The sequence below is a fragment of the Triturus cristatus genome, chromosome 11 (genome assembly GCF_964204655.1).
Source record: "Triturus cristatus chromosome 11, aTriCri1.1, whole genome shotgun sequence".
Classification (NCBI taxonomy): domain Eukaryota; kingdom Metazoa; phylum Chordata; class Amphibia; order Caudata; family Salamandridae; genus Triturus; species Triturus cristatus.
In genome coordinates, this window is record NC_140594.1 from 247,928,391 (window position 1) to 248,000,479 (window position 72,089).

The window sequence follows — 72,089 nt, forward strand, 5'->3', positions numbered from 1 at the left end:
GAGAAAAAGGTTTAAAACCACACTTGACATTTCCAATGGCTTTTATAGCCATAATCTGTTCTCTCTTAGTAGTGAGTGGACGGCGTTCACCTCGGGTGGCAAACAAAAACAATTCAAAAGATTACCAATGGGCTATAAGAACAGCCCTGGAGTCTTTGCCACTCGCATGGTCTCTCTGTTAGAGGGCATAGACCCTGATGCGTACACGTATGTGGATGATATTTATCTCACAGATGTCGAGTTGGAAGCGCATCTCCGTCGCGTTGATCGCATTATCGATTTGTTTGCAGACTTCAGTTACAAATTCAACTTTGCGAAGTCTCACATTGCGGAATATACAGTGTTGTTCTTGGGGTATGAACTCAACAATGAAGGTCGAGGATTGGCTCCACACTTTCTAGAGAAGTGCGCATGCCTACGTGCTCCTACGTCACTGAAGACATTTCAATCTCTGCTGGGCTTTCTGAATTTCGGTCGAACTTACATTCCGGATTATGCCCAGCGTATCAATGCCTTGGTACAACCTACTTTTTCCAATATTGCAGTCATTGCAAGCTGATCTTCTCGCTTCTAGATACTTACTGACGCGTGATAACCACACTAACCTGGTCATAAGAATTGTGCCAGGCACAGTGGGTTTCACATACTTAACGTTCAATGAGGGCGACACCGTCCCCATTGCTTACAAATCTCACTTGTACACTTCGGCTGAACTGCGATTTTCCGCTGTCGAGAAAGTTCTGACGGTAGTGCAGATGGCGATTCTGAAAGAACGAGCGCTATCGCAAGGTAAACGCATGTTGGTGGTAACACCATATCCTGCCCTTGAGGCGGTAACAAGAGCAAGTGTTCCAAATTCTAAGGCTTTGCATCCAAGGTGGATACAATGGGCCACTTCCTTGACATCGCCGGACGTCACATATATCTTTGACGCGGCACTTCAGACTCAGGAGTTTTTGCAGTATGAATTCGTTCATCCGGCTCCTCTGTCCTTGCGCCCGCTCGAGGATTACCATTGTGTCATTTACACTGACGGTTCTGCGCAACCGGCAACTGGATCAAAGCACGCCTATTCAGCGGCTTGCGCAATTGTGGTCGGTGCTTTCGTAAATGGTGAATTCCAGTCCGATGTCGTTCATACGCAGTCATTGGGTGATTGTACCGCGCAGTTGGCGGAGCTTCGTGCTCTGGTGCTAGCGCTAGAGTTTGCTGATCCCCTTATAGTGAGTGACTCCTTTTATTGTGTCCAATCTTACAACGACAATCTATATTTTTGGTCTCAGAATGACTACCATGATTCCAAAGGTAGCACGATTAAGCATAAACTGCTTTGGGTTTGAGTGGCAGATCTTAAAGAACGTCTGCCTCTCGTGAATGTTATTCACACTCTTGGTCACCAACGAGTTGGTGTCCATGCTGTCGGCAACAGCCAAGCTGACGAGGCAGCAAAAACAGCAGTGGCAACATACTTAGTAGCAGCAGTTACAAGATCCAAAAGTAAGATCGATGATGACATCTTGGCAGCTATTGCTGCTACAGAGCAGGGAACGAAATTTCCGAGAAGTTTCCCTGCTCGTTACCATTATCGCTTAAGTCCTGATAACGTCCCATTAGTGAGGATTAATGATGTTGGTGACAGATTGATTCCCAACGCGGACTGCAGACCATCTTTGATATTAGCGGCTCACGAGGGCATGGCGTCCGTGCATGCCGGCGTTGCAGCTACTGTATCTCTGCTACAACAACGTTACTGGTGGTGCGGTTTGTATAAACAAGCCAGAGCTTATGTTCTTAATTGTGACATTTGCCAGCAGATTAAACCTTCAACTGCGGTGCGCCCACCACAAACTCAGTTGTACATATCTAATAAACCAATGGGTTGTGTTTATTTAGATAATTGCGGTCCTTTTACCTCTGATACTGCATACAAATACATCTTGGTTGCAGTTGATTCGTGCACACGTTTTCTGTGGGTGTGGCCACAAAGGAGTGCTGATTCCCGCACTGTTATAAAGGATTTGCGTGTCTTTCTTGGAAGTTTTGCGTGTGGTACCTTTCATTCTGATCAGGGCCCTGCGTTCGCCTCTAAGGCGTACAAAGAAGCCATGAGAAATTTGGGGGTCCAAGTCAAATTTTCGTCTCCATACTGGCCTGAGGGTAATAGTGTGGTGGAGCGAATGAACCGTGACCTAAAGCAATCTTTGACAGCCAGGGTTTTAGGTACTGGCTTGCTAGCCCACTTGTATGACATGCAACGTGCACTTAATAATCTCCCTCGAAGGTCTCTGGGTGGGCGGACCCCATACATGATGCTCTTTGGTGTACGAATGTTTGTCCCAGACCTTGATGGTCTAGACATGGCGACGTCAGCCGCACCCTTTGACGTAGATGAACACTGTGCTGTATTGCAGACTCTTCAAGAAGCCAGAGACAGTCTAGCGAAGGAACACGTACCCTCCTCATCTAATGCTGCGCTTCAGGTTCCGGTAGTTGGCTGGCTACCTCGAGTTGGTGATCTGGTCCGTGAGAAGGTGGAGAACAAGAAGGAGTTTGGCCCCTCTTATCGTGCACCAGTTCCAGTGCTTGGAGTACAGGGTACTAGAACAGTCATTTTACCTCCGCTTCCTGGTCAAAAGGATAACAGGTACATCTCAATTGACAATGTCAAGCTACAGCGAGTGGCCGATTTTTCTTAGTATGACTCCGGCAGTTTCTAACACCGTGCCAGATGTTGCCATCGAGATGCATACAGTTACTGGTCCCTTATTGCCACCGACACCTGGTGGTCTGCCTGAAGATGTTGAGTATGCTTATCCTGCGGATGTTACATTGCCTGTTTTACAATCCACCACAGTTTCCCACTCACAAGACTCTTTTGACTCTAATTCAATGACTCCCAAAGTTTCGATTTTTGTGGCCTGGTTCAAAAGACATTTTTTAATTCCCCCTTGGACTTACATTTGGCTGGTGCTCATATGTATTTTTTTGTTTATGTCCATTGGCTTTGTGGTAGTGTTTTTTAGACTTATCAATGGACACTACCTGAAAGAAAGATCTACGATTCGACTAATTGATGGAACTTTGGCCCCCCACTCCTCATCACATAGTATGAAAAGGGACCAGACTTTTGTGAACATTACTGCCTGGCCTGTACGTGATGGGATCGCTTGGGATGCCGTAAAATTTCTAATTCATGGCCCCACTGAAGTAATTAATGTGCCAAATGTATTTCGTGTTTCTATGGGTGATGTCGTTAAACAGAACATCCGCTCAGATGACTGGGATGTTCAAGCCATAGAAGCCCTGTTTTCTGATTTGAAATATTATGCTGCATTTGATGCTGAGGATTTATATTTAGATACTGCTAATTATGATGAGCAATTCTGTTATCAACATTATGGCACGGATTTCCTGCACAAAGCAAATACGTTTAGAAATTTTGTAAATTATACTCAATGGGAACACTGTCCCGCCCCTAGGCTGGGCAGCTCCGCCACGTTAGTGGACAAATTCACTTATTTTTCTGATTTCAGTGTGTCAAATCCGGCCTCCTTTTATGTTAAGGTTGCGCCTGAGTCTGCTTCTAAAGTTAGACTGACACACACCAAATTGTTGTATTCCAAGTCATTTATGGACGTGTTGGCAATTGGAGGGTATGATCTATGGAAAGCTACTATCGATCTTAAATCGGTTTAGGGCTCCAAATCGTGGCAGGTACAGGGAACAGAAGCTTTGCATCGTGCCTGTCTTATCCCGAATCACATGTTATTTTTAAATTCGTCCATTTTTCAGACCACCTGTTTTGGATTGGCTACTTCTAAAAAAATTACATTCTCCCTCCATTCTGGGTCTGGGTGCTTATCCTAATTGGGGTAATCATACGAATCTGTCCCTTCCAATGTTGCAGACATATGTTTCCAACACATCCTTCAATATTTCTGAATTGAATCCGGAAGGGTGGTTGGTGTGGCAGACGAGTTCGGACTCCTGTCAACATCGGTTTCTTGATTTGAAGCAGGGGTATACACAGGTTTGTGTAGACCCCCGTTTTGAATCTTCTCGCACTTTAACTACCTTCTCAGTAGGGAAGTTATGCCAATCGTGGCTGCAACATTCGACCTTAGCATCAGTTAAACTTCATTTATCACGATTGAACGACAAAATAGATTTAAATGATTTTGTTAAGGGTCCTGCAGTTGGCAGGTCCAAGAGATGGGTGTATGCTGTTTACAACGAAGTTTGGAAGTTGTCGCAAATTGAAGCTGCTTCCCGATTACGAGCAATTGACCAAGCCAATATGGAGAAAGTATTGGCTGTAATAGATAATAGCATTAACACCCTGTCTTCCAGAATATATACCTTAGACAATATTGTTTCTTCTGTGGTAGACATTGTGTAGGATGATTTGTCTGTATTGTATCATGGTCAAAATCAATTGCGTTCTATTATGCAGTTTGCATGGACCTTGCAAACGTTAAACGCAGGGAAAGTCCCTTGGGATTACATGAACACTTCATCTTTGTTCCTTCCTTTTAATTTAACTGCGAAACAACAGTTCATGTCCATGAAAGATGCTACATATTCATTACTACACATTGAGAAATTAGAACCTTTGCTTTTCTCCGTTGCTGAATTGAATTCTGCTGTGTGGCTTATACATGGGTTGATCACGTTACCGTTCCCCCTGTTTAAGTTCAGTTCGTGCATGAAACATTATGCTTTAGGCAGATATGAACAACTTGGTACTGCCTTCCTGCATGAAGTTTGGTCACTCCCATTCACGTATAGATGTGTGAGAGATGGCAAGGAGGTTTACTTGAAAGGTGAAGAGTGCACTTCCACTCCGGATCACTCTGTTGTGTGTAGGCACATTCAATTGCATGGTGCATGTAATGTGCACGCTCCTAATTTAGCTTGCGTCCTGAAAGGGATTCCTGTGCCAGTTATAACACCGTCTTTTACGCTGCTTGCTAACGGTAGTTATTTGCTATTAAATAATGAAGCTTGCTGTGGGATGTTAGTGGGAATTCCCTACATAGTGACTGTATCACAGAGAGGAGTTTGCTGTAATAACGTCCTCTTCCCGCCCCCGCATGGTCGGCTCGAGGTCTCCATCTGGCCTTCCATTCCAACCTTGAAAGCAGAGTTCAATAAAATGAGCAGAATAAGGGCTCTATTGTCCCAAAAAGAAGTCGCGTTGACTTCTTCCCGGGAAACATTTGTCCTTCACGTAGCAAACACACGCACTGAGGTGCAATCGCTTTTGAATACTGATCTCCCACTTCATTTTGGGAACCTGATTCAAACTATCTTCAACAAGTGGCATGGCTCCTATTTTTAAAATTGTGGGCTCCGGCCTTGGGACCTCCTTTCAAACTATTTTTGGTGTGATCCTGGCATTTTTTCATTCTATTTTTTCCAGCATCTTCGGAGGTCTCCCTTTGCTTCTCGCCCTCATAGCTGGAATCCTTTTGTTGATTTGTGCACTGCGCTATGGATGCACAACTTGTGTCACACGACAACATGTCCCGGCTGCTCCATCTTCGCAACCGGATGCTTGAGTACTATGGCACTTTACCACTGGCAACTCTAAGCATAGCCTATGGATTGTCCTTCCGGTTTCCCTACTTTACTTGTGTGCAGCCTGTCTTTCATTGCCTAGATTGTCCGTTCCAATGGGCTCTTGATTTGTGTCTGTCGAACTCGGTGTCTCCTGCCCCGGATTATGATCGTCTGATGAGCCCCTTAGTGGCTCATGAGTTGGACTGTTCTGGCGTCGGGATTATGGCCTGTGGAGCAGCACATGGAGTCCTTGGGAATTGGGACATCGGAACGGCTGTGATTGACTACTTAGCAAGAAGTTATCTTGAAGAACACGCCAGTTGTCCTCGCCTGGTGCTGGAGGCTCCGGTGGTTGAGGAGCATGTTTGTTCCTTCCCCGTCCTGAACTGGATGGCAGATAATTTTGCGGAACGTTCCAATGATTTCCTCTTGGAAGCTGTTGCAACTTATTGTGCTTATACATTGATGGATTGAATTTTGCACTTTCATTTCGTCCTACGTCATTAAATGCGTTTTTTTTTTTTATCCGTAACATGGGTTTTTTCACACCTTTTAAATTTTTTTCTTTATTTTTTTTTCTCTTCGAACTTTTTCACTTACCTTATATGGACTTACAGTTCATGCCCTTGGTTCCGTTCTATCAAACTTGAACTCTGCGTTCTTGCAAGTGCACCCCTACTGGTTAGTGGTTCGATCAAGGGGGTGTGTAGTGAAGATCGTTATCTGTATATTTACAATGCTAAGTTAGCACAGCCGCGTTAGATGTTAGAAAGCCATCTTGCCGCTTTTGCTGCTTTTGCACACGACACTGTAGTCACATGTTATTAAATTGAGAAATGCTTACTCGGCTTTGCTTCACATGAGAACTGTCTGTTGTTCACATCCCAAACAGTGAGCTGTGACCTTGGTCTGTACACAGTGTAACGAAACAGTCTGTGTCGTTAGACGGTGCATGTTGTTGAGTTCAGGTTGATCGGCCCACTAGTTTAGCCATAACACGAACGCAGATGCAAATGCCTGAAAGTCGGGTGCTTTTAATATTGCAGTGTTACATGTTTTCATTACATTCGGAAGAAGAGCTTTCCCAGGAGCAGAGCCGAGCAGATCCTGTGATGTGATCTCACTGAGCTGATCTTTACGGTATGGGGTTCCCCATTCAAGCCTAGAGACCTTTTACTAGTCTAATAATAATACTATTAGTTTGCTAGCAAAAGGAAGGTGGCTTAGATCCACTGTCATTTTAGTATGATTACTCCTTTCATTTTCTATGGTTTTGTAACTTTGCTGATGGTTTTCATTTTAATCGTTAGTCTGCTTATGTTAGCCAAACTGCTGCATCGTAGGACACGAGGTTTATAAAATAAACTCTTTAAACTTTTACCGTGTCTCTGTCTATTCTGTTGTGGATTGATATTAGAATAATTACGAACAGGTATTTCTGATTCCCACCATTCCTGAGAAATACACTAAGTCGCTTGTTCTGGGTTGTCTATACATTGGGACCGCCGAGCTAAACCTCTGATAATGAATGGGACACTGATGCTGGTCGGATAAGGGGTTCTGGGTTCTGAGGTGAGTTTTTGGTACACCACAATTCACTGAGGGCCTGGGTTCCTGCACATAGTTCTGTGCATAAGCAGAACGGGAGGCAGAAGCTGCATCCATCGCAGGTCCTCTTGTACACTAAAAAAGGACCAAACAATGCTTTCCTTTCTTTTCTTCTTCTGCTGCACCATCTGTTTTTCCTCCTCTACTGCAAGTGGATCAACTTCGGCAAACTAAAAGCCATAGTTTTATTAAAAATAAACAAACACACAAAAAAGGTATAACAATATAAAGAGAAGCAAGAAACAAGTCTTCTCTCTATCAAGGACAAAAAGTAAGGGAAATATCAGAAATATGGATCCTCCCTCTTTCACAATGAAATTGATTTCAACCAAGAAGATTTCTTTTTTCTTTTGCTGACATGAAGTCGCGTAGGGTGCACGCACTCTTCACGCACCCGCGAAAATCATATCTATCGTTATACACTATAAATAAAAATTTATATAAACTTTTAATAAGTATATTAGTAAAACTGTTCAGTCTAATATCATATTCAAACTTTCTATAGTAATTTTTTCAACTTTAAAAGTACACCAAAGTCTCGACTTCAGCTCACCCAGCGTGATCACGGCACGACCCCGGAAATACGCGTGGGGAGATGTTGCGCGCATTAAGCAGCCACACCACGCATTTCGTATCTTTACTTTTGGCAAAATTATATTGAAAATAATACTTTAAATACACTTTCATTAATAAATTTAGAAAAACACTTAAAGGAAAACTTTTATTTATAATTAATTTAAAGATATTTCATACTTTACAAATTACGCCAAAGTCGCCACCCAGCGCGTCTTTTCAAAATGGCTACAGGAATGCGCGCAGCCATCGTGTAGGATGCGAGAAGTGTGCGCGACTTCTGAATAATATTACAAAAAAAAGAATGAATATAGTTTTCCTAACTAAAAATTATTCACAATTTTTTTAAATATATATATATGAATAGAAAATAAAAAAAAACATAGGGTTGAGGTACATTAGACTTACACATTTTCATTTAAAAAAAACCTTTGAAATTCACTGATAAAACCAGAGGTTTCAGGCACTTTATAGTTAGAAATTAGCATTTAAAAAAACCATAGAAATTCACTGAAAAAACCATAGGTTTCAGGAACGCTATAGTTAGTTGGACATTTCACTGATACAAAACCATAGAAATTCCGATGTTATAGTTAGATCTGCTAACTATAACTCGTTCCCCCACAATGCACTGCTGATGACGTCACATATTACATCATTCATGACATGGTCAGTGACATCACTGATGACACCTCAAATGACATCACTGATGACATCCCTGATGATGTCATCCACGTGAAAATCTGATGCACCTCCTCACACCTGAATATAACCTTTGATACACCCACTCTATAATACAGACTACCATTTACGAAAAAATAGACACATCAATACCAGTTACTAAATATGCACTGACTGATTCCTAGGTCTACACACGCATCCACTCATTCACCCATACAGTCACTCATACATGCAGTCACTCATCAATACAACACTATCAGATGCACTCATACACCTATACAAATGCTCACACACTGCCACGTATCCAGAGTTACTCACACACCTAGTCAGTCATGCAAAGAATCAATCATACTTCCATTTACTCACCTATACAGTTATACAGACAACACCTCACTTATTCATACAGATACTAACACATAATTACTATCGTATAGAATCACTGATACAAATACACACTCATCCATGCAGCCACTCTCACAAGTACTGATTCTCACATATAGTTATTTATATACATCATCACAAACATATACTGCCTTTTACATATGTACTTACTTGCACATTTACCACTGAGACATCCATTCACTTACCAACACACTAATACACATACTCACCCACCCATACAGCTGTTTTCACATGCACTCTTGAACCCATACACCTAGTGAATCAACCACTCACACATCTATGCACAGAGTCACACACGTCCCACCCACCCATACACACACTCAGGCAGCCATACAAATACTCAGGCAAGCAATCAATAACCCATATAGACACTCCTGCAGCTACTCACCAACCCATGCAGCAGCTTACACAACAACAGACTGATTGATACAGACTTTCACACAGTTTAGTCACTAACCCATGCATTCAGAAAGACACATTTAATCACTCACTTATACAGTCAGTCATGTACCTACTAAATCCTCCATACAAACACGTATACACCCACTCATTCTTCAATACAGCTTGGCATATATATAAAACAAATTTAAACTTTATGGAAACACACAGTCACTGGATGATGTCATCAGTGATGTCATCAGTGATGTCATCAGTGATGTCACTGACCATGTCATGAATGATGTAATATGTGACATCATCAGCAGTGCATTGTGGGGGCGCTAGTTATAGTTAGCTTAACTAACTATAACACTGGAATTTCTATGGTTTTGTATGAGTGATTTGTCCAACTAACTATAACATGCCTGAAACCTATGTTTTTTTTTGTATGAAAAAAATAAATATATATATATATATATATTTCGTTCCAAAGCCTGCTTTCAAAGATTAAGACAGGCTCCAGCATGCACAGGGTTGCTCGTTGTGAGTGTTTATTCCAGCCTACTGTTAGGTAACGCGTTTCAACCGCCCAAGTGGTCTTTTTCATATATATATATATACATATCTATGCGAAATTTAAAGTGATGTCATCAGTGATGTCATTTGAGATTTCATCAGTGATGTCACTGACCATGTCATAAGTGATGTAATATGTGAGGACATAAGCAGTGAATTGCAGGGGCGCGAGTTATAGTTAGCTCAGCTAACTATAACTGCTCAATTTCTCTGGTTGAAATGCCAGACTAACTATAACATCCCTATAAACTTTTTTTATTTGTGAATTTCTAAGATTTTTTTTTCAATTCTCTTTCCTAACTATATCGACCCTGTAACCTTTGTTTGTTTCATTGATTTTTGAAGGTTTTTTAACTAGAAACTGCGTTTGCACAGTGATGGAGAAAGGGGCTGGGCCTCCGACTAGTTTTCATGAATCCCACCTTGAAGGAGTTACAGGAGGTACAAGCAGGGCTTCTTGTCCCCCAAGGTCACCTATGAGTAAAGTGGACTTCATGCCGGAACCAGTAGTATACCACGAGCCACGTTTTCAGAAAGTGGGCTTGCTCTCCGAAGACCTCTTAGCAATCTTGCTATGTGGGACTTATTGGGCATAACAGGAGGGGCAAATGGGGGCCAGCCACTTCTCCTGTTAGCTTCAGTATGTCTCATTCAGCGGGATAACTCAGACCTGATGGGAGGCCATACCCCTTTTCTCCACCAATCTGCAAAGGGCCCTCCTGTTGCACTAGTAGTTGGGGGATGAAGTTCACTTGGCTATTAAGGGTCCTTGGTGGCCAACTAGCCCACCTGCCATCTCCAAAAAAAAAAACAGCTGCAGAGACTTATATGGACTAGAAGTAAGGTAATTACATCTTGAACATGTTTTAAACCTCACTTTTCTCCACAAGTTTCCTTAGAGAGGTAGAGTTCGCAATGTCTCAATGAGTGTGTCAGTGCCTTTTAGGGGGTAAGATGAAACATGTAAAGAAGCATATAGGTAGTAGACTACATCTGTTTAACACTGCATGCTCTCCAAATGTGCGTAGTAAAAGCTACATGCATCACTTGCAGTTCATATGCAGGGCAACCACATATAAAGCTGTATGTTCAAGTGCTTCTGTGACTCCTGCCTAGCTGAGAGATCTGTTGCTGTGGGACTGAAGGCTGAAGTAACTCTGACAAAATATGTGCAGGGGCATAATAGACTGCACAGTTTTTAAGTTAGGGTCATCAGCTGCACCACATCTGTCAGGCTACATGTACAAGTGCAGACATATCTGGTAGTAGTCAGATGTTCAATCTTGACACGGCACACTTTCAGTTTAAATCACACATCTCACTAAGTATGGCCTACATGCAGAGTACCCTTGCAAAGACTTCTATGGACTGGGATAAAGGGTAATACATCTTGAACTTGTTTTAAAGCTTGCTTTTCTCTACCAGTTTCATTAGCGAGGCAGAGCTCACAATGCCAGGCCTAAGCGAAAATGAAAGGCCAACTCCCTACATGCCACTCTTCTGAGTGTTAGCATTTTTCTAGAGACCTCAGTGAGTGTGTCAGTGCCTTTTTAGGGACAAGATGACACATGTAAAGAATCCTATAGGTACTAGACTACCTCTGTTTCACACCACATTATCTCTAAATGTGTGTAGAAGAAACCGCGTGGGTCGCTTTCTGTTCATTAGACAGGGCAGTCGGGTAAGATGCTGTGTGTTCAAGTGCTTTCATGAGGTCTGCTTAGCTATGAGATCTGTGCTTCTGGGACTGAATGCTGAAGTAGCACTTTTGTATTTGATTTCTTTATTAATGAGGAGTTTGGAACGTTTATTTAAGAAATGCAGAAATTAATAGCGAATGTGTGTTGTGACATATGCCTCTGGATAGCACTTAAATGATACCTCATCAAAGCTGGAACACACATATTAGCTGTTCTGTCGGTTGTCAAAGCATGAGACTTGGTTTCTCATCCAATCACATCTCACAGTATTTTAATGTATTACAAAACATGTGCAATATTTACACCGGTGTATGCTTTTACAAGCTGTTTATCCACTCGGCACAGTAAACAAACAGCAAGAGGACTTCTGCTCAGGAACAGCACATTTGAACACTGTGGATTTAAAGGGTATATATTATGTTCATACCACTCATAAAATGTCACAAAAGACACCAATGTTAAAAAATAGACCTTTTCATCGGCTTCAAAAATGCAATGAAAGTTTTTAGGTCTAGTGTTAGCCGAGATTCTTTTTTAAACTAAAATAATATGCATATTCTACTCTCTTGTAAGGGTTTCCAGCCGGCCCTCATAAGTCACTGGTTTGTTGTTGTATCATTTAAAGTTTTCTTCTGCATATTAAAGCTTCCAGCATAGGGCAATCTGATTGTTTACAAAAGAGCATGTCCACTCACAAAGTACTTCCCTCCAATCCAGGGGACTGCTGTGGCAATGCATGCATTTTCAGGCCAAAGAAATATTTGAAAGTTTTAGTAATTGCCCCATCAATTAATATTACAAAAACCATAATAAAACATAACGAGCATTGACAAATCCAAAAGGCTAAGCACCAATTTGAGAGCTATTGGCCTTGTCAATGTGTGGTTTATCACCACTTTAAGTATAAGTCATTGATGTGTTTGTACCCTGGCTTCTGTTGCCGGTTGCAATTGATACCCTTGTCCAGCTGACAGCACACTATACACAGCAGAAGGAACAGGCTATGGTATGGAGCACATTAGCACTTCATACGAGTGCCCCTTCCATAACGCGTACAAAATCCACAATTTAGACAGGGTTTAGTCATTCTGTGCATGTGTGGATACATTCTGTTATTGGGTCAAGCAGGACAGGCTTCGGTGTGGGGCACATTAGCAGATCTTTCACAATCCATCACCAGTGTGGTTTACTGTGCACAACAGCTCACTTTTGCACTCTTTGCAGCTAGCAGTTGTAGGTGTGTACCTACATAACTCCTACAGGGTTCCCAATCAACAGGTTTGATTACTAATTCAAAGGCAGTTTTCGAGACATGAGTGATAATATCCCCAAATAATTGTTGGGTTTTTTGTGCAGACATAATTCACAACAAACATAATTGTACGCAATAACACAATTAAATAATACACCACATGCATTCTATCCAAACCACATAATTCAACATTATACCACTACACTTAACAGCACACCATATAATTAAGCTCCACTACATAACACTGCACCGTGCAAAATACCATTCCACATATTTGCACTCCATAATACACAATCCCACTCCACATAATTACAATACAATCAACACCACATAATTGCTATCCAAAGAATTCCACAGTCAGTCAGTCAGAATTACTTTATTCGGTTCATAGCAAAAACCATAAAAGTACGACGAACATAAAACAATACAACCATTTAAAAACATTTGACATAAAATTACAAACGTATTAAAACACATAGTTTTTTGCTCAGAAAACAAGAGTGATATACACTATAACCATGTGATCTTTTTCCTCAATCTCATTGATATTACTAAAAAAGTGGCTATGTTAAATATCTCCCAAGGAGAACCCAACATCTGAAGATACATGAGTGCTGGTTTTACCTGTCTGAAACCTTTATTTTTTAAAAGAGGAATGATGTATTTTTTACGGATTAAAGACAGGTGGTCACAGAAGAAGATAAAGTGCGTAGTGTCTTTTATGGAGAATCTGTCGCACGAACAGATCCCCAAATCCTTCTCCTTAGTCCAACCAGGAGAGTCAGTAAGTAAAAGGTGGAATTTGTTCATTCTGAACCTGGTTAATAAAAAACGATGGTTCATCTTATTGACAATACCCAAGTAAGGCTCTAGACTATTAGATGTAGTAATCAACTGGTGTGCCTTTACAGTGGGTTTGAGTAATTCCCTTTCTTCCCTTATTAACATAGCCCTCTGTTTATAGGTGACTTTAGCCCATTTTAAATCCCCCTTTACTATGATGCTTGGATTTTCAAATAACTCTGGTCGGCCCAAGTACCTGGCTAGATATTTAATATGGTTCAACCACGGTATAGTTTTACCATACTCTAAAGCTAAGCAATCTTTTAATATTGCATGGTTCAATTCTAGCTCAGGATTTAGCCAGATTGAAATCCATTTCAAAAGTGGGGCAATAGCTATGCGATCAGTTAAGTAATCAATCCCACACTCTTGGTGGACAATATAGCCTGATGTTGAACAGGGAAGGGATAATAATGATTTTAAAAATCTATTTTCTACAACCTGTAGATCAGAAATATTTTTAAATCCCCACAAGTCAGCCCAATATAGTGCGATGGAGATGCATTTTGCTACGTAGATGTTCAACATGGCTTGCATGGGCTTCACCCCCAATTTGCGTCCAAACTCTAAAACAGCAAGTGTGGCCCTAGCAAAAGCATTGTGTTTGGCAGCCAATTGTGGGGCCCAGGTGGACTTGTCGTCAAAAATGACACCTAAATAAGGGAATCTTGTGACCCGTGATAAAACATGACCTTCACAAAACATTGTTTTAACTCTCTTTGGATTGGAACCCACAAACATCACATGGGATTTGGAGAAGTTCACTCCAAGGTCAAGTGCAATCATGAATTTAGCAAAAGAATCTAAAAGATTTTGGAGCCCTACAGCCGTACGAGCTAAAAGTGCGGCATCGTCAGCATACAATAATGCTGGGATGGCAAATTTGCCTGCCCTAGGAATATCCTTACAAGACTTCGTTATTGTAGAACCCAAATCATTAATATATAGTGTAAAAAGCAGGGGGGCTAAAATGCATCCTTGCCTAACGCCGTTAGTGATTCCAATCTTATCCGTGGAATTCCCATGACGGTCATATCTGAACGTGGCGGTAAGATCTCTATGCAGATCCGCTAGGAAGTGAACAATATTGGCATCTATTCCACAGTTAAGTAGTAACCCCCACAATTTTGAGCGATTCACTCGGTCAAACGCCGAGGACAAGTCCATAAAGGCCAAATACAAGGCCCCTTTTTTTGCAATGGTATACTTGCCTATTAGGAGTTGGAGGTTCAGGCTCTGGTCTATGGTCCCGCGGCCCTTACAAAACCCATATTGTAGACACGAGAGAGTAGCTGTGTCTTCTAACCAATCAGTTAGTCTGCCCAGGACCACACGCCCCAGAACCTTCACAGCTGAATCAATAAGGGAGATAGGCCGATAGCAGCTGGGGTCCCCCCTGTTACCTTTTTTAAAAATGGGTATGATCACTGATTTGGACCAGGTGTCAGGAATCCCAGCGACACATACCCGGTTAAAAACATTGGTTAGAACTATGGACCAAGTCTCAGGATCAGATTTAAAGAGGTCCGCTGGTACGCCATCGGGGCCAGGGGCCTTATTTCTTGTCATTTTACCGATGGCCTCAACCACCTCTTGCTTAGAGACTAATAAAGTATATGGGTTCACGATGGTGGAAGAAATACTCGATTCACCACTAGTTCCCATTTCGTAGACTGATTTAAAATGAGAGTGCCACGATTGTTTCCCGATGCCGCAGTCTAGTTGATCATTTCCTGTATCGGAAAAAAAGGGTTTATTGACCACAGACCAAAACATTGCACTATTTCTTATTACATCCACACTGGAAAGTTCTTCCCATGCTTCCTCCCTAATCACCTTTTTCCTGGCATCCAAAGTTTTCTTATATTCTTTTCTCAACCCCGAGACCAAAATCCTGTTTACTGGCTTAGATTTCAAGGCGGCCATTAGCTTTCTATTGGCGGTTGAGCAGCTTTTATCAAACCAGCCTAGCTCTGCCTTATCCTTGTGTTTTCCAGGACGGCTCAAGTCTGCTAAGATCTGACTGCAAATAACTGAATATGCCGCTAGAACCTCATCATCCCCTGCTTCGAGGTCCAAGCAAGTTTTTAACTCAGATCCTACCTTACTTTTCAAGTTGTTGTAAAAGTCGCCTGGAATTACTTTGCTCCATCTAATTCTACGAGCCTGATCAGATGGGCGAATATCGGATTTATCCACTATTGTTGAAAGTTTTGCCGGTTTTTCGAAAATGTGGCAGAGACTTAGAGTCACAGGGTTATGGTCACTAAAATGGGACCAGGACGTCATGTAATTTTTAATATTAGCCCCCAAAACCGAACTAACAAAGATGTAATCAATAACTGAGTCTTTCCCAGTTCCTTTAAAAGTGGGGATGATTTCGCCCTCCATAGACGGGAGAAACAAACCGTGGTCTGCCAAAATGGATTCGAGAAGATGTCCCGCCACTGTGTGTTCGAAATGTGCAGCCCTCGATTCGATCGGTCCCAAGGGATCCGAGGAGAGACAATGAAGTGGACAGCCATGGATGTTAAAATCACCCATCACTATAGTAAGGCAATTCTTACTGTTAAGTTTATTAGTCTCCTTGTGATCGACTAAAAAACTATTTAGTGCGGCCAGGTGATCGGTCGTGGCAACTCTGTCATATGAGTTATAAAAATTGATTACCAGAAAATCAGGTCCCTCATTCATCCGGATAAAAATAGCCAAGCAGTTTGGCGAGCCTGTTTCTAGTTGAGAGAATGAGCCAGATATAGATGCTGAAATTAACGTAACCAGCCCACCCTTCGCCCTCCCAGAACTAGATGGGGTAGCGGAGACAAAAAAACTCTCATACCCATCAATGTACAATGTGTCCTCAGTGTCCCATGTCTCTTGTAAACCAATAATATTACCTGATCTAATTAGATCTCTCCAAACAGGGTCATCTAATTTACTTCTAAGACCAGCTATATTCCAAGAAATCAATTCAGAAAAAAGACCCAGTGATTCCTGATTTGGATCTAGAGAGATGGGACCAAGATTTGGGGGTTTCATAGATGGAGGGACAGGAACTTGTGTATCAGGAATGATGGTTTGGTCGCAGGGGTTTAGTCACTCGATATCATCCAGATTGGAGAAGACATCAAATCTATTAGAGACAGGGACGGTAAAGTTATTAATAGGGCCGAATCTAGGACCAAGTCTAGTTGGTTGGATAGAGGATATTGGACCTGTGTGGGATGGAGGATAAAAGAAACCCAAGGGGAGAATGTTCACGTAGTCTTTATGAATTCTCACAGACCCTGCCTGTCTTAGAATGTCATTTACCAGCCCTGGGGATCTGAAGCTTATAACAATACAGTCACCCTCTAGATGTTTAACAGTCTTTCCAACCCATGGGACCCTTCTGATCATCATAAAATGCTTATTAAGATGATGGCCCAGAACCGTTTTATTAGACAAGTGATGAAGGGCCTTGTTTTTCAAAGAGGACCAATGTTCCTTTTTATCTTGCTCCAGTTTAGGCACATTGGCTAAAATAATAGTGTAGGGGCATGCCTCAGCCGGTAAATGTAAAGAAAAATCCCCTCCATGCTGAGGTACAGGAAAATATAAGCCCCCCTCCTTAATCTGCATTTGCCCTTCCTTTCCTAGGGTCTTGCCTAAGTTGTCTATAACTGGTTGGAAAGTATTAGATCCTGAGCAGTTGGGCACTACAGGAGGGACTGGTTGTTGTGAGGGAGTAATCATGGAACTCAACAAGTTATCTACAGAAGCCGTGATTGTATTTAATGTATCCCCTACTACAGTATTTGAGCCTGTTTGGGGCACTTTGCCTCTAAGGTGAGATTCCATAATACTTATACGATCCTCAATACGTTTCAGGGTGACTATTAGGGGCTGAATAAGTGAGGTGAGATGTGCTTCCATGGTTGTGATAATACTAGACATAAGTGTCTCCCTGCTCTGGTCCACATCTACGTTGGGACTAGCATGCCTACTCTCGCCAGAATCTGCCCTATCTAAGTGAAGAGAACTACAATTAACTTCCTCCGACCCAGAAACAAAGGTATTAATCCTTGGTTGCTTTGCCTGTTTTCGATTTCCCGCAGAGTTATTATTAGCTTTTCTTTTACCTGTGACAGATTTCCCCCCATTACACTTCATAACATTTTTCAACCTGGACTGTCTAGTGTGAGTGGCCACAGGTGAAGGGGCTATGCTGTCTGTACTTAGAAGTGTGATGGCAGTAGGAATAGGAATACAGTCTTCCACAATTGACTCAGTAGGAATCACACGGGGGTACAGTACAGCCGGTGTAGCATTAGGGGAGGAAATGTCAACTAAGGGTAGCGGGATACTTAGATGTCCATTGGGCTCAAGAGATAATCGGTGTTCAACCAGTGCGATTTCGTTCACTACAGCAGTTTCAGCCTGTTTCAGATAATTGTCCAATGTCCCCATGCCTGCAGCCCTCGTACTTGATTTAGAGTGCCCTCTTGGCATGGCTCACACCGGTGTTTAGAAAAATACGTAAATAGTGCGTAGTGAGACTCACCCCTGAACAGATTCCACAGTTCACTATGCTACATTATTCCACTACACAAACCTACTCAAAACCACACATAGCCACGCCGCATCTAACCATTCCAAACCAACAAACATTATTCCAATACACACCACATAATCCACTCCACTCCATAACATATAGTCAAAACACATTTACAACATCAATACCTCTAACTCTCGTTTTACTTTATTTTCTAAAGAACATGCTTTTGCCTTAGGGGGTCTGCATCAATTACAAATTATGTGTTAAATCCTGTTGGGGGTAACTTTATAGGCCTTATCTGTTAGTTTGTCTAAACGTAATAATTTTTGTTAGTTGTAAAAAAGGTTTAACCCCTTCGATGCTCATGACGGAACGGTTCCGTCATGAGCATCGGTTGAGCTGTGCTCATGACGGAACCGTTCCGTCATGGCCCCGCCCGCGCTCGAACCCTTCAGCACCGTGGGGGAATCCGCGCAGCGCTGAAGGGGTTAAATAAACAGGACAATGAAAACATTTAACATGTATAGCTACAATTGATGTATGGGAGGGGGGGTTAGTGCATTTTTAAACTTTACAAACATTATCTAGATTTACACACACACAATTGCGCAGTTCCACATCACACAAATAAGCTCAACATGTTTCCATTAAACAACACATAATTCAACAGGAAACCACATAATTCGAATCAACAACACATTTACATAAAACACCAAAAACATACAATCCACACCACATAATTCAACATTGCACCACAAAATTACAACAGCACACCACTTAATAAAACTCCAATACATAAGAATCAACAACCCAAAGTATCATACCCCATAATTACGCTCCATAACACACAATCCCACTCCACATAATTCATGTACACTAAATGCCACAAAATGTCTTTCCACATAATTCAACTGCACAACATACAACATAATTCCATTACACACCACATGCTTCCACTCCATTCCACAACACATCAAGAAAGAAAATTACATTTACAACACCAATAGCTCTTACTCTAGCAAATGCGAGACCTATTGCATTGCAAATGCCTGTTTGACTAGTAGTTGCATTTGCAGAGTGGTGGAAAAAGGGAGCTGGGACTCCGAGCAGCTCTCAGGAATCCCGCTATGTAGGAAGTACAAGAGGAACCAGGAGGGCTTCTTGGCCCCGAAGGTCCCTCAAAAGTAAAGTGGACTTCATCCCCAACCAGTAGTGCACCACAAGCTGCATTTGCAGAGTGTGGAGAAAGGGAGCATTGCCTCAGAAGTCCTCTTAGCAATCCCCCTGTGTGGGACTTCTGTGGGAGAACAGGAGGGGTAGTTGGCCCCCAAGGACGTCCTTGGCGGCCAACTACCCCTCCTCCTACATCCGATAAGTCCCATACAGCAGGATTGCTGAGGCCTCATAGCAGGCCACGCCCCATTTCTCCACACCTCTACAAATGCACCTCAATGAGCACTGCTAGTAGAAGGATGTAGTCCCCTTGGCTATTGAGGGTCCTTGGGGGCCAACTACTCCTCCTGTTACCTTCAGCTTGTCCCACATAGTGAGTTTGCTGAGAGGTTTTCGTTGGCCATGCCCCCTTTCTCCTCCACTTTGCAACCGCAACTCCTGGTGCACTACCTGCAACCGCACCTCCTGGCGCCCTACTGGTTGGGGAATAAAGCCCCCTTGTCTCGTGAGGATCCTTGGGGGCCAACTAGCCCTCCTGTTACATCCAGTAAGACCAATACAGCTGGATTACTGAGAGGTGATCAGAAGCCATGCCCACTTTGTCTACCAATCTGCAAATGCGCCTCCAGGCACTAGTGGAGAAAGGGAATGGGGCCTCCGTGAGGAACGGCTTTTTAAATTTGTTTTTGTTTTTTACGAAGGGTGCCTCATGGCCCTCCTTCCCTGGACCATTTTGGGCATGGGGGACCCCATCCCCCAGGGCCTCATCCTTTTTAAAATGTTCTTTATTTAAGAAATGGGAGCGGGCCAAGCTCACCCCCTGGCCAATTTCAGCCCGGGGAAACCCATCCCCTGGGGTCCGGCCTTTATTTCTTTATTTTTTTAAGGGAGAGGGCCGAGGGGCTCCCCTCCTCAGGCCTAATTCTGCCCAGGGACCCAACCCCTCGGGCAAGGCTTTCATCATTTTTTTTTTAATTGGGAGGTGGGCCTGCACTGCCCCCCTGGGCTGATATCACCCCAGGGACCCCATCCTCTAGGAACCGTGGGGGGAGCCTCAAGGCCCCCACCATGCCATAGCAAACTGCAATGTCCCAGGGGTGGACACCCACGGATATTGCTGGAGCAGTCCCTGGGGGGTGGCTGTCCCCAGCGACATGCAGGGTTCCTGAAGAGGGGCCGTGTGGCCCCCTCTCAATTGTATATAGCCCCAGGAGGTGGCAGTCACCGGGGCTGGGGGGCAGCAACACACCCCCTTTATTAGTGTATGTGGGGTGGTGGTGGTCCCAGGGACTGCATGGTGGGGACCAGAGCCTCCCCACACAATATAATGGGATTTAGCCCCGGGAAGGTGGTTGTCCCCAGGGCAGGGGGGTCCATGAGGCCCCCGTATTCTTAAAATTTGCCCCAGGGAGTTGACAGTGTCTGGGTCAGGGGGTCTGCCAGCCCCCCCACAATATTGAAATTAGCCCCAGGAAGATGGCCATCCACAGGACAGAGGTGGTCTGCAAGGCCCCCATATTCTTTAAATTAGCCCCAGGGAGGTGGCAGTTCCCGGAGCTTTCATTAGCCATAGGATAGGGGCCCTGTGTGCCCCCTCCTATGATGAGTGTATGCCCCTGGGACCTGACCTGGGTAATTTTCAAGCGAACGCAGGAGACCGTGCTTGTTTTTTTTTCAGCAAATTTGAGATTATCTGCAGTTTATTTATTTTTTTTAAATGGCTTTGTGCTGTGGCTGGGTGCCAGAGGACCCCAAGACCATGGTTTGGGTGTCAGGGTTTGCATACTCTCCCCCCTCTTCTAAATTTTCACTGCTTTTTAGGGGAACTCAGCTTGAAGCCGAGATCCAAGATGACTGTCAAAACTTCCTGGTTGAAGTGTTGGCAGTCAATCAGATCAGTGCAATACTCGCAGGTTTCGGACTTACAGTGGAAAATGGAGGAAATGGAGAACAGGCTCCGAAGAAATAACTTGAGGGTCTTGGGGGTCCCGGAGGGGATGGAAGGGCCGGACATAAAGGCATTCATGATCAAGCTCTTCGAACAAGTTTTTCCTGAACTTTCAAGCTGGAACTGGGTCAACGAGATTCAACGAGTTCATCGCACCCCTTTAAAGATCCGACCCAATGCCAAAGAAGGCGATAGACCCCGAGCAGTTTTGATATTCTTCGGAAACTTCATTCTGAGACAAGCTATTGCTGAAAAAGCTCGACCTGACGCCAAGAGGAATGGGGACGGGTTCTCCTTCTTTCTTTGCCCGGACTATTGCCATACAACTGTGGAAAGAAGATGGCGTCTGAGAGAGATGATTAAACCATTCCAGGAGAAGAGAATGCAAGCCTTTCTTGTCAACCCGGCTCAGCTAAAAGTGATTAACGAGGGGAGAACCCTCTTCTTCGCATCAGAAATTAAAGCAAGGGAATACCTGGATTCTTTGGATAAGTAGATTGACTAACAAGTAGTTCGGTCTCTGAGTGATCAGTATGTTTAGATTGGTCCGTTGCTGGTTAAAATAGTTAAAAAACAGATATTTTCAAGTCTAGGGGCTTATAAGGGTTTCTACCTATTTGGTCTTTTTGGCTTTGTCCTCACTCGCTCACTGTACTTCCATCACATGCACAGACTTAGTCTGAGCGCTTCACTAAGGGGGGTGTTGGAGAGGGTTAGCGATGGGGGTGGGGAGGGAGGTCAGAGTGGGTGGGAGGGAGGTCAAGGTGGGGGGGTTGAGGGGGGTAAAAGGGTTAAAATTGCAGTTTGTTACATCGTGTTTATCTTTTTTTTTGGTCAAACAATGGCTTCAGTGATACAGAAACAGAGTGAAAAACAGGCTTATTGTGTTGTTCATTTTCTATGTCTAGATGGCTCGCATTAGGGTTTGTTCTCTAAATATAGGTGGACTAAATGACTGGAGGAAACGCTTAAAGCTGGGTTATTTTGCTAAGAGTAATAGGGTTGATATTCTTTGTCTTCAGGAGACCCACCTCCCCTGGTCTAAAAGGAAATTGCTGTCCCTTAGCGGTTTTGAGCTGGTGGCCTGTTCCACCCAAACATCTACAATTAGAGGGGTTGCGATTTTAGTTAAAAAAACTTTGGGTGGGGCGAGACGGACTAAGTCGGATAGTAACGGTAGATGGGTTTTGGTGGAACTCGAGTGTGGTCCAACACTTTGTGTGGTCTATGGTTCGAATGAAGATGATCCGGAGTTATTTGATTTTTTGGAATTAGAAATCGCATCCTGGCCAACTCCCTTAATTATGTGCGGCGATTTTAATATCTTCGCTGATTGGAGTGATTCTGCAAAGTATCTGGGCAGGAAACCAAGAGTGTTTAGGGCAATAAAGGCCCTTATTAATTCACATGGACTTAAGGATGTGTGGGATGCAAAAGAACCATCAAACCTGGGTTATACTTATTTTTCGAATCCTTATCAGAAATTCACAAAACTGGATTATTTTTTTATTTCCACTAATGAATTAAATAAGGTAGAAATAACGAAATCCCCGAAGGTATTATCTGACCATAACCCGCTTATATTATCTTATGAAATAGCTGGCTCTGCTAGGGCAAGGACTAGGTGGACTTTTGAGAGGCAACTCTTGGCAGATGTAAGATTTACTGGTCATATTTTGAATTGGGCAGATGAGTTTTTTGCTGCCAATAGATATAGCGCCTCTAGGAATGATGTCTGGGACTCTTTTAAAGCTGCTTTAAGAGGGGAATCCATAAGTCTCGGGGCTAGATTAAGAAAGGAGGATAAGAGGGAAGGCGAGAGACTAGTAGCCATTTTGTCTATAGCAGAAGAACAGCATGCGAGAGATATAATTAGGGGTAGGGACAGCATGAAGAGCCAGAGTGAACTGTTAAAAAGTAGGGCTGAACTTCATAAGTTGATGACCCAGAAAGCCTCAGGAGAGTATCAAACATCCAGGGTTAAGCGATATGAAACGGAGGAACAGGCGGGAAGGGTTCTAGCCTTACAAATAAGACAGGGGAGAGCTAGGAATATTATTTCTCTGATTGAGGAAAATGGGTAGGTATTTACACAGTCAAATGAGATCTTACAGGCATTTAAAGACTTCTACCAGCGCCTGTATGATGAAGAAATTCGTGATGATAATCAAGACATCGATGTGGTTGACAATGGTCCCCGCCTTAACACCTCGGAGAAGGATGAACTTGATAGGGAGATTAGTGGGGGAGAGATCTCAGAAGCTCTGCATGAATTAGCCTCTGGTAAGGCCGCCGGCCCGGATGGGATCCCCCTCGAAGTTTACAAAAGGTTAGAATCAGTAATTATTCCATTATTAGTGGATCTGTTTAATGGAATAATCTGCACGGGAGTGGTTCCAGCCTCCTGGCGCGAGACCAACATTGTGGTCTTTCATAAGAAGGGGAAACCCCCGGAGAAACTCGGCTCTTACCGCCCGATCTCACTTATAAACGCGGACACCAAGTTATACTCCAAGGTATGGGCTAAGAGGTTGGGCAGGATCATCGGCGGTCTTGTCTCCCCTTGGCAACATGGATTTATTCCTGGCCGCAGTACAACAGACCATGTCAGAAGAGCAATAGCGTTGTTTGATTTCCAGGTGGCAAGGGGAGGGGAGATCGCTATGATCCTGCTCATCGCAGAAAAAGCGTTCAATAGGGTCGTTTGGGACTTCCTACGGGGTGTATTGGTCGGAAGAGGGTTCGGCGAAAAAGTCATCAGAGCTCTCAAAGCAATGTATGTAGATCCGGTTGCTAGGGTGGTAGTTATGGGTGAGAGCTCTGGGACAATAGATATTAGGAGAGGCACTCGTCAAGGCTGCCCCGGCTCCCCGATCCTCTTTGCTTTATATATAGACCCTCTCATTCAGAAACTTTTGGGGTCCTCCAGGATCAGCCCAGTGGTATGCAATGGCCACATCAGCTAAATCCAGGCCTATGCTGTCGATTTGGCAATTATCACAGTGAATCCTCAGCAGGCACTCACGGCCCTAGTTGAAATAGCAGAGGAATTTGGTAAGCGGTCGGGCTATCTTCTTAACGAGACCAAAACCCAAATAATCTGCTCTTCTAATATAGCTAAAAGCGATGCAAGGTATGTGGACTCAGCAACCTATCTAGGGATTAAGATCAACGCCTCAGTTGGGGAAATCATTGCTGAGAACTATCCCCCACTCATAAATTCCATTGAAAAAGAGCTAAAAAGGATAGACGTGCTACATCTTTCCTTGATTGGGCGGGTGAATGTTTTAAAAATATCTATCTTCCCCAGAGTTCTTTATTTGTTCAGATCAATACCCTTATTTTTGGAGGAAAAAATTATTAAAAGGTTGGAGTCTATTTTCATTAAATTTGTTTGGCAATATGGCAGGATCAGGCGATCAACAAACTTTATGTCTCTCCCCAGGGAAAGGGGTGGTTTGGCCCTACCTAATTTGAGATTGTACCATTGGTCATGCCTGTTGACACAAATGTCCATCTTGTTTCAAAAGGAGGTGTATTCTGGTTGTATCAATTCACCAGCCCAGGACTTACCTTCTATCTTTGAGCTATTAATTGGGGGACAGGCCTTTGGGTTGTTGTGGCGTGAGGTGGACCGTAGATACTATAAGAGGCCTCGCCTGAAGATCCTGGAGGGGGTCTGGGAGCGATGGAGATCTATCTCGAAGATTTGTAAAATCCCAAAGGTAAATCGTTATCTCCAGATTTGTAACTCGAGCTTACTTCCTTATGTTGGGGCTGATAGTAATCTGTTGGTCTGGAGAAATTGTGGTATTAGGTCCTTCGGTGATATATGGGGAGACCAGGAACCGTTAGGATTTGACACCATCCGACAAAGGTTTTGCATCCCGGCCAATCACTGGTTCCTGTATGGTCAAGTTGTCCGGTCATTAAAAGCAGTGAGACCGAAGCCAAAGAATATGGAGGGTGTTCCCGTAATTGAATTGTTAATGGATGGGCGTAAAAAGATTAAAGCGGTATACAAGCTGCTAATTTTGGGAATACCAGATGATAAGGAAAAAGCAGAAGCTACTCTGGCTCGCAAACTGGAAAACCCTGATGTTGACCTAGATCTAGCCATTATCTTAAATAAAAAAGTTTTTAGATCTACCAACCTGAGGGCCCAGCATTATAAAACGTTATTTAATCTGTATCATACTCCAGCCAAATTATTCGCCTGGGGGGTCAGAGGGGATGATAGATGCCCTAGATGTAATGCTGTGCAAGCTGACCTCTTGCATATGTTTTTTTATTGCAGCACAAGCTTGTCTTTGTTAGTGAAGGCTTTACGGCCAGAGAAACCACTATAATCTTGGGCTTAAATTTCTCAAAAACAACTGAACAGATTTACACCAAATAGGCAAAAGTGTCTTCCATGAATCATCATATACTTCCTTGTCGAATTTGGTGTAAGTCTGTGCAGCAGTTTGGGCTTTAGCTGTGGCTACAGAATCCTACGGGCATTAACATTACAAACATACCCTTATTTCACGCCCCAAATTCTCAGCCCCCACTGCACGGATCACCCACAAACTTTCCATGACAAAAGGACCCACCTTGACACTTTTTTGAGAACATTTCATTAAGATTGGCAAAGTTATAGGCAAGTCAAAAAATGCTTTGCTTATGGAAATTAGGTCCTAACTATAACAACCTACTGGCAAACTCCTGTGCTTAAAAACTTTGATAGAAAAGCAAACATTTGAGGTGAGCAAATTTAGAGTGTTGCTGGTGTTGAACGAGCTCTATACAGAAGCTGCCTTCCACCTAAACTTGGGAACTACCCAGAGTTCTCTGCTTCACTTTTGCAATAAAGCTACAGCAATGTTCTCTCAGACACATTTCAACACTTCACTACCTTTGTCAACAATGGAATGCCATTTTTAAGGCATTTATATAGTCACATCTGAGTGAATGTAATGACTGTCATGGAAAAAATATATATGTGGTTACTAGTCCTTCCCATACAGCAGAAATAGGCTAAACAATCAAAATCCAACTTAAATGCGTGCCATACTTGATATTTCTCAAGATTACAGATTTTATGTTTTGTTCAGCATTTTAGTAATAATTGAAGTCACAAATTAACATTTGATTTGCAATGGTTAAAATTCAATCAAGCACCCATGACCTATTATTCGCATTTCTGAAGGTTCTATAAAAAATATATTCTAAAAAAAAAAATTGTTGATTAGAATAAATTCATTTTGCCCTAGTGGGCTTCTCACCTGTAACCAAAGTCTCTTGAATGTACTGGAACTTGGCACTTCTTCCTGTATCTACACCCTAAACACTCTTCAAAATTTCTATTGCTTGTTCACCTTACTCAGACTACCATGCAAAGAAACACACATAAAAATGAAGGTTATGCTTTTCTAACAAAATGGCAACCTGTGCTATGAGATTTAAAGGGCATTACAAATAATTTTAACATTTCTAAAATCAATATCGGGTTAAGAGCAGCACTTTATTTTCTCTCTTTAAAGATTTACATAAATCTCTTTATCATGGTTCAGTCCCCTAGGTTCTTTCCTATCTACTGATAAGATAGATCTAGTTTACAAAATAATACATTTCTTCTCCCTTTTTCCTCCTCCCTCATCACTCTTTACATCATTAATCAAACTGTATTTCATCCCTTCCATGCATTTCTTGGTAGTGCTTTGACACCAGGCAGCTTTTATCACAGTTCTTTATGGCCCTTAAGTGTTGCAGTATTCTTTTGTATACCTGAAGTGTTGTGCTGTCCACATACATTTCAGGCAACTGCATTTAATTTTAAAAAGGTATACCATTTATTTACTTTTGCAGGTGTAATGTCACTTGGTCTAATGGGTTTCACTTTCAAAATTTGTTTACATCAGATATCAGATGTTCACCATTCCTACATGCCTTGCACTTATTGCACTGTGTAAAGCCATATCTTGGTTGTAACCAACTACTTCTCTCTATTCTTATATCACTCGTTACCAACTTATCCCTCATAGATTCAACTTTTCTGAAAGTTTTCATGGGTTTCCTAGATATATCTTCTCCTACAATTGGATCACTTCTCAGCAGATGCCGATACTCATGCAGTATTCCCCTTATTCTTTGATATGAGGTATGGTAGGTGTTGATGAACCTCTGCTCTATCTTGCCCTTCTTTGCTTACCTTTGTTTTTTCAAAAGAATGCTCTCTCTGTGTGAGAGTTTGTGTCCTTTGTACTCTTCCTTAAACCTCCTTACCTGTCATCCTTCACTGCTTTGTAATTATGATCTGTACTGCATATCCTCCTTGTTCTTAAAACCTCAACATGCGGTATGCTCTCCTTTAAATGCTGAAGGTGGAAGTTGTTAGTATGTAGGGTTGCTGTATCCTGCACTAGGTCTCCTGAACAAAGCAATGGCCAATTGCTGCTCATTTAACTCAAACTTGACGTCCGAAAATTTTACTTCATTGTCACAAATGTGGCTGATGAATTTCAGGTTCAGAGGGTTGGAGTTAATCTCTTTAACAGTTCCCTCTGCTGTATATATTACTGCCTCTCCATCCTACAAAAAAGTCATCTGTAAAAGGGCGCCACAGAAAAATGTGGCTATTCGATGTGTCTGGGGATAGTTATTCAAAACTTGGTCTTCCCACCAACCCATAAGCAGATTGGCAGTCCCACATCTCTGCTCATACATGGTTGCAGTAAAAATTATTGTGTTTCAGACAACAACCCATCATCTCCAGTAGCATCATGTGTGCTTGTAAAACCTTATATGTATTGCCTTGAGAAAATTTTCCGTGGCCCTCTACACATCTTGATGGTGAATGCTGGTGTAAAGGTAAATTATTTCCAGTACCATAAGGATCATATCATCTCCCCAATTTAAGTATGTGTTTCAATAATTCTGTGTATTTTATCTATGAAGGTAACTCATCCCCAAAAGGTCTCTGCTCATACATGGTTGCAGTAAAAATTATTGTGTTTCAGACAACAACCCATCATCTCCAGTAGCATCAAGTGTGCTTGTAAAACCTTACATGTATTGCCTTGAGAAAATATTCCGTGGCCCTCTACTCATCTTGATGGTGAATGCTGGTGTAAAGGTAAATTATTTCCAGTACCATAAGGATCATATCATCTCCCCAATTTAAGGATGTGTTTTAATAATTCTGTGTATTTTATCTATGAAGGTAACTCCTCCACAAAAGGTCTCAGAAATGTGTCTATGTACTTAGACACATTCTCGAATAACCCTTCCTGTGCTCCTATGATTGGCCTGTTTGGTGGTTTCTTAGGGTATTTATGTATTTGGGTTCTGGTTGAAATAATGGGTTCTGGTTTGATTTCGCAACTTCCGGCACAACTGTGCACTCTCCATATCCGAAGCGTGCACCTCATATGCGGACCCCACGCTCCGCAACCAGAAATTACGTATTCGGGCCGTAACCTTCGAAATCAAACCATAACCCATTATTTCATACAGGAAATGACATACAGGAAGTGGGAGACAGGAAATACATCACAGGAAGTTGCTGACAGCCATTTTGTGTTCATACTGAGTCATCCTTCCTCACAGATCAGATCCTCTGCCATCCTGCTGCTCTTTTCAACCTTATTTCCCCCAAAAGGGCTGAGGGTTATGAGGAGAAAGCACCCCCTTTCACTGAAAGAGAATTAGACATTTTAGCTGAGTGGAGTGCTTCTCAAATATCCTCAGCTATATGTGGGGCCAGAAGTAGGCCTGGGCGGTAAATTCCGTTCCGCTCGCGGAATTTGCGGAATTCCGGTAATTTCGCGTTCCGCGGAGAACGCGAAATTGCCCAAAATTCTGCTTTCCGCGACTTCGCGAAATTTTTTCTTGTTCGCGTTCTCAAAATGCGTGTTCGCGAGATATTTCTCCCCGAGCATGCAAACAGCAACTGTGAACAGGAAAAAAGCATTGCGAACAAGCAATTCCGCGTGTTCGCGGAATTTCTGCATGTTCGCGGAGATTTTTTACCGTTTCGCGGAGATTTGCGTAACGCGATTACGCAAATTCCACCCACCCCTAGCCAGAAGACCAGCTGAGTAATGCAGTGCGGGCCATACTATGGGCCAACATTGATGAGTGCTGCAGTGCAGTTGGCGTTTACACCAGGAAGGCGAGGGCATGCCACAAGTGCTGGGAGGACCTAAAACGCTGGGCCCTGGCACAAGGCCAAGGAGCTACTGGCACACCTCCCCAGCACCTTGTGCATCGTGCCCTCCTCTCACCACTGTACAGGAGGGTCCTGTGTACAGCTTTTCTGACCCTCTATGCTCATCTGGAGGAGCATGAGCAGCAGAGACCTGGTAAGTGCATTTAATGCAATATGTGGTTGGAAGTATGATGTGAGTGAAGACAGAGCTGTACCATCGTGTGTCCCATGCCTCCATTCACATATTCTGTGTCTATGCAGCAGTTATCATGAAGCAAAAGGCTCACTGTAGCACATTGACTGTACAGGGCAGAGTGCATTCTGGGAGTTGTAGTTTCATTATGGCAACTGTGAAATTGAGCCATACATGTGCATTGGTACAGAAATGTGCACTGCCAGCACCACTAACAGTGAACCAAGGGAATCAAAACTGATGTGTACAGACACTGTCCAGTGTGTGTATGAGAGACCAATTGGTATTGGATGCTGTGACTTGCAATGCATTCGCTGAGTTTGGGTTCTAATTGAGACAGATCATCATGTGCCATGGAGTCATGACAGACTTTGAGATCCTTGCCTCACTCTTAACCCCTTCAGTGCCCATGACGAGCTGGACTCGTCATGGGCCGCGGTGGCGCTGTGCCCATGACGAGTCCAGCTCGTCATAGACCCCGCCCGCTAATGCAACGGCCGGCACTGGGCGGGGAAAGGGGCGGGCACTGAAGGGGTTAAGTGTTTCCAATTTTGCCAAGTGAGTCCACAGACACACGTCTACCCTCAGTGGCTTGTATGGCATTTTTCATGTACAGGGAGCTGTAACGAGCCACTACTGTTCTCCAGTGCACAGCACTACCTGATCAGTTTCCGAAGCCAATGTGTGGCACTGGATTGTCAGCTTTTGTGAGGGAATATCAAAAGGTTAGACTCACAATTTTGCAAACCTAATAGCCCAGACCCTATATGGATGTGTGACCCCAATCAGCATTTGTGTTGCCTCATGCAATGTTCACAGCAGATAACATTTGTCCAGATGAAAAAGTGCAGAGACTCCTTATCACTGGCCCATTTCAATACAATCTGGACTCTCTCCGATCTCCTTATGTAGACTTTCTTTGGAACTTCCCCATGTAGCAGTGACAGGACACACAGATCACAAGAATGGCAAAGTTGAGGGTTGGCCAGTACAGATGTGTAAGCCACCAAAAATCTTGTGAGATGTCCATGTCACATACATTAAGCTCATAAACACTGACAACTGTATAGTGTGATCAGAGGAGAACAAAATCTGACCTTGGCTCATCTATGTATGTGTCTTGTCCTGATGTGTACAACCACTACACCATAATTTGTCTTACATTTCAGTGGGGTCAGCTGGCCAAAAGGACCAACAGCAGGATATGGTTTGGAGCAGGACATCTTTGGTGCGCCGGCGGCTACGACCTCTTTCCACTAGTGAGGAAGAAGTGGATGAGGCGGGACCTTCGACATCAGGATCCAGGGGGATTTCACCCACCCAGACTGAGCAGGAAGACACCTCTGGTGCTATGGACTGGGTGGAGTCTAAGGACATTGAAGGGGGGAAGAACTGGACACCTCTGGACAGGGAGGGGAGATCTACTCTCCCCCGGACCATTCACCAGGTACTTTTGGAGATGTGTCCTCGGGACAGGCCACTACACAACCTGGACCTGCCATCAGCCCCTCCCTAACTCTAGAGGCCTCCAGCTGCATCCCCTGCAACCAGTCCCCCTCATCGTAGCTGCCAGGTCGACACCAACATTGGCTCTGAACCTGAGGCACCACACCCCTTATGGACAACCCAAATGCCTCACTGTGTTGGTCTTCCTGTACCTGTACCAGAGGACTTGATGAGGGCCTATGAGGGTCAGCCAGACATGTCCTCTCGCATCATGCTGCAGACATGTCTAGCGCTGCGCATGATGCAAGAGGAAACTGCCTGAGCTCTAGCCACCCTCACTGCCAGTGTCAATTCCCTGACTGCACCCATATGTTGTATGTCGTATCCCAACATCCCTCCAACACCACCGTCAATGTCTTCCTCTCTCCGTTGCACCACTCTGTTCCCCCATACTCCTCATGTGTGCCAATCCCGTGTGGTGCCTGGTCCTGCACCGGCCAGCCAGGAGCCCACATCGGATTCAGAGGATCTGGACATTGTGTACTAGAGGATGACCAGAAGGACACTTGACCTATTGAACAGACTGGTTCCCCTGATGCTCCGTGACATGTTATATTTATGTTGCCCCACCCCAGCCCAAGTTCCCTTCTCCTTCTGTAGTAGGATTATCCTTTTTGTTTCCTTTCTCCCTTCCAAATGGACTGTTGTTGTTTTTTTGATTCCACACTTTTTTTACATACAATCTTATTTTGAATCATACTTTCTCTATCTTGTTTAACTTCATTGTGAATGTCTTGTACAAAATATTGACATATATTTTAGGAGTCATCTGCTCTGCACATGAGGGTTTGTTGCAATGATGGGGTTACACTTGTACATGTGTCACACACACATACATACTCACATCTCTAGTAGGCCTGGGCGGTAAATTCCGTTCCGCTCGCGGAATTTGCGGAATTCCGGTAATTTCGCGTTCCGCGGAGAACGCGAAATTGCTCAAAATTCTGCTTTCCGCGACTTCGCGAAATTGTTTCTTGTTCGCGTTCTCAAAATGCGTGTTCGCGAGATATTTCTCCCCGAGCATGCAAACAGCAACTGTGAACAGGAAAAAAGCATTGCGAACAAGCAATTCCGCGTGTTCGCGGAATTTCTGCATATTCGCGGAGATTTTTTACCGTTTCGCGGAGATTTGCGTAACGCGATTACCCAAATTCCGCCCACCCCTAATCTCTAGGCCAACAAAATTGGTAAACATTTGCCTATCAGGACATGATATGCAACAAAGTCATGACGTGTGAAGAGAATTTCTTTGTATTTACACACATTCACACTGATCAAAAAGTTTTTGGGATGTGATCAATGGGGATTGTGCTTGCGACTTCGCAATTTTAGAGGTGAGGATCACTGTGAGGGGGAATGTCTGGGTTGTCGCTGAGGTGCAACTTGGTGTGGTGCATGTGCCTGTAGAGGGTAATTTCATGTGCAGGGGCGAATGGTGTCTGTACAGTGGGAGTTTGTGGGTCGACAGGGGGTTGTTGTGCAGGTGGTGGTAGTGCTGTTCTGGGGGTGGTGGTGGATGTGCAGGTGGGGGTAGTGCCTGGATAGGGTGTGTATCCTTGCTGTGGTCCTGTGCAGTTTGTGGTACAGGTGTGTTGGTGTGATGTGCTGCAGGCAGATGTGATGACTTCCCTCCCTGCATTGACTGTGAAGGGAGACTTTGGGTCGCTTTCAGCATGCCCTCTATCAATTAAATGGAGGAAAGTCTGAGATTGTACTCTTCGGCAAGGCCCAGGAACACTGGTCCCATGACTGGTGGCCTCCTAACCTGGGTCCTTGTCCAACCCCAAAACAGACGGTTCAGAATCTGGGGTTCCACATGGACAACAAACTATCAATGCAAAGTCAGATCAACCATCTAGTAGGCACCTGCTTTGGAACAATGCGTAGCCTACGAAAGGTTTTCAAATGGATCCCGACCGAGGCCAGAAAACCATTAGTCCAGGGACTAATAATGAACCTCTTGGACTATGGAAACGCTTTGTTGCCCTCAATTAATGAAGACCTTCTTACTCGGCTTCAGACTCTACAGAACACCGCAGCTAGGATGGTTGTCAATCTTCCGCCCAGATCCCCTTCGGCCCCCAGCATAAGTTATCTACACTAGCTTCCAATCAGAAAGCGGATTCAATTTAAAATCCTCTGTCTATTACACCAAAACATATACGGTATTGGCCTGGTATATTGTTCCAAAAAACTAAACTGGTACCAGCCTCGCAGGTCCCTGAGATCCAGTAATGAATCATCATTACTCACACCTTTCAGAATCCGCGCAGTCAGAAGCAGAGGTAGATCCTTCTCTTTTCTTGCCCCCACATTTTGGAACAAACTGCCAAGGAATCTGCACACAATCAATGATCACAATGGCTTTCGCAAGAAGCTAAAAACATGGCTATTTGACAACTAATCAAGCAATCTTTCAGAGCTGTCTACAAGCTCCATGAGACTTCCGAGTGATATGTGCGCTAAACAAATGTCCCTGATTTGATTTGATATTCATGGCCAATGCATGGTATCTAGCACTCTCTTCCCTTTGGATGGATATCATGCCAAGATTTATTCATCCTGTCCAAAACATGGGTCAGTCTGTCCACCACCTGATGAAATTGGCGCAAGTCCTGCAGGGCCTTAGACATGTCTGACAGGGTAGGCCCATGGCAAAAAATGTCTTGCCTCACATGTGCCTGCTGTTAGAAGAAGTCCTACTCCCAATTGACATCATGGCCAGGTGTAGGCCCTCTCTGCAGGGCTCGGCCATGGATGAGACCGCTTGGTCCAACAGCAGGGAGCGGGGGTAGCAGCTGGAAGCCTGTGGATAGGAGAATGGTGCCCAGGGGAGACCTGCACCACAACAGGGTTGTAACTTTCCTCAGATTGTGGAGAGAATGCCTGGGATACACTGTATATGGAGGAGTTTGAAGGGAACCACCATGCCTGTACTGAATGTGATGGCTGTGAGGGAATGATGTATGTGTTGGGGTGCATGTGAGCTGTGCCTGGTCAGCGCTATCCTGAGGACAGGCAATCTTTATTATTGGAAGCTGAGGCACTTTGCTGTGCGGAGGGTGTGAGGCCTGGCCAAATTTGTCCAATCTGGGAATTTTTCGGGCCATGGCATCTAATTCATCATTTTCTGCGAGGATTGACAGATGTTCTTCATCATGGTCAATTTCTTCAGCCCCTCAGGTACGTCATCCTCCTCCTCTTGCACAGTACTTGCAGCCGACATTACTGCCTGCAGGAGCAGTGGATTTCCCCCTTTGTTTGCCCGTCACCCAATACTCTGTGGAAGGTCCCTCCTCCTCATTGCATTGTCTTCATCACCTGGAACACAGTGTTTGCAACAGGATAAGTAATTGACCTGGTATAATATGTGGTGCCACCAAATCAAAAACCAAGTGAAACCCTGGGGTCTATCAAAAGTTTAGAAAATGTGAGAAGCTGCTACATCACTAATGGATCAAATGATCCCAAATGTAAAAATGAAACACCACCTAAAAACAACAATGGGCATATCCCTTAAAAGGACGAAATCCCTCACTCACCAGAGGTGACATGCTTCATCATTGGGATTCTCCATCCCAGAGGAAACCCCTAGTTCCTCTGGGGGCTACAACTCCCTCTCTGTGAGGGAGGAGCTCAAGGATGTTAATGGGATGTGCTAAATCCACAATGGCGAGCTAATGGTATAAGTGAGGGCGCAGCGCAAAAGAAAATATTTTTGATATTTATAATTTTGTAATTTTAAGTGTAAGTGAGAATAAATAATAGCTCAAGAGCGTGAAGCACAGCTTTATTCGTAATACGTCCTTGGCTAAAATTAAAATAATAGTGCACCAGCAGTCAACAATTTTTTAGACCGTGGTGATAGTGAAAATTGTCAACATGTTTCAGCCTTAAAGCCTCAAGTCGGGCACGGCTTTCGTCAGGACTAGAAACAGCTACTGCGTACAAAAGAACCCAGAAAAAGGATACTCTAGGTCCATGTTCTTATGACAAGTGCATCATTGGTAAAGACCACCTGAAAAAAAAAAAAAACACCAACATGATAATAAGAGGTGTTTCAAACAAAAGAGAGATTAGCCAATTTATTGATGACAGAAAAATAAAGAATGGGACTTACCCGTGAGTACTGGGTAAGTCAGCCCACCTCTCACTGGCAACTGCTCAGGAAAAGTGCACCGCTCTAAGAAAAGTAAGGTGATCACTGTTTTAGTAAAAATCAGATCTCTATCCTGAAGGGGTATATACATCTTAACCCTACAGAAGAGTCTGTCTAAGAAGTAAGGATAACATAATGTGACGACAGGAACTTGAGGTAAAAAACACTAAGATTAGCAGACAGCCTGAGTGTTGGTTGTCAGAAAAAATGAATGTTTAAGACATAAAATGTTAAGCAGAGTAGACAAACATTGATGGTAAAGCCAAAGCCTCAGCAAACCACTAGTTATATCCACCAAGGATGAAAACCACCCAGTGGTCCTCCTTATCTCTCGTAGTATAACTCAAGACAAATAAACAATCAAACCGCCTGATATTCAAAGCGGTTACTTGGTTCAGAAAATAAATAACAAAGAACGCACCCCAAACGACCTACCTGTCCGTCGGTACACCGGTGCCTCAATGAGCCTGAAGCCGGAGGTGCCGAGAACAGGAAGTCCTCTGCTTTAAGAAGGCAGTCCAACGAGCTTTAGTAACCAATCACGGGCTTGGATAACAAACAATCATGATAGAACGCGCCAAGAATGAGTATACTGCTGCGCATGTGCGTCAAAAGGACACTACTCTTCCGAGCATGAGTGTAAGCCCGATCCTGGTAATCTAACAGCGCATGTGTACAAGAACACTGCGCTCGAGAGAATCGCTTTCCACAAAGTGGGAAAACGCGTAACCATTACAACCTTGTGACAAGAAAATCAAGTAAGCCCGCATACACCGGTAACTGTAAACGGCAAAGGGAACTGCTTGAGGCAAAACCTTTTTCTTAAACAAAGCTCCCTGAATGATGAGCCTTGTGGAGAAAACCAGTCAAGTTATGAGTGTATCTTGCCAGTGTAGTAATGTAAGTGTGATGGATGCGTAAGTGGCCAGAGAGCCCTATCCAATTTGTTGAATAAATATAGTTTTTTGCAAACATACCCATGTAATCATGAAAAGGGCCATGTTAGTAAGGGAAGTTCCATCATCGTGCCCACACAGAACCAACAGTATTAATACAAGATTGATAATTAGTATCATATGTCAATGAAAGCTCTGAAACGTGGTCAGATGTCCTGGGGTTAGTGTTACAACAAAAAGTTACCAGGCTTATATTAACAACCAAGGAATCTGTATGTACATGTGTTCGAGTCAGAAAATGTTCTTAATATCATCATGGCTCTCTGGCCACTTACGCATCCATCACACTTAAAGCTACTGCTCACCAGGGAAGTCTGCTGCTGGTATTCAAAGTGCATGTTTCAGTCTGCATGTCAGAATTATTATATGAAATAGAAGAGTATTTGAGAAGGCAAAATGTGCCCTAATTTTTCTTTCTGCAGCACTAATCATAATTTCTATAGCAAAATGAACACCCTCATTTTGTTCCTTTGTAAATTAAATGTTTTAAGTGTTACCACTTTATTCCAATCAAGATGGCTTCAGGTGTGCCATACTTTTGTCATAAGTAAGACTGTTAGCGCTCTAGTTTTTTGTTTGAACACTCTTGGACATTCTGTCATTGGGCTATACTTGGGCTACATCTGGGTGATATTTGTGCTACATTTGGGCTCTTTTGTCTCTGGTGGCCATTTTGGGAGACTTATTTTTTATGAAGTTTCCTAATTTCCTCATTTACTACAGTCTCCTCAGTAGTAAATACTTTCAGTTTTTTACTTTGATTCCATCAAGAAGGCATTCAGACGTGTCACACATTTGCCATAAATTCAGAATGTTAGCACTCTAGTTGCTTATTAGATCACTGTAGTAAAGCTACTGCTCACCAGGGAAGTCTGCTGCTGGTATTGAAAGTGCATGTTTCAGTCTCCATGTCAGAATTTTTTTATGAAATAGAAGAGGATTTGAGAAGTCACTCAAAATGTGCCCTAATTGTTCTTTCTGCAGCACTAATCATACTTCTATGGCAAAATGAACCCCCTCATTTTGTTCCTTTATACATTAAATGTTTTAAGAGTTACCACTTTATTCCAATCAAGATGGCTTCAGGTGTGCAATACGTTTGTCATAAGTAGGACTGTTAGCGCTCTAGTTGTTCTTTAGAACACTCTGGGAAGCTGCAGTAGAACACAAAGCAATCAACTGACAGTCTCGACCCTTGTTGGATGTACATGTTTTACTGAGAATGTCAGACTTCATTCTCACATGACTGAGAATGATAATGTGAATAGGAAACTTCATAACAAATAAATCTCCCAAGATGGCCACCAGAGACAAAAGAGACCAAATGCAGCACAAATATCACCCAGATGTAGCCCACATGTAGCCCAATGACAGAAGTGTGCAACACCAAAACACTTATTTTTTGTGTATTTTCAGTATTATATAGTGCAGACTTGTCAGGTATTGGAGTGCTTTACATGAGCATTGGTTACATCACACAAGATCAAATTCATTTTGGTTGTAGACATGGGGAGATTAAGTGATTTGACCAGAATCACAGAATGTTGAGCTGAAGCAGAAACTCCAACCTGGTTCCCCAGTTGCAAAGTCGGCAGCTCTGGAAGTAGCACCACATCCACTCCCCTAAGTGCAACATTTAATCAAGTGGTCAACTGTATAAAAAAACATAAAGATTACAAATAATTTAAAAGTTCTTTGTCGCTATTTAAAAACTCAGAAAATATGTCCTCATTTTAGTTTTTTAGAGCACTAACCATAATTGTGATGCAAATAAGAACCTCTCATATATATAATTTCTAAAGGAAATGCCCTAGATATTACAGTTTTGATTACATCAAGATGACGTCAGGCGTTCCACACTTTTGTAATAAATATAGAATGTTAGCAATCTAGTTGTTCATTGGGATACTGTTGAGAGGCAGAGGCCAGGGGCACGGACTCTGAAAATTGAAGGGGGGTAGGAGAGTGCAGAGGCAACAATTTTACCACACTGGGCAGGCAGGAAGGGCAGTGGCAGCACAACAGACTATGGAGGGCAGTGGAAAGGGGGGCAGGGGCAACAAACCAACAATACAGGACGGGCAAGAGAGGGTGTGGCAATATAATAGACCATTGTGGGCAGAAGGAAGAAGCAGTGGTAGTACAACCATACATGCCAACAGACCCGTTTCAGCCAGGAAACGTCCAATGTTTTTAAGCTCAAATGGGCTTTATTTTATCTGTGTCCTTTCTACAATCTCCTCTTTTTCAATGTAACTCAAAGGGGAAAATCAATACCCCAGTTTTTTTCAAAATCTCCCTCTTACCAAGTTCAAAATGTTCGCAAGTATGGTACATTGGATCATGGTAGGCAGGAGGAATTGGGGTAGGGACAAGGACTCGGATAACAGACGACAGGAGGGACATGGAGAGGTGCATGCTTGACGGGAGTGCAGCACAACAATCCATAGACAGCACTAGGGAGGGGACAGGACCATGCACATAGACAACAGAGAACAGAGGGGAAAGAGACAATGGTAGCTAGCTGACCATAATGGACAGACAGGAGAGAAAGCTGCAGCATAACAGACCTTAAAGGGCAGGAGGGACGAATCAGGGGCATTACAATGGAACAGACAAGCCAGGAGGGAGGGAATAGGGGTCTGCACATGGAAACAGAGGGCTGGGGGCAAGGAGGCAGGGCAGAAGCAGCAAGATGACCATGGAGGTCAGGCAGGATGGGCACTAGAAGCAAGACACACCATGGAGAGCAACAGTGAGACTATGATGGCATACACACAGACCATGGAGGAAAGGTGGGAGGAGGTCAGGGGCAGCTAGCTGACCACACAGGGAAGGTGGGAGGGGCCATGGCAGCACAGAAGACCATGCATGGCAAGCAGGAGGGTTAGTGGCAGCACAATGGCTATTATGGGCTCGAAGGAGGGTGCAGGGGCATGCACAAAGGACGATGGAGGATTAAAGGGAGGGTCAGGACCTGGGCACAGACAAGAGAGTTCAGGGGAAGGGGCCTCACAACAGACCGTGCGGGGCAGGCAGAAGGAGCAGTTGCAGCACAACAGACCAGGGAGGGCAGAAGGGTGTGGCAGTAAAATGGACCATGGAGGACAGGAGGAAGGGGATAGGGGCATGGCATGTGGACAGGCAGGGTGGAGGTGGCAGGGACAGGTTACAGTCATCTGACAATGCTAGGCAGGTGAGAGGGGAGTGGCAGCTCAAAAGAAAACTCAGAGTAGATAGGAGTGGCAGGTCCATGGAACATGGTGGGCAAAAAGGATGGAGCAGGGGCATGCACAAAGACATCGGAGAGCAGTGGGAAGGAGAATGGGGGCAGCAAGCTAAGCACAGAGGATAAGCAGGAGGTCAATGATGGGTCATAGAATTGGGCAATGGAGGGCAGGAGGAGTGGACTGGTACATCATGCTAAATGGAGGGCAGTGGCAGCACATCAGACCATGCATGGCAGGAGGGAGGAGGCTAGTCCATGGATTCAGACAACAGAGGATAGGGAGGAGGTGGATGGAGCAGCAAGCTAACTTTTCAGAGAAGGTGGGTATTAGGTAGGGGTGGGCGGAATTTGCGAAATCCACTTTCGCAAATTATCGCGAAAATGTTAAAAATTATCTCAAACACGCGGAAATATCGCGAAGATGCGGAAGTTTTTTCCCCGTGGTTGCGGCTCGCCAACTTACCCACGCGGTTGCTCGAGGGCGCGGCCATCTTGTTTTCAGTTGTCTCGCGGTGCATGATCGCGAGAAGAAAGACGTGATCGCGCGACGCATGACGTCACTGCGGGAGCGAACTGTCGCGAGACAGTGCAAATGGCTAAAAACAATACATCTCATGGAGAACGCGATCGGATCAAGAAAACTTGTCGGCGAACGCAGGGATTTAGGTAAGGCGATCGCGCGCGCGCGAGAATGTATTATTTTACAGCGCGAGCAACAACCAAATTATCTCAAAGTTGCGGAATGCGGAAATTTTGACATTTTCGCGCTTTCCGCGGAACGCGAAAATGTCAAATTATCGCAATTTCCGCGAACGGAACGACATTTTAGCCCAGGCCTAGTATTAGGAACTTTATTGTTTTTAAAATGTGTGTCTGTGCGAACTACTTAAAATATGAACAAGTATGCAGCATAATCTCACTTTTATTCACTTGACAGAAACACCCCCTGACCCTCCACCCCCCATTCGCAAAATGTAATGCCCGTGAAAAGGGTGGGTGGACGCAGTGTTATATAGAACATAGTCCTGAGAGCACGATTGAAAATGTAAACTAGATATAGTATATGGTATAAACTATGCACCAAAAAGTGTGATATAAGATGAACCGATGCGTAAAATATAATATGCAATACATTGTGCGCAATGACAGATTCATTGGAGAGCGCGAGATAGCACAGGCCCTAGCGCGTGCTATGCGATATGCACCTTGGAGTGTAATATGCACAGGGCAGTGTTGTGTAACCTAACTAGTCTCTAAAGTTGTAATATAAAATATGTGCTGGGGAGTGTAATGTTGCATATGCACTGTGACAAAGATATGGATCCCAGATTGTAATATGTATGGCATAGCACTGTGCGTTATAACATAGGCATCGAGGAAGGCACGTTAGATGGGGCAATATAACCCGTGTGAAGCAAGTGTGGCATGACATATTCACGGTGTGGTGTTACAGTGCACATGGGCTAGAGAGTGTCATAGCATACGCACTAGCTGGTGGAATACAACACAGAGGTGTGTGGCACTCAGCGGGCACTGCTGGGTGTAACACAGCATTGGGCTCAGCCAGGAGCATGCTGTGACTCTCAAGTGAGGTTTGTCTCCTTTCCAGAGAGTAAAATAAAAAGTATTACACATCCGGCGGTGGATGTGTGTTTTATTAACCGTGAGGGGAGTTTCTTGCATAGTTTGGTTGAATTTTTGTTGAATCCCCTTTGAATGGCTTGGTGTGCGTGTGTATTAAATGTGCCCGTCAATAGCTACCCATGTATGTATAAATAAACGACAAGGGTGTCTACTTGGAGAGTACCCACCGGCGGGGGCGCCGGGATTAGGTAGGGCGTCAGACACGTCAGAGCTTCACTAGCGGTGTAAATACATTCCACGTGGATTCATTGTATGCATAGTCGCCTTTTAATGAATATCATGCAAAGCGTCATGGTGATAGGTACATACGGTTTGTCGAGCATGTCCTAGGTGTTTCTATAAATATATATATTTTTTAAAATAATAAAAAACAAAGGCCGGCCCCGGGGGATGGGGTCCCTGGGGCCATAAGTGGCCTGAGGAGGGGGGCAATGCAGCCCCCCTCCTAATTTTTTTTTAAAAAAAGGCCATGACCCGGGGGTTGGGGTCCCCGGGGCCGATTAAGGCCTTGGAAGGGGGGGCCACGTGGCCCCCTTCCAAATTTTATTTTTTCAACAAAAAAAAACAAGCATTGGCATAGCCAATAGGTCTCGCCTTTGGGACCTTATAAGTGTTTAGCCATGCAACAGTTGCATAACTAAATACTTATAAGGTCCCAAAAGCGAGACCTATTGGCTATGAAAAGCGGCCCTGCAGGCGCGAAAGTGAAAGTGATCGTGATCAAACATCAAAGCGTGAAAGTAATCGGGGTAAAGCGCGGCACGTGTGCCTGTGCACATGCACTGTAGCTCTAGGCTGGCCTGGTAGCACTTTTTTGAGCCCTCTCAATAAGTCTCGCCAGACCAGCGCATTCGCTGGGTCAGGCGAGATCTAATTAGGGTGCAGGTCCTGGGGGATGGGGTCCCCAGGGCCAATAAATTGGAAAAAGAAGGGGGGCCACACAGCCATCCTTCTTAAAAAAATTAAATATATAAAAGACCGGCATCGCGCCGGAGGCCATGCCTCCTCCTTGCTGCACTCTGCAAACGCGCCCCCTGGCCAGTTGTAAGTTGGGGAATTAATTCCCCTTCAATACTGAGGGTCCCTGAGGGCCAACTAGCCCAACAGGTATCTCCAGTATGCGCCAGGGAGCTGCGTTGCAGACAGGTGTTCTGAGGCCACACCCCTTTTTACACCTCTATGCAACTCAGCTCTGCGGCGCTTACTGGAGGTACCTAGTGGGCTAGTTTGACCCTAGGGACCCTTAGGATTCAAGAGGACTTAATCTCTCAACTTAGAACGGCCACAGGGCGCATTTACAAAGTGGTGAAGGGAGGGGGCGGTGCCTGAGGTGTTGTGTGCAAACACGCCATGTGGCGTGTTTTAAGTTGGGGAAATAATTCCCTTTCAATCCTGAGGGACCCTGGAGGCCATCTAGCCCACCAGGTGCTTCCAGTAAGCGCCACTGCTCTGCGTTGCAGAGAGGTGGTGCAGGCCGTGCCCCTTTTTACACCTCTCTGCAATGGCGCTTACTGGACGTACCTAGTGGGCTATTTTGCCCCTAGGGACCCTCAGGATTCAAGGGGACTTAATCTCCCAACTTAAAAAGGCCACAGGGCGTGTTTACACAGTGGAGAAGGGAGGGGACGGGGCCTGAGGTGACGTGTGCAAACACGCCCTATGGCGCATTTTAAGTTGGGGAAATAACGCCCCTTCAATCATGAGGGCCCCTGGTGGCTAACTAGCCCACCAGGTTCTTCCAGTAAGCGCCACTGAGCTGCGTTGCAGAGAGGTGGTCCAGGCCATGCCACTTTTTACACCTCTCTGCAACGCAGCTCTGTGGCGCTTACTGGAGGTACCTAGTGGTCTAGTTGGACCCTAGGGACCCTCAGGATTCAAATGAACTTAATCTCCCAACTAAAAACGGCCACAAGGCGTGTTTACACAGTGGTGAATGGAGGGGAGGGGGCCTGAGTTAACGTGTGCAAACACACTCTGTAGCGTGTTTTAAGTTGGGTAAATAATTCCCCTTCAATCCTGAGGGACCCTGGGGGCCAACCAGCCCACCAGGTGCTTCCAGTAAGCACCACTGCGCTGCATTGCAGAGAGGTGGTCTAGGCCGTGCCCCTTTTTACATCTCTCTGTAACGCAGCTCTGTGGCACTTACTGGAGGTACCTAGTGGTCTAGTTGGACCCTAGGGACCCTCAGGATTCAAGGGGACTTAATCTCCCAACTTAAAACGGTCCCAGGGCGTGTTTACACAGTGGGCAAGGGAGGGGACGGGGCCTGAGGTGACGTGTGCAAACACGCCCTGTGGCGCGTTTTAAGAGGTAATTTTAATCCCCTGCCCTATTATATACTAGGGGCTTACAGAGGAGGTCATGCTAATCACAGGGCTACCCCAACGCATAGTGTTCCCTAGTGTATGTAGGTGTTTTCACTGTATTCTGAGTGTCTTTTAACATAGCACTGGCTCTAGGACTGGTTAGTCAGACTCAGTTACCACCAGTATCTGTCTGAAAAAGTTGAGGGTACAGGATGATTTTGCAACAAGGCTTCTTTCTGGCCTTCTGTTTGTTCTTTCTGCATGTTATCCTTCTTCCTGCACTTTTCTTCGTTTTTGAGGACTTCTGTTGCTTCTTTCTGTATTCCTTTTTTTTCTTTCTGTGCGTTTATTCTTCTTTCTTCACATGTCCTATCTCTGTAGGCATAGTTAGAAATTAGCATTTAAAAAACCTTTGAAATTCACTGAAAAAACCACAGGTTTCAGGCATGTTATAGTTAGGAATTAGCATTTAAAAAACCTTAAAAATTCACTGAAAAAACCATAGGTTTCAGGGGCGTTATAGTTAGCTGGACTTTTCACCCATACAAAACCATTGAAATTCCCCCGTTATAGTTAGTTCAGCTAACTATAACTCGCGCGCCCACAATAAACTGCTGATGACGTCACATATTACATAACTTATGACATGGTCAGTGACATCAGTCATGACATCAATGATGACATCTGAAATGACACATTGTGCATTGCGGTCACGCAAGTCATAGTTACCTGATCTAACTATAACGTGGAATTTCATTGGTTTTTTACGAGTGAAATGTACAGCTAACTATAACTTGTGTGAAACCTATGGGTTTTTAAGTGATTTTGCAAGGTTTTTTAAATGCTAATTCCTAACTATAACGTGTTTGAAACCTATGGTTTTTTCAGTGAATTTGTACGTTTTTTTAAATGCTAAGTTATGTATTTATTTTTAATTTTTGCGCGCACGGTGCGCTTCGCGCACCGTGCGCGCGCTGTGGGCACTCGGTGCACTTCGCGCAACGAGCGCCCACATAGCGCATTTCGTACCGTGCACGCCTCACCATTTTTTACAAAATATCAATTGTTTTTTTCTCCCTTGGGGGTCCTTAGATTTATATATTAAATGTGATTGTTAATTCTTTTTTTTTTTTTTTATTTTTTTTTACCCTACGCGTACGGTAAGCTTACCGTACGCGCACTCCGCGATTTTTTAAAAAAATTATTCAATTTATTTTTCATACTTTTTGGTCCTTCGTGAACCCCCTGACGAACGCTAGGGGGTCTGCAACTCTCTTCGTTGCCCCCTTTTCATGTTATCAACCTTTGTTTTTCAGTGCGAGAGACAGAAAATGGCGGCCGATACTTTCTGATTTCGACCGATTCGAATGTTTACAGTCATGTAACCACCAATCAGAATTGAGCTCACGCACGGCACTGTACGCGTACGGTAAGCTTACCGTAAGCACACGGAGCGCGCTTACAGATCTATATATTGATTTAAATGCTATTTTCTCAGGACCTACTGAACAGATTTACACCAGACCTGCAAAAGGCACATCCCTGACCTGAGGACTACCTCTCTGCCCAATTTCAAGTAATTCTGTTCAGCCGTTCGGGCTGTAGCTCGGACTAAAGGTCCTATGGGAAAATGCATGGGGAAAACGCGTTTTGGGACCCCCCTTTTTTCTCAGCCCCCGCTTGACGAATCCCCCCGAGACTTTCAGGGTAGGAGCTGAGCGGAGCACCCCATTAGTTTTCAAAATTTTGCGAAGATTTGTCAACCGGCGCCAAAGTTATTCAAAATAGAATGTTGCGGATTTCCTATGGAAACACGGTCCTAACTACAACCTGGCGACCGCCAGTAGATAATATATATATATATATATATATATATATATATATATATATATATATATATATATATATTCCAACGTATCGTTCGGCAAACCGAAGCCACTTCAACGGCGGGCAACACCGCCGGGATGCCACTCCCAACAAATTCCAACGCAATCCAGTTTAACAGTTATAAAGAAAACTCACTGGTGCCGTGGCCTCTGTTTCAAGACGTGCTTTATTCAACGGATCTGCGTTGGAATATATATATATATATATATACATATATATACTACTATATATATATATTTGCAATCAGAGGTTTTTATTTTCCACAGCCACCAATGCGTTTCACCATCAAGGCTTGTTCATGGTGCGGGCGTGGCCAAGCCGTCGACCATGATGGCCAAACGATATTGAAACTCTGGCGCCCTATGCCCTAATCCTATCTGAAACGGCATGATTTACCAACACACACGTTGTGACCTCCGCGGAAGTTCTCTGCAATACAGCGGTGAGCATTCCACAGCAAAGAGACCACGGCAAGGAAGGCTCTGTAGCCCCGAGCCATGAGCAATATCATCGGAAGGAAAAGAGTGGAGGCCCGGCCCGCCTCTGAAGCCCCGTTGAGACAGGGTTCATGGGTGATCCTGAGACTGGAGACGCGGAGCTCGGCTGGGTTCCCCCCGCTTCACCGAGAACCCCTGCTGGCTAGAGAGTCAAAGTCGACCCTGTGCGAGGCATCGGCCTGCCTGAGCCGTGTTGACCAAGCTGGAGGACTGGTGAGTGTGGGAGGTGGGACACAGAGAGTTGAGAACAGCTACCGCAACTGCCATTGGGGGTTGGAATTGCTGAATGCGGTGGGCTAGGTTTGACCCACTGACTTCCAGGTTGGAAATGATGGGAGAACACCTAGATTGGCACAGCACCAGACTCGATAAGGCGGAAAAGAGCATATCCACCCAAGAGCTGGGACACGGCGCGTAGGTTGGAGAGGGTGGAGCACATGCTTAAAACAGTGGCAATAAAGAACGAGGACCTAGAGGCCAGATTGGGCAGAAATAATATCCACCTTAGGGGGCTCGCGGAGTTCACAAACATTGGTCACCTTGAACCCTTTATTGAGGCCATGTTAAGCAAGCTGTTTGGCGCTGAGAACTTCTCTAGGAACTTCATGGTTGAGCGGGCACACCATTCACTTTGCCCATGGCCTCCACCCAGGAGCTCCGCACTCCATCATAGTCCACCTGCTCAATTACAGGGACCGTGATACAATTCTTCGATTGGCCTGGAAGAATGCCCCGCACAATACCAAGGGACTGTGCTTTTTTTTTACCGTGATCAAACCATCGCAATACAGGAAGCCCGATTCAAATTCTGAAAAGCAAAGCGCCAACTGCGTTCAATGTGACTCAAGTATGCTATGCTCTATCCAGCCAAATTAAGAGTGTTGGTGGATGGTAAACCCCACTTCTTTGAGGATTCTACTGATACCCTGGCTTTTTGCAAGCAACGTCAAGGTGCAGCTCGCAGGAGCCCTACACAGTCCTCTGGCCATCCTCCCCAGACAGGCAGCTGGTCATGAGCACAGAGCTCTTTACTACGGAACGAGGACTTGGCTTTCATGATCGCTTATCGGCTAAATTGTCTAAATACGATGCCAAAATTTTACTTTGGAACTGTGGCGGTGTCTACTTTAAAGTTAAATACATTTCTATATCTGTAATCCACAAAATTACGTAGCTTAAAGTATGGGCATCGGACGACCGAGGCGTTGCCCGTTTCCTCTGGACGATTCTGATCAAAATTCTTTTGGGGTTTTTCTTTTTCCCTTTGTTTGGGTAAGTTGGGGAGGGACAATGTTCACAGGGCCCCTGAGACCAGGTGCGGGAGGTGGGTGGATTTTGAGGTTTTAGCTCAGTATGTCGATTATTGATTTATTGTATTGTTGTTCTTGGTATTTTCCCTCCTGTATGTCCCTTGGTAGATCCCCTACCTCCATTGCTCACGTTCTGGCCTATGTACATTGGCGTGGCAGGCACACACTCCCCTATCCATGGTTATGGTCGTAGACCCGGTGGAATATGTAAACCTCATCACTTAGAATGTACGGGGGCTCAATAACCCTAGGAAACGTAAATTGGTGTTGGCGTACCTCCTGAGACATAATGTCAATATAACATTCCTGCAAGAAACTCACCTCTCCTTACAGGGGACCCCCTCCTGTGCATCCTCCTGGGGGCCCCATAGATTCTTTGCAAGTCACAGTACCTATTCCCTAGGGGGATGTGTGTTCTTATCCACCATTCCCTCCCATTTACACACAAGGAGACTATAGCCGACACACAGGGGAGATATTTGCTGATGTTGGGAACACTGCTGGGTAGCATGGTGCTCTTCCTCAATATTTATGCGCCCAACGTGGACGACCCTGGTTTCTTTTGACACCTTCACGTGATGTTAAATCGGTACGACTGTGACACAATATTCCTTGGGGGGACCTAAACGGCTGGCTTGATCACAATCATGATTCTTCTAATCCACTCGCTACCACCAAACCCTATTCCCTTCAAGTGATGCAGGACCTCATATATTCCTTGGATTTGCGCGATCTCTTGCGCGCACAGCACCCTGAGATTGCGGGATGCACCTATCACTCAGAACCACATTCTACACAAACATGCATAGATTACTTGTCAGCAGATCCGCAGGGATGCCAATGGATTAGGGGCATCGATACGTTGCCACGTACTCTGTTAGATCATGCACCGGTGATTCTTCATCTACACATTCCACTCTGAGTGGGAGCGTAGATGGTCTTTTCCTGCAACTGCATTGTTGGATGAGGTGTTTCGGTCTGAATTGCAAGAGGCCATTACTGAATACTTTACCCTGAACACCGGTATGGTGGCCAAGTACACAATGCTGTGGGATGCCTTTAAGGTGTATGTTCGGGCTGTTAGTAAATCCGGGGTTTTAGCATATCCAAGCAGGCGGGTGTCCTGTGATCGATCCGCGGGTGTCTTGCTTGAGTCGAAACAGAATCAGCCCTACTGGATGCAACACCGCCCACACCACTTGCTCAGAACAAACGTAGCGCTCTCATTTTGGAGTTTAATGAGCATGCTGATAGGGAGGCATCCTTGTTTGTCAAGTTCCACATGGCACGCCGGTATAGTGAGGGGGAATGCCCAGGTATAACTCTGGCACGTCTGGTGCGGCCTCCGAGGGGAACTGGACACATAGCAGTGATAAAACATGTGGACGACTCCATAGCTACAGATGATACAGAAATAATAGAGGAACTGGTCGCATACTATCACTCCCTTTACACAACTACTCTCCCTAAAGATTTCAGTCAGCACTTGGCTTACCTAGAGGAGGTCGCAATGGTATGGCTTACTAATGGACAGGCAGAATTTCTGGCTGATCCCTTTACTGTTGAGGAAATTATGCTTGCTATGGATGCCTTGTCTGGTGCTAAGGCACTGGTCCTCGACAGACTATTGGGATATTTTACAAGACATTCAAAGATAGTCTAGCACCACAGCTCCTTGACGTCTATTCGGAGGCCCTGGAGGTCAGCACACTTCCCGCTTCCATGAGAGAGGCGGCCACCTCCTTCCTACTAAAAGCGGGTAATGAACACACAAACTGCTCCTCATACCGCCCCATTTCTCTAATAAACTTTGCTAATAAAATCCTGGCCAAAATGTTATCTTCTACACTATCGTTGTTATTGGAACACATCATCTCCCCAGTACAGTCAGGTTTTACTCCTCATAGGTCCATTGCATTAAATTTAAGAACCATCTTCTCTGTTATTAATCGAATAGAGCCTAGTACCGCTGCAGTGATTGCCCTCCTGGATGCAGAGAAGGCTTTCGATTCTCTTGAGTGTCCTTTCTTAACCGCTACGCTCCGAAAATTGGGCATCCTGGGCAACTTCTTTGCTTTGATTGTGTTGCTCTATTCATCACCAACTGTCCAGCTCCGAGTAAATTGCTCCATATCTTCTCCAATTCCAATTTCACGCAGGACCCGGCAGAGTTGTCCGCTGTCCCCATTGCTTTTTATAGTGGCCTTAGAACCTTTGATTCAACACTTACAAGAAAAACATATGTTTTGAGGCTTGCAGTTTCCCTCAGGACCTCTGTTGATGTCCATGTATGCAGACAACATTTTGCTTTTCATAAGACACCCCAGCACCAAATTGTAGCCTCCAATAGATGAGATTGGCCGCTTCGGAACCATATCTGGGCTGCAAATAAAATGGGGGGAAATCGGTGATGTTTCCTATCACTGCCGCCGCTGCTGCAGATGAGACAGAGCTCCCCCTGTGATGGGCAGTATCTTGTCATACACTTGCACAGAGATGTGCAACAGGTTATACACTTTAACTATGGGCCTGCAACCGAGCATCTTACCATGCAGGTTGAAAGATGGATCCAGTTGCCCTTGTCTATGGCCGGACATATCGCCCTTATTAAAATTAATGTATTGCCTAGGTTCCTATACCTATTCGTTAACATACCTATCCCACTTACAAACGCCTTCTTTCTTCAACTACTGGGATTGCGTATCCGCTTGGTTTGGGCAGGACGCAGACCACGAATCTCTTTGGACACCCTGACACTCCCATACAGCTGAGGAGGGTTCGCGGTCCCTGATATTCACCTCTATTTCTTGGTGGCATAGGCTCAATTTGCCCATCACTGGTTCCACCCGGATGCTTGTATACCTTGCACGAAACGCGAACGTGACCTGGCTGCTCCCACACCTTTGGAAGCCCTATTCCCACTGGGCATGCCACTGGATCCCCATGACATTCAACCCCTCTCGACCACATGGTGGACTTGGCGTAAACTCAACAAAATGTTATGCAACGGCACCCTATATTCCCCCGCCATCCCACTGCACAGCAACCCGTTTTTGCCTCTAACTTCTGCGAAGTTGGTACAACATACCCTTACCAAACTGGATTTATATGCCCTTGGCTCACTAGTTCCAGAAGGCTGGGCGCTCACCTTGATGGACATATCCACACACCCTGAGCTGACATACATGGATAAATGTATAGCTACCAGACTGCTTGGGACACTTCACTCATCGGTCACCTCCTTCCCATCCTCCCCTGCAGATTTCACACCACTGACTTTGCTTATTACTGATAAGGAAGGAAGTCACATGGTTACTAAGATGTACTGGGCATGCTTTGCACTCAGACAGGTCCGAGACAGGGGGTTGAGGCAATGTTGGGAGGACAACCTGGGTTATACATTGACTGACAAAGAATGGACTTATTGTGTTGATCAAGTACAGGAGGTTTCCCCTAATCATAGACATAAACTCCTTCATTTCAAATTTGTACACAGGACATATATCACTCCATGTCAGTTGACCAAATATGATCCTACTAAATCATCCAATTGCCTCAAATTTAAAGCGCTAGATGCCAACTTTGCCCACATGACCTGGCTGTGCCCCCAAATTAATGTATACTGGGTAGAGGTATTTCAGTCAATAGCTAATATAATTGCCGATCCCCTCCTCCCCTCTCCGAAGCTAGGTCTATTAGGATTGGTCAGCAATATTAAACTGTGCTAGCGCAGATTCGTAGCCATTGCATTGATGCTAGCAAAGAGGGACATAGCGATAGACTGGGGTGCTAAACATTGCCCAACAAAAACAGCATGGGTACGCAGCATGTCATATTGCGATCTCCAGTCCAACATTTATGCCATGTTTCAACCCCCAACCTCACGACCTAAGGACATATGGCATGTCTATCGCAATTACTTGCGGCAAACTCAAAACCCCACCTCGACCCCATCTCACGAACACCAAGGGGTTTCTGAGGGTTCCGTGTCCAGCTCCTCCCCAGTACCAGTTGATACTCAGATACCATAGCATCACATACGGTCCCACCAATGTCGAATGTGATGTACATGGACCTGGTATTACACGGCCCCTCATGGCCCACACTATGGTAGACATACATAACGCTCTCCCAAAGTGGCAGATAGAATACAACAATACATACGTTCCTATGGAGGCTCCTCCCCCATCTCCCTGCCCCCATGAGTAGTATTCAATTTCTGTGGTACTTTCTGTTTTTGTACTGTACAATTATTTGTGATCATTACATGTTTGTTAATGCTTTTCTTTATCAATAAAAACTTTTTTTTTTTTAAAAGGCTTCTTCACGGTTAGGGAAGTCTGTTGACTGTTTCCATTTTATACTACTACTCCCATGTGCCTTTCATGAGGCATTGTGGGATATGTGTTTTTTTTATGCAATGCAGAAAAGAAAATTTACTAAATACATTTTTACAATGTTCTCTTTCCCATTGTATTCATTTAGTTCTTTTGCAGCATATTTTCTTTTTAGTTGGTGTGATTATGGTTCTAATATTGTTTCATAGCAGTTCAGGATCACCTCCTTGTTTTCATGTCCAGTCTCAGTGACCAGTTGCATGTTAGATGATCGATTGTTGTAATAGTGTTCTTGGTTCTTGGTCTAATTATTGGTCAGTCCAATATGTATTGTCATTGTTTTCTGGATCCCGATTTTTACTTTCGCCTAAGTGGCTTACTCAGTCTTATTTCGCCTGAGTGGCGGATATGTCCTCCAACATAATGATGTTAGTTACTTGAAGATATGTAAATCCAAACTTTCTCTAATTACGTTTTCATAGATGGACAAATAGATCTTCTTCCGCATTCAGAAATATAAGTTACTGTTAGACCTGGCACCTTGGCGTGGGTCTTTCTTCCATTTTTTGCTGTTTCCTCATGTGTTTTTGCTGGTTTTAGATGCTTTGGGCACTGTGCCACTGCTGTTCAGTGCCACAGTGCAAGTGCTCCCTATTGTAAGTTGATGTGTATATTAGTGATTCCATGATTGGCTGGTTTGGTTTACCTGTCAGACCCTAGTACAGTGCACCAGGAGTTCCCAGGGCTGGTAATCCAAATGCTGCTGGTGGGCTTGCAGCACTGGTTGTGCCACCCACAGAAGCAGCCTGTAAAAGTATGTCTAAGGCTTACCATTGCAGAGCCTGTGTACAGTCTTTTACTGCAATGCTGACTGGGCAAGTGCACCCACTTGCCAGTCCCTAAGCCTTCCCTTGTCTTCATATCAGACACCCCTATGGTAGGCCCAAGGGCAGAGTGCACTGTAAGTATAAGGTAGGACAAGCCCTGGTGTGTGTGGCATGTCCTAATAGTGAATTACAGCCATTTTCGTTTTTCACTATTGCAAGGCTACCTGTTCCCCATAGGCCAGAATGGGCAGTTTGTTCCCCATAGGCCAGAATGGGCAGTTTGATTATTACATCCTATAATCCTAACGGACTCAGGGAACATGGTAGAAATTTGAGTTTAGTATGCCTGAACTCTTTTAGTGATGTTGGTTTTAACATTCTGTGGTTGAAAATACCACTTTTAGAAAGTAGGTATTTTCTTGTCTAACCATCCAAACCTGCCTCTGCTAGGTTGTGTATTCCTTGTCTGGCATTTGAGTGACAGGGGCTGGGGGATTCCAGGAGACAGGGTGAGTCAGCACAAGGCTGACTAAAGAGATCTGCATCTAGATGGATGGGAGGAGTTGCACCTGGGACCTGAAAGGGCTGTGCCTTCCCTCTTGCAACATCGAAGAAGTGTGTCACCGCGGCAGCCGCTGCCGTTGCATCACTCAACAAGGGTGTCGCCACTGCAGCTGTCGCATCAAGCCGAAGCATCTCGCATCACCGGAGAAGCATGGCGCCGTCACAGCTGCTGTCGTCGCATTACTGAACATGGGTGTCGCCGCTGCAGCTGTCGCATTGAGCCAAAGCGTCTCGCATCACCGGAGAAGCGTGGCGCCATCACAGATGCTGTTGTCTCATTACTGAACACGGGTGTCACCCTGCGGCTGTCGCATTTAGCCGAAGCATCTCGCATCATCAAGGAAGAATGTTGCTGCCATAGCTGCTGTCGTCGCGTCACTGAACAAGGGTTTCGCCGCTGCAGCTGTCGCATCAAGTCGAGACGTCTCACATCATCAGAGAAGTGTGTCACAGGGCCTGTCGCAGCTCAGAATAATCGTGAGTTGACGCACGGCCATCGCGCGTGCACGTATTGTGTTGCATCAAGAAGAAGACGCCATCTTTGTTTCATCGCACCGCATCTTCATTGCATCACGGCATTGCGGGCCGCATCGCCACGGAAGCGCAGTAAGAAACCGACGCATCACCGTTCCTGCATGTCAGGAATCAATGCATCACCTTCCCTGCAACAATTTTGTTGTATAGCGTTACGCATCCAAAGGTACATTGACTCAAAGTGTTGCATTTTAACACCTAAAGAGAACTAAGCTAATTCTACCATTTTAAGTAGAGTATTGTGGATTTATGTTGTTTATGGTCGTGTGTTAAATCTATCTAAAGAAGACTTATTTTTGATATAAAACTTGTGTGGTTTCCATCTGTAGTGTTGTCACTTGATTACTGTATGTGTTCACAAATCTTTACACACTGCCTCTGAGATAAGCCTGTCTGCTCGTGCCAAGGTACCAAGGGGGTGAGCAGCGGTTACTTTAGGACTGCACCCCCTTACCCTGACTAGACGCAATGGTCCCTATTTGTCAAAGGTACCTACCTCTGCCAACTAGATACCCCCAAATCTAACAGCTACTTTGCTCTGATTTTGATTATTAATTTTGACTTAAGTTGTCTCAGCTTTGATATACTCTTTAATGGTTCGGGACTTGAGCAATTCCAGTATGTTTTATGTTCTTCCAAGTGTAGTTCTCTTGAGTTTCAAAGGGTTTTGTTATGGCATAGTTAGTGTCACCATTTGTGATTGCTCTTATGTGTTCCAGAATCCTTTTTCTCATTGGGCAAATAGTGCTCCCGCATGTTCTCATGTATACTACGTAGTTGGTCTCACATGTGGTTCTGTGTTTGATGGTGAATGTTTGTTTTTTAAAATCTGTGAGGTTTTTGATGCTTTTACCAATTTTACAGGCTATTTATATATATATATATATATATGTAAATCCATTCAGTACTTTTTGAGAAATTTTAATATTTACAGATGTCTATATATGAGCGCTAAGGATCCGCGAACCCTCCCGATCTTGAGCCTGAGATCTGATTGGCTGCCAACACTTAAAAACTAGGAAGTGTTGACAGCCATCTTGTGACTCGGTTGAACTGAGTTACAAGAAAAAGGGTTACAAATGAAGAAAAGGGGGCAGGTTAGAAACACTCTGACCCCCTATGCTTGCTCATGGGGTCCCACAAGTATCCCAAGGGCCGAAAATCGCATTTTCTTTTTTACATTTTCGGCGAGAGTCACGTTGGGTACGCGAATCCCGTGGAAAATGTAAAATAAAAAAAAGTTTCATTTAAGCCCCTGGGTGGGACAGGTCCTGGGGCAAAGAGTAAAATGAATGCAGGAGCCCACTCGGGCCCTCATCCCCAGGAACCTCCACCTCCCTGGGACTTTTGTTATTAAATATGGGAGGCCACATGACCCCCTGCAGCTCCTGGGACCGCCCCCTCCCAGAGGCTAACTTTTAAAATATAGGGGGAGGCTCAAGCCTCTCCACACTACCCCAGACACCACCACCTCCCTGGGTCACACATTAATTAAAAATGGGGTTCATTGTAGACCCCCAGTCCGACTACCTCCCCGGGGCTTCAATTGTGTTGGAGGGGGGCCGCTTGGCTCTCCTCGTGGAGTCATAAATGGCTCTTGAGACAGCCACCTCCCAAGGGCCAGCTCCAGCAATGTCCCATGGTGCCCACACCCAGGACATTGCAGTTTGCTATGGGATGGTCGGAGGACTGCTCCCGCCAGCCCATAGCAAATAAGTGCTCCACTGTAAACAAGTGAGTGCATTTTGCTCTCACTTGTTCACAATGGATCACTCTCCTTTTTACTTCCAGGAAGCTGCTAACAAAATCAATGCCGGCATCTGCAGGACCTGGGAGCTGGCTGGGACTGAGAGGGCCTTGAGGCTACCCCCACGGTCCCTTTAAAGATGGCCATGCCCCGGGGGATGGAGTCGCCAGGGCAGAAAATGGCCGGCGGGGGCCCTACTTCCTTTTTTTTTTTTAAAGGAATCGTCGGGCCCCAGGGAATGGGGTCCCCGGGCCGTAATTAGCATTGGGAGAGGGGCTGCATGGCCCCTCTCCTTAAAATTAATTTTTAAACAATGAAATTCTGTGGCCCCGGGGGATGGGGTCCCCCGGGCCGAGATGGCCTCATGGTACTTGGGGGTATTTTTTATCTCTTGTGATAGGAGTTGTGACCCTATCGCTTCTCTCACCGTGTCCGCCCAGTGCAACTTTGCAGTGGATTCACGGATCCATCTTAAATAAATAATTAAATATCATCTAATTCAAAAGGTAGTGTTACAGTTATGGACTTTTTTATAGAGGTAGTGAGATTAAACTTCACAATTACATTAAAATTGTGAGCGTTTGATAATTTTTAAATGTAAATTAAAAGTTAAAGTTGAAAGGTTATATGTGTTGCAGTACATTGAATTTGTGCTTTTGTTTTGTGGATTCGCGATGGGTTCACGAACCAGGAAAATATTTTAAAAAAATAGTATATATGTTATAAAATATATAACTTTCACTGTTAGAGACGCTGTGTTTATTATGACTTTGTTGGCTTTTTTGCAGCTATTTATAAGTGCAGATGCATAGCATACGGTTGTTGAGAAACACTATGTTCCCTTCATCTGTGAAGTGAACTCCATCAGTTCTGTAGATGTTATGCATGTCAAAATGTAGATTGTTGTTATAGAGCCCATGTTATGGTTTCTGAGGTGAGCAGAAACAGCTTTATTGACATTCTTCCTAGCCTTCTCAATCTGTGGACAGAATTCATTTGACCACTTCCATTTCTGTCTTTGGCATATGTTAGAGTATACAAAGAGAGTGTGAGGGAAAATTGACATCAGTTAGGCAAAAGTAGCCTTCATTATGATTTCCAATCCTACTCCAGTCAATGTGCCTAGGTCAATGCCACCACAGTGCACAAACTTGAGGTTAGGGGGTTGGAGATGTAAAACGTTTTTAACCAAAGGCAGCAATAGGTGCCACTTTAATCCTCTCTGTGCAAACCATTTAATATCCACATTTTTCAAACCTAGGTCTTTGTCAATACCTCTGTGTTAAGCATACCTTTTGCCCCAGAAAACATAGCAGTGTCCTACAATCTATTCTGTCAGCATTTTGAAGGGATGAGTGTAAGGGATCCAAAAACATCTGTAGCTGAGTAAGTCAGTTGGTAGAATGAGAGGTATATAAAATTGTGGAGAAGATGCTAGTTTTGAAAAAGCAGATAACTGATTGGCTGTTCATAAACATTGTGTACTCAAAAACAGGATGCATGTTACTTTGTAGAAAAAGTAACTTTGTGATTAGTTATAGAAAAATACTTTGGAAGGTACAGTAGACAGGATAAGCTAACATTTGCAAAACTCAACCACACCTGTGGTGCGCATTTGTAAGCTAGTCTGCTAATCTTGATTATATGGAGAACTTGTGACCTGCCAGTACAGTTGAATGTTGCAGAAACTGTTACTATGGAAACTAGGGTTAAGGGAAATGGGGAAAGCGTTGCAAGTTAATTGTGGTTTTGAAATATGAAATGGTAAGTCATATATAAGTGATATGCTTTTAAAGTAAGTTTCTCCAAATCAGACTTATGTTTAGAAGTAGTATGTTCTTAAAAAGTCATATTATAATTGCCGGACATAGGTTTTTAAACTCCCGTCAGGATTTGCGACTCCTTTGCAAACCTACACTGCAGCACCGCGGTGGAGTTGTGACTCCAGTAATTTAGAGAAGTATATTAAGCACTTTTAGTAAGGAGTGATAAAGGGTTAATATGTGTATCCAATAGTAGAGGGTTTTTGAATTTGAAAAAATGAAGGGAGCATTTTGATTAGTTACTTACATTCTTTTGTGTGGAAAAAGAGAGGGAAAGTTTGCCATTACTGGTTTTGCCTTGTTGCAAGTCGTGCGCCACATTTATTTTGTTGAAAAGAAAAGCTTTTGGGAGTTTGTGACATTTTCATATTCTGCAATAGTATTTCTGAGGTGAGTCACAAATCTGTAAGGTGTGTTATATATTGTGTAGATGTGCTTCAATGTTTGTAATGATATTTTTAAGTTTGTAAATAATTATTTATAAAGCTTGCAAAATAGAGAAGTGTGATGTTTGAAATATGTTATGAAATGTAGAAATGTGTATTGTAGTTTATTTCATTGTACTGAAATGAAGATTAAAATGGGTTGTGCATACTAATATGTGTGCTTCCTGAGCCTCTAATGAAAGTAGTAGAGAAAAATGAGGTTTAAAACATGTTGGCAGATGTATTAAACTCTATAACTCTGTACCCCTGTGACCGGTATTTTGAAGAGAAAGTAATACATACACTTTGTTGTACAAATCTTCTCAGTTCTGCTCTGTCATTCGGTCGCACAGGCAGTCATGTGTTATTTATGTAGGTGTTATAGAGCCTCTCGGAACGACTGTTGAATACCCAGATGCAAAGGTTATATGAGCATAAAGGAATACATACGCTTTTGATCCAGCCCGACACCGGGGGGGAAAAAGGAGAGAAGGAGGCACATTTTCAACTATCCCTTCCTGCGTCGCAGACCTGACGTCAAACTAGCTCATTCACACAAGCATTCATTGGTTGGGCCCATAACACCAACACTCACACGTCTCCTACTCACGAGTCTGCACACAGGAGGGATGATAATGATCAAGCGCTGGACATGTGGGGGAATACCTTATTACCTATAGGGAAGAAAAGTTATTTTACAGAATATGCATTAGCATTACCCCTATAGAATCTTAACCTTAAACATCAAGGCACTCCACCACTTGGTCGATGGACCAATTAGTTGGACTGGTTGATGGTGATAGAGAACCAGCTAAAACACATTTAAGACCGGGAATTCTCTACTCTTCATTGAAAAACCACAGACTCGTAATTTCTGTTAATCAAATATTTGTTTATCTAAATATTGTTTGCAATTAATATTAGCATTTTTGGTCGATCACAATTTTGAAGTTTTGTTCAATCAGCATAAATCGCATGACATTTATATTTACCTATTCTTGCTATCTGGATTTTTTCTAATTCTTTTGGCTCTGCATAACTGAATTTAGCCGTTAAATTGTCCAAAGAAAGCAGGACAAAGCTCAAAGTCCGAAAGTTCTTTGCCCAGCACGTTACAGTCCCAGAGATCTCCAAAGGACCAGAAGTCGTGCAAGCATCTGTCATCGTCTGTGTGGTCGATAGGGGTTTGCGGTCATCTGTGGTAAATATTTCATTACCGGTACTATTTTTTTTTTATGCGGTAAAGTCTAGTAAGAATAACTCAGTAAATATAAGAGGCAGAATCCGTGGTATTAGAGGTTCTAAAAGGCTTTATTCCTCTACAAAGGAATTACAGTTCGAACTGCAGGCTTCAAATTCCATCACCATGAGGGTTCAGGAAGGAAGGCAATACATTATTGACAGGTAATCATTTTTATAAGAAATGCATTACAGTGAAACAGATGCAGGAGGCGTAACAGTTGATAAGATAGATAAAATATGCATACGTAACTAAAAAAGGCGGACATATAGGCGTAACTTAGAAAACGTCATTATACATGATGTCACAAGTGGGTGGATCCATAAGAGAATCCTGCAATGTCAGCAGAAATATTTGGCAGAGATGCGCGCGCAGCCGCATGACGTGTGATTGACGTGCAACTAGAGGGTGAAGGGGACTTGACATTTAGCTCTACATGTGGAGACAGAAGTCTGAGGGGTCATGTCAACCTAATCCCAAATCATATCTAATATCTTATGTTTAAAGAACTGTATTATCCAAAAGGAAAGGTCTCTCGGACGGAATCTATTCTATACTGACTGTTAGTGCGTGTACAAGCGTCTAAGTGTCTACATGAGATGCGAGGGGGCAGGAATCTTCCATGGTAACAGGGGCTATGAATTACTTGCATGAGGACAGCGAGGCCTGGCCCTTAGCACGGTAGCTGGAAGAATGTTTACCTAAACTACTAGACAGGAATGCATCGGATGAGGAGCGGAGCAGATAATCTTGAAGGTGAAATACAGTTTTTGGCAGGCAACAGGCTGGATCAGGCACCGTTAGCCGCGCAGGGAGTAGGACAAAGTTCATGGATACAGATGCAGGCTCGGACTGGAGCTTTCAGAGGCAGAAGGCAGGAAAAGGCTTGATGGCAGAATTCAGGGCCTACTCGCCTGAATCTGTAAAATGTGGAAAGTGAACCACATAAAGTCGGTGGCCTTTCATACTTAGGAATGGAATATCTGACCCATTCATGGCGGATCTGAAAGAGGACATGTTGACGGTGGACGCACATGTATTTGCGTCTTCATAACTGGAACTGGAGGGAACATACATGTACTTATAGCATGCACATGGAGCCGTTGGGGTCTACGATAGGGGACATAACTGATCACAAAATTCATATTTCCTCATTCCCTCCTTGTCCCCTACGGACCCTCAGGAGATATCGATCTTCATCAATCCATCGATCTGTTCATATAGCATCATTTGTTCTTCTTTCTTCTTCCGGGATCTTGAACGAAAACTTGGATGCGGGATACACGATGTGGCACACAGACCACAAATCGCTGGCCCACATTGTAGACATAAGCAGCAACTGAATAATATGAGAAAGCCAATACCTAGGAAGGATAGGATCCTCCATCCCCAGGCTGACAACACGCTCCAGAACCAACCGGACCAAGTCCAGGTGCCTGGACTCTGGTGTATCTGGCTTATAATCTTATGAAGGCGAGTTATGGCTTTATATACTGACGGCGAATTTTCTGGTATGAAAACACAGCAACTTGATCCGATGACCCTACAAGCTCCGCCCCTATCAGCCAGGATGACGTCAAGGACAAGACGATTTTGAAGCACAACAATCCGCATAGCAGACTGCTCTTCTGTTAAATTGCCTAAGGCGGAAGTAGTCTCGTTCACTACTGCTTCAAGGGTTCTAGTTAATCTACGTATCAGCTTACTATTAGTGACTGTACCTATATAGGGAAAGAAACCTTTATTGAAATCTGTATATTGCTCCCATGCCGTTTCAGTGTAATCGACAATCGGGAGATCTCTCTGCTGTCTATTGTGTACTAAATGGGTATTTCTGTGATAATCAGGAGGGGCTAGGAAAACAGGTGGCAGAAGGAATGCTATGTAACAGGTACAAACCCAATCTAGAGGTAGACGTATATATGCGGTCTGGCCACATATGAAGTAGGAATGACGGGAAGTTCTAAATGTAGACTTGCCTTGATCACTGAATTTTATTACAGTGGTGCATTTACTATGGCCCATGTGTATGGAACCATTCTTTCTTACACATAATTCCCCTTTAACTGGGAATACTGACATAGCGGGCAAGATTGGCGTAGCTTCGGATTCAACATTCAGAATCATGAGGTTAAGTGTAAAATGACCTAATCCATATACTTCATTTTCTAGATCAGTTCCTGTTCTTTTGGGAAGTCCCTCCTTGTTAGGGTAGCAGACTTTAAGCAAAACTAGGTTCAGGTTTCCCCATACCCAGTTGTCTTGATAAACTACTGAATTTGAATCTAGGGAATTAATCAAACTAAACCATGCTCCACAGGAGCCATTGTGTGTGAACGGATATGGAAAGAGGGGCAAAACTCCCTTATAGTTCTGATAGGGAGGGAGTCGGCCACATATCCAACAATTTGTAGCATTGCTGGTCTGATGGGAGTGATGTAACATACTAATAAAAGTGTTGTTGCGCAGCGCAAATCTATAAGACAACTCATGCGGAGGTAATTCGCTAAAAGAATGTTCAGCAGTAACATTGTAAGCACGTTTAGAAATAGGGTAATACATATGCAGCAATATACTAGAAATGATGATCAGAAGACTTAGAAAAAACAAAATTAATAATGTTACTGTGCAATGACTACGAAGTGATTTACAATACGCATGCTTTTTAAGCTGCATCTGTCGATTTCTTTCTCTATTCCGGTCTAGAGGATACATGTCAGAGACAAATTCAACCGATTCACCTTGGAGAGGACTTAAACAATCAAATTGTCTGACTTGCTAGACCTTAATTTCAGTTTATAAAGTTCGTGTTTTGTCGGTTCAACCAAGGGAAGCTTTGAGTCTGTCTGTGAGGGAATGCAAGGCTGAGTGTTCACATCGGACGGTAGTCCATAAAATTTCTTGATATGACTCGAGTGCAACCACCCTTTACGTCCCTCGATCTTCACGGCTGTCCTTGTTGTTAGTAAAACGAGTTTAGGCGATTTCCACCTAGGCTCCAGTTGGGTCTTCCGGTCGAAATTCCGCACCAGAACCAGGTCACCTGGAACCACGTCATGGGGCTTTACCTCTGTGTTATCGGGAAAGGCTGCAGCTACCTGTGAACGACAGGATTGTAGTGCAGACATCAAGGAAGCCAGGTAATCTGTCAGCATATTACAGTCAACATCAGTGATTTTGCGAGGTATAGGCGTCCCCCACATATTTGGTGGTCTACCGAAGATCACCTCGTACGGGGATAGCCCTGTTCGAGAATGTGCTACCATTCTCATGTAAAAGAGCGCAACTGGTAAGGCTACTATCCAATCGACTCCTTTTTCTCTACATATTTTGGACAATCTGATTTTCAGAGTCTGATTATGACGTTCCACGAGACCTGCTGCCTCGGGATGTCGGACACAGTGGAATTTCCATTGGTAACCTAATAGAAGTGAAACGTGTTTCATTAGTTCGGATGAGAATGGCTGGCCGTTATCTGAGTAGACAACACGTGGCAAACCGAATCGTGGGAAGAATTCTCGAACTAGCTGTTTGGCAGTAGTCGGGGCAGTATAATCTGAAACCGGGTAGGCTTCTGTCCAACGGGAAAGAGCACAAACAACTACGAGAACATATTTGAATCCTCGACATCGTTCCATCTGGATATAATCCATCTGGAGGACTTCAAAAGCATGATCGGGAGGTTGAAATCCACCCTGCTCTACGGGGATGCTTTTACCTGGATTAAACTGACAACATATCATACAGGTACGTACTTTCTGTTTGGCTGCTGCTCGTAAGTGTTTGTTGAACCAAATGTGTTGAATACTGTCTAGCATAGCTTTTTCTCCTAGGTGCGCTGGACTATGTATTGTGTTAATGATGACTTGAACCATGGAGTCGGGAAGAAACCATATAGATTTTTCCTTCGTCATCCATCCTTGATCCGTTTGGATCCCTCCTAATTCAGTCCATTTCTTTATTTCTTCTGGTGTAGCATGTGTCTGAATGTCAATTACATCAAGAGCGGGATCCTTAACTGTCATGCAATGTGTTGGTGTCAGAACTATTGTCTTTGTCGTGTCAGTTGTGTGAGTCTGATTCTGAGCAGTCTGTTTAGCTGTTCTGTCAGCTAGGTCGTTACCCTGAGAAATGACATCGGTAACTTTTGTATGGGCTTTGCATTTCATAATTGATATTGCAGTAGGTAGATGAATCGCGTCTAATAGGGCTTGGATGAGGGGTCCGTGTTGGATGTGGGCACCGTGAGAAGTTAAATAACCTCTCTCTCGCCACAGTACGCCGAAGTCATGGACGACTCCGAATGCATAACGTGAATCTGTGTATATGTTGACTTTCTTATTTTTGGCTTGAATACAGGCTTGTGTCAGAGCGATGAGCTCTGCTGCTTGAGCTGACAAAGTGTTAATACAATTTGTTTCAACGACTTCAGTGTCTGTTGTGACTGCGTAAGCGGCCACTAACTCTCCTGTACTTGTTCTCATACATGAACCATCTACATACAATGTCAGGTCTGGATCTGATAAAGGGATGTCTGTCAAGTCTTGTCTGGGTTTCGTCGTGATAGTAATGACTTCAATACAATCATGTGCTAATGGATCTGTTCCATATACTGGCAAAAGTGTGGCAGGGTTTAACGTATTACAACGTCTGATTTCTATATGTGGCTGAAACAATGTTAATTCATAACCGGTGAGTCTCGCTATAGTCAAGTGTTGTGTTTGTGTACGGTTCAAGAGAACCTCTACTGCGTGTGGTACTTGTACTATCAATTGATGTCCTAACACTATGGCATTGCTTTGTCTGATTGCTAAAGCTGTTGCTGCCACTGATTTCAGGCACGCAGGAAGAGCCTGAGCTACTGGATCTAATGTACTAGAGAAATAAGCACATGGTTTGTGTGATCCTGCTTGTTCCTGAGTGAGTACTGACAAGGCAGTACCTTCGCGTTCTGTAACAAAGAGTGTAAACTGTTTACTGTAACATGGTGTTGCTAAAACAGGTGCTTGGCATAAAGCTTTCTTTAAGCTTTCAAAGGCATGGGTATGTTCTTGAGTCCAAGGGAGAACAGTCGATGTGGCTGCCTCCTGTGTTGTCAACTGGATGAGTGGTTTTGCTAGAAATGCATATTGAGGGATCCACTGCCTACAGTATGAAGTGAGACCTATAAAAGCCCGCACCTCCTTTTGTGTCTTGGGTGGTGGCATGTTAGCGATTAACTGGATGCGATCAGGTGTAAGCTGTCTTCCCTCCTTGGACAGCGAGTGCCCAAGGTAAACAACTTGCTGGACACAGAATTGCAGCTTAGAAGGGGACACCTTGTGCCCCTTGTCGGCCAGAAATTTCAAAACCGTCAGTAACGCTGTTTCACATTCAGGTTCGCTTCGGGCGGTGATCAGCAGATCATCGACATATTGAAGCAAGGCAGTGTTAACTGGCATGTGGATACTGTCAAGTTCTCGTTTCAGTGCTTGGCTATAGATGCTGGGGCTTTCTGTAAATCCTTGAGGTGCGCGTGTGAATTTAAAACTTCGTCCATTTAAACTGAATCCGAACAGATATTGACTTTCCGGATCTATTGGGACGCTAAAGAAAGCATTCTTGAGATCAATTACAGTGAAGAACGTCGCTTCTGAGTCAATAGCTGTTAGTAATGAAGAGATATCAGGAACCACAGGGTATTGTGGTATAATACATTTATTTAATTCGCGCAGATCAATAACTAATCGATATACTGGTGGTGCTTTTGGATCCGTTCTTTTGAGAATCGGTATTATCGGGGAATTACATACATTGGAGTCGGTTTCGACAACCACTCCTTGTGCAATGAGCTCGTCAATGATTTGCAGCAAAGCCACAACAGCATCTGGTGGTAACTTGTATTGTCGCATTCGTGGTAGTACTACTCCTGTTTTTAGTGTGACTCGATATGGTGTAATGTTCATGCAACCAACATCAGTGGGGCCTTGTGCCCATAAATGTGTAGGTAAATTCTGCAGCCGGTGATCCATGTCTCTGGACACGTAGTGACCTTTGAAGTCACGTAAAAATAGTCGTACTCCTTCCGGAGAACAACATATTATGGCTCCTAGAGCTTTCAATGTTTTTATACCTAACAAGTTTTCTGGACATGATTTAGTAAGCAATAAATCTGTAGTTCGTGTCAATGGACCAACCGTAAGTGGAAGAGGTTGCGACACTTCATTAATGATAGGCTTTCCTGAGAATCCAAGGGAAATATTCTGTGAGCCTGAGAGGGGTGCCCCTGGAACTTCACTGCGTCGTATAGTTGTTCTGCTTGCCCCTGTATCAAGTAAAAACTTTCTGTCTTCCCCTAATAGTTCACTATGTACATAAGGTCCCTCTTGATCTACAGGAACCTCAATAAGGGGTAAGCCAACTTCCCTCTCTAGGCTATTTCATGTGTATCGCTGATAATCGGGATAATCTGCTTGTGCATACTGATACATCTGTTGCGTTGTTGCTTGTGTGGCAGCAATAGGCTGTGCTTGTGGTGGTGCTACCATCTGTTGTGGAGCTGCCTGTTGCGGAGCTAGTTGTTGCGGAGCTGACCTAGGTTGTGCATGCTGAGGGATTTGTTGTTGATTCTGATCCTGTCTAGGTGGACGTGGTCTTTCCTGGGTTCTACCTGTGGCAATATTATGTTTCAGGACTGGACAATCGTGTATATAATGACCTTGTTGTTTACAATAGTTGCATGTCCCTTTCGCCGGACCCGTGGAATCACCCTTTTTATGACCATCAGCTGGAACTGACTGGGCAACAAGCATTTTCATTTTCGTATCTTTCATACGTCTTTGTTCATGTTCTTGTTCTTCTCTAATTCTATTATGGTGATATTGTAACATCTGTAACATCTGTGACGGGGTGTTACCTTGCCAGGTACTCTCAAATTTCAATACTCTATTCTTAACTTGCGGCAGGGAATTTTCAACTAATTTTGTCACAAACAGATGTGGATATGACTCGCTACTTGCTTTTATGCCACTATTAATACCAAAACATTTTTCAAATCGGGAATAGAAATCACTAGTGTCTTCATCTTGCTTTTGTTTACAGGCTGAGATTGCACCCCAGTCCTCCTTTTTCGTAGTTAATAAACGTGGCAGTACCTGCACTAGTAATCCTGGTAGTGCTGTAGTCTTTTCCCCGAGCCCTGAACCTGCAGCTCGGGCCTTTTCTTCGTTTTCTAATGCTGTCCAATCTATCTTTTGGTCTCCCACCTCCCATTCTTTTTCTTTGAGTTTCTCGTAAACACCGGCAGGCATTAACACTTTCAATATTTTCATAATGTCGGGGTAGGTATACTCTCCCATGAGTAACATGTCTTTTATCTCACGGTGGAAACCTGCTGGATCCTTGTCATGGCTGGGTACTACTTTCTTCATTTCTAATAATTCAATTTTAGTTATAGGCGTGTACACAAACACGCGTGTAAAGTTATTATCTTCACCTCTGGTTGGGTGTACTTCGCGTAACGGATTCTGTCTATCTATGTGATACATTTTTCTTCCCATAGTGGGAACTGAAACGTGTTCTGGGCACACGAAAGCTATATACTGGTTTCGAAATTCTAGAATTTCTTTAATTAAATCAGTACCTGACCCTCTCCATTTATTCGTGAGTAGTTCTGTCAATATGTCAGGTAAGGGTCCAGGATCGGAGTGTTGGCTTTTATATAATACAAGGAGGTGTTGAATCATGTATATACTAGCTAAACGCTGTTCGTCTGGGGCAAGATTCAGAAACGTGTGTGCTAGTGCATCATCACTGTATTTGCTGGGACTGTCAGCCCATAGTACTGCTGACCTGGCTAATTCTTGTTCGTCCATGGAATCGAGCATATGGTACCCCCTTCGATCTCGGAGTAATTTATCAGTGGCTTGGAATAGGTGTTCAGGGGACCTTGTATTTAACATAGGGGTTTGAAAATGTCTATTACATTCTGGACGTATCGGACGTATCGGATCATTAAAGCATCTAGTATTATTATGGGGTTTTCCTCTACCTACGTAAGCTATCGTTTCTAATTGTTCTGATTCTTGCTCCTCCTCTCCCTCTGATTCAATTCTGTCTGCTTCTCGTCTTACTTTATGTATTCGTTCTACTTCCTTGCGGATCTTTCGATACATGGCGATTATACACGCCTGTCTATCATGTTTCTCGTCTGATATGTTCTGACCCCATTTGGCAAGTTTTTGCATGGTATCATGATCTGCCCCAGGCCTGTCTTGGTTCCTGATCACGCAGTTTATGAAAAAACGTAGTAGTTGTCTTTGTACATCCACTTTCTGGTATTCCATAGCTTCGTTAATACTTTCTGGGCCTCGCCCTGTTTGGACAAAGTGATATATATTGTCTAGGTGTTCAACCATTCCTGGTATCGTCATTAAATACAATGTAGCTCGTCTTATACGTAGTGATGATAGTAGCAATCTGTCCTGTTTACCTGGCACTGGATCATATCTACAATCCACAAGATGTTCTTTAAACATGTCGGGTGTCGCTAGTTGGGGTGTACGTTGGAGTGCTAAATCTCTAAGGGTCTGTTTATTTCGCGGCGGTGTGGCAAACATGTCTGTCGTACCTCCTGTAGCACCATCTGAGGTGCTGGGCAAGAAAGGATTCGTTGGACGTAAGATAGAAATTGTAGATGCGGGAAAAACAGTAGAAACGGATGGACCTGCGGGAATGGGTGTAGGAGTTTTTTATGTTGCGGGGATACAGACGGATGATCTTGACGTTGAACACCATCGTCATGCGGTGTGTGTGGTATGGTATTAGCATACTCGGGAGCTACGTCATCTAAATAGGAGGAAAGGAAAACGTCCTTTGCTGTTTTACGATGTGTTTTGGGATGTGCTTTTATCGGGAGCAATGGAGGAGTCAAGTCTTTTGGTATTTCCGGGGTAGCCTTAGGTAACCCTTCGGCCAAAAGAGGATACATACCATTCATAAGAGTGTTTCTTTGTCTATCTACTTGTTCTGATTTTACTCGGGTACCTTCCTCAATTAATAGATTTTCTCGGGTTTTATTCGAATTCTCCCTACCTTTCTCTTCCTGTCTGAGCGCTTTTTCTGTACGTCTATATGATTCTTTACGCCATAATTCAATGGCATCTTTCTGTGACTGTCTGGCTTTCTTTTTCCATAATTCTTCTTCTACTCTCATGATGCAATCTGCATCCCAGGTCCCCGCTGCGGGCCATCTCTGACTCTCTGGTAAATCCTTGGTGTCGTCCACCCATAAATCAAGAAATAACACGGCATCTAGGCCATGTTTATGATACATAAAGTACCCTGGAGTGTCCCTAGGTGGAATGGGAACAGCTTCTTCGAGTACCCCTTTTCTGGTTTTGATCTGTCTTAATTTCGAAAAGAGCGGCATTTTTAGACCTTATTACTAGAACACACTTTATACAATAAACACAATAATGAACAATCATTCACACCACAATATGTAGAACGTATTAAAACATTTAACATTTAACAGTTTAACGAACGATGATAACTAATAGAAAACTAGTTACTGATATAATACTGATACTGAATAATACTTAATTATATGCAAGACATACTAGATATACTGCTAAACAGTACAGATACACTGCTGAAACAGTGCAGACCGGATTTGTGTACCCAAACCCGTCTTGACCGGCACAACCTATGTGCACGTTTAAATGCCTCCCCGGCAATGGTACTCACCGGGTAGCACGGAACGGAAGGCCTCGGAACTGAACTGAAACTGGACCGGACTGGACTCGACTCGACTGGACTCGGAACTTCGGAACCTGGTGGGCCTCTGTATACATCGGATCTTGCTCTCTCAGCTAGGCTCTGGTCGGGATACTTCGCACTTCTCACCGCCTCGTCTGGGTGTTGATCGCAGCCTCAGTCGCCCCCGCTTGGCCGGAGGGAGATACAGGAAATCCTGCAGGTACGCGTTTTTGTCCGTTCAGCTGTGGCAGGAGACCGGGCCTGCAACGCACCTCCGGCGCGTGAGATGAGAAAGTGTCCCTGTTCGGGCGCCAATTTATGTGGTAAATATTTCATTACCGGTACTATTTTTTTTTTATGCGGTAAAGTCTAGTAAGAATAACTCAGTAAATATAAGAGGCAGAATCCGTGGTATTAGAGGTTCTAAAAGGCTTTATTCCTCTACAAAGGAATTACAGTTCGAACTGCAGGCTTCAAATTCCATCACCATGAGGGTTCAGGAAGGAAGGCAATACATTATTGACAGGTAATCATTTTTATAAGAAATGCATTACAGTGAAACAGAAGCAGGAGGCGTAACAGTTGATAAGATAGATAAAATATGCATACGTAACTAAAAAAGGCGGACATATAGGCGTAACTTAGAAAACGTCATTATACATGATGTCACAAGTGGGTGGATCCATAAGAGAATCCTGCAATGTCAGCAGAAATATTTGGCAGAGATGCGCGCGCAGCCGCATGACGTGTGATTGACGTGCAACTAGAGGGTGAAGGGGACTTGACAATTAGCTCTACATGTGGAGACAGAAGTCTGAGGGGTCATGTCAACCTAATCCCAAATCATATCTAATATCTTATGTTTAAAGAACTGTATTATCCAAAAGGAAAGGTCTCTCGGACGGAATCTATTCTATACTGACTGTTAGTGCGTGTACAAGCGTCTAAGTGTCTACATGAGATGCGAGGGGGCAGGAATCTTCCATGGTAACAGGGGCTATGAATTACTTGCATGAGGACAGCGAGGCCTGGCCCTTAGCACGGTAGCTGGAAGAATGTTTACCTAAACTACTAGACAGGAATGCATCGGATGAGGAGCGGAGCAGATAATCTTGAAGGTGAAATACAGTTTTTGGCAGGCAACAGGCTGGATCAGGCACCGTTAGCCGCGCAGGGAGTAGGACAAAGTTCATGGATACAGATGCAGGCTCGGACTGGAGCTTTCAGAGGCAGAAGGCAGGAAAAGGCTTGATGGCAGAATTCAGGGCCTACTCGCCTGAATCTGTAAAATGTGGAAAGTGAACCATATAAAGTCGGTGGCCTTTCATACTTAGGAATGGAATATCTGACCCATTCATGGCGGATCTGAAAGAGGACATGTTGACGGTGGACGCACATGTATTTGCGTCTTCATAACTGGAACTGGAGGGAACATACATGTACTTATAGCATGCACATGGAGCCGTTGGGGTCTACGATAGGGGACATAACTGATCACAAAATTCATATTTGCTCACATCGAGCAAGAAGGCTGCATAGATGTCGGGAAAAATGGGAAATGGGATAAATGAGATGCCCCTCCCTATTCTACTACCCTTTTTATAATAAAATTCGGGATAATATAAAACATTCTTAGGCAAAGAAGGCCAATGATTGGCTGATTGAAAACGTCCGATTTTACATCAGTGGATGTTCTCATGGATTTTGCTGGTTCATTTCCTCTGTCCATGTTGCCCTTATGCAACAATGTAGAAGGTTTGCTTGTATGTCCCAATTGTTCATTTAGACCAGAGTTTACTGACCGAAGTTTGGCAGTCATCCATGTTCCTATCCTTGACTAGGAACACTGTGACTTGGGGTCACCTGGGAGTTCACGGAGCCGTCCGAGTCTGCGCAGTAGACATCGCGCTCACAAGACGGTGGTCACTTCCTAACTCCATTTTGGACGCCATATTTTGGTAGGCCCAAATGCCAACTTAAGCGAAACAAACACAAAAGAATAATTAATACAAGGAAATGAAGATTCTAATGTTAAACCCTCACTAATCCCTTTATGTATTAGTATTTTCCTAGCTTATAGCGACATTTAAAGCAATAATACTCACCCTTACGATCCAAAACGGGAACACAAACATCCCAGAAGCAACATATATCATGCGATATCCTATTACCACATGTACTACGATTAATATGTGTACATAATTTAGTTATTAGAGTTATTTTGCCATGCAAATAGCAATAAGTCCCACCTGTAATTGGTGTATGCAAATGGTTGATTTAGTTTAACACAGCAAACCGTTAGCCAAATTATAATAAGTAGGTTATATAGTTAGTATTTTCATGCAAAATAGAGAAGGTATACAAAATTTTGCTTTACCTGCTCCATCACTTTCTTTTAAACAAATTTTGAGAGCATGCGCAGTGAAACACAGGTATTCAATTATTTGAATGGATCTTTTTGTGTCTCATGCCACTAGCAAAACGCACAGACAGACACATGCATGCCTTCAGAAACATAGTGAGAGTTACAACAGTGACTTGGGAAGGGTTGCTGTTTAAAACTAGGCTAGGTCCAACATTCGGAGCTGTGGGTGAAAACAGAAGCTGCTAGAGAAAAGTGAACTTTAAGTCATGTTGGCAGAGGGATTAGTGATTAGGCTACTTCGTATGAGTCTGTGGAAATGTAAATTTGAAGTAGGCCATATAAATAGGTATCTGCTTGAAATGGGAAGTGCAGTCTCTCAAGTTTAAAGTCTGCATGCTCTTGTGACTGAGGTATGTGTCTACTTGTAAAACTATTCTCACATGTTTTATGAATTTGAAAATGCTAGATGTTTGAAACACAGGTATACAACTATATGTATGTTTCTTTTTATCTATGACACCACTAGCAAAGGGCACAGACACATTCATGCATGCTTTCAGAAATATGGTGAGACTTACAAAAGTGACATGGGAAGGATTGCTGTTTCAAATTTGCCTACGGCTAACATTCTAAGCAGTCGGTGAAAAATGAAACTGCAAAAGAAAAGTTAGCTATAAGACATGTTGGTAGAGGGATTAGTGATTAGGGTACTTTGTATGAGTCTGTGGAAAGGTACGCTTGAAGTAGGCTGTGTTAATTTAGGTGTCTGCTTGAAATCGGAAGAGCAGTTCATACATGTATTCTCTCATGTGTTATGCCTCTGAAGATGGTAGCTTGAGAACCTGCCAGCTTTTGCTACCGGTAGACAAATCTCCTCAGTTCTGCTCTGTCACTTGGTCATACAGGCAGTCATGTCTTATGTATGTAGGTGTTATAGAGCCTCTCAATTAGACTGTTTAATACCCAGATGCCTTGTTTTATGAGCATAAAGGGATACATATTCTTTCTTCTACACAAATTTAGAGAGCATGCGATGTGAAGATAGGTATTCAACTATTTGTATGTTTCTTTTTATGTCTCATGACACTAGCAAAAGACACAGACAGACACATGCATGCCTTCAGAAACATGGTAAGAGTTACAACAGTGACTTGGGAAGGGTTGCTGTTTTAAATTTGGCTAGGCCCAACATTCTGAGCTGTTGGTGAAACATGAAGCTGCAAAAAAAAAGTGAGCTTTAACAGATGTTGGTAGTGGAATTAGAGATTAGGTTACTTCATAGGAGTCTGTTGAAAGGTACACTTGAAATAGGACGTGTAAATGTAGGTGTCTGCTTGAAATCGGAAGAGCAGTTTGTCAAGTTTAACCCCTTCAGTGC